The sequence below is a fragment of the Eptesicus fuscus genome, chromosome 8, assembly GCF_027574615.1.
Source record: "Eptesicus fuscus isolate TK198812 chromosome 8, DD_ASM_mEF_20220401, whole genome shotgun sequence".
Classification (NCBI taxonomy): Eukaryota; Metazoa; Chordata; class Mammalia; order Chiroptera; family Vespertilionidae; genus Eptesicus; species Eptesicus fuscus.
The window spans coordinates 20,382,559-20,454,647 of NC_072480.1; the positions used below are offsets into that span (position 1 = coordinate 20,382,559).

Below are 72,089 nucleotides of genomic sequence, written 5' to 3' on the forward strand. Positions count from 1 at the left end.
CTCTAGTAAATACATAAATAGAAAGCACATGCTCCTCCACCAGGCTGAAGATCTCTTAGGGCTGAGCTCTCACTGCTTGCTATGATTTTTCTTTTCTTATACAAGCTGGGCTTCTGAAACATCACAGACTTTCAGTGGTAACTTGTTAAGTCATTTTGATCATCCTTCTAGATTCATTACGTTATTTCTAAAGTAGGAAATTTCTTTCTTTAGAGCTCTCTTTATAAACAGGTACTCATCTCCTCTCAGGTCTGCTATGCATAATGAGCCAAGGGGAAGCTTGGAAACTCCCACCATGTACCATCTGAATGTTTGGCTCGGTTACAGTTGGGTAATTGCCTCTGACCCTACACCTAAGCTGCGATTTCCAATGGCTATAGGGATTTTCTCTACTTCTGGCCTGACTGAATTCATTGTGTAACTGGCATGGTGTGATAGCCCTAATGTGTTGAAAATATGGGAAAATTATCTGGAGGTAGACGAGAATTGATTTCCAACATAGGGATTGATTACACTTCAGGCAACTGACTGAAATTTAAAGGGAAATCAGAGTCAATGAGGCCAATGTAATGGTTTCCTCTATAAGCACTGATGTAATTAGTAACCAATTTTAATTGAAAAGGTGCAGAAACTCTTGGACATGTTCCTATCACTTTCATCATAAACTAGGAAATGGGAGGGGAAAGAAAGCCAGGATTCATTTTGGTGAAATTGTAATGTATAATTAGTAATATCAAGTTTAGGAAAAATAAATCATTTTAGTAGATTCAAGTACTGTTTTAACAAATCATTGGGTTGACCTAGCTTTGAATAAGAACAATAAGCAGTATATTTACATGGGTTATTGAACATTATTAAGGAGATACTTCTTCTACCCCAATAGCCTCTCCATCATGAACTCTTTGCTCCTAAATTTTTGCCAAAGTTTCCAAACAGAAATTTATCTTATTAGGGTTAAAGCATCATAACTACTGAAATAATTCTTTAAATGCAAATGGTTGTCACACTTTAGAAAATGCAAGTATTATCTGGGATGCTACCACTCAGATTCTAGTGCCCTGGGTCTAGGAGGGGTCCCAATAATTTGCATTTCCCTTAAGCATCCTCAGTGAATCTGGTATATGAATTGTATTTTGATAGATACTGCTCTCTATATATAGATTACAAATGAACTAGATATCAATTATTAAATGTTTTAGGCTTATCTGAAATCATTTTTCCCTCAACAGCTGTTGGAGGATTGGAACACAAAAGAACTAAGTTTCAAAAGAAGGTTATGGCAAGGAGGATGTCTTCAGCATGGGACAGGTGTCTGAGAAGACAGGCTCAGACTGGGTGTTGAGGCAGGGAGCCTGGACAAGGTGATTAGAAGTAAGCATAGCGGGTTGGATGCTTGTGGCAGATAGCAGGACAAAGACTAAAGTGCAGAAATGAGTTATCTAGGGAGGGACTGCATTGGGTTTACTCTCAAAGTCATGCAATAATGAATGTTTCCTTCCCTTTTGCACCCTAGGTGCCTTACTCTTCTTACCTTAGTTGTGACTTCGGTAGATAGCTTCTGAAATGGCTCCAAATGATCCCCACTTTCTGCTATTTATTCCCATGGAAAATCCACTACTTTTGTGTGTGGGTTGGACCTAGTGACTTGTTTCTAGTGAGTAGAATATAGCAAAGATGATGGATATTATTTCCAAGATTAGGTTATGAAAGGCTGTGACTTTCACCTCTCTCTCTCTCTTTTGATTTCTAACTTTGATGAAGCAAATCCCCATTTATGAGCTGCCCTTTGAGATGCTTATGTGGCAGGGAACTGAAGGTGGCCACCAGACAACAGCCAGTAAGGCCCTGAACACTTAGTCCAATAGTCCCCAAGGAACTAAATTCTGCCAACAAGCACAAGAGTGAGCTTGGAAATGGATTCTTCTCTATTTGAATCTACAGATTAGACCACCATAATCAAGCTGATATTTTGACTGTGGTCTGTAAGAGACCTTGTGTCAGAAGCCCCAGCTAAGCCATGCTCAGATTCCTGACTACAGAAACTGTGAGACAGTCAACCTTGTTTTAAGTCACTAAGTTTCAGAGGAACTTTTTATGCAACAATAGATAACTAATACAATACATAGAGATTGGGGGGGGGGGGGGGAACGTGGTTACCTGTTGGTTGTGAGAAGTTACTAAGGACATACTGAACCCACATACTGTCCAGGGGTGGTTCTTCCTGCAGATGTTGTTTCTTTTCTTCTTCACCTCTTTAAAATCCTTCCTCCCCACAAAATAAGCTAGACAGTTGCCTTATCAAGATTGATTACTAAATTTTGGAAATTCTATTAAATTTCCAAGATTATTGTCATCACAACCTCCATGTTTAGCAAGATCACCTTCCCTGAAATTTTCCATGGTTCCAAGTAAGTTGACTATAATTAATAGTGGCAGCCACAGTCACTAGAATACAAAAAAAAAAAAAGGAAAAAAGAAAATAAAGTAAATGTCTGTTATTGCAAGGATGTGGAATAACTAGAACTCTTATACATTGCTAGTGGGAATGCAAAATGGTGTGGCCACTTTGGAAAACACTAAAGCAGTATCTTATAAAGTTAAACCTAAATCTATCATGTGAGTCAATAATTGTACTTCTAGGTATCTATCTAAGAGAAATAAAAACTTCAGACAAATTCTTACATTAAAATGTTTATAGCAGCTTTATCAGTAATAGTCCAAAGTTAAACAACCCAAATGTTCATCAATTAGTAAGTGGATAAGCAAACTATGGTATATCTATACAATGAAGTGCTACTTGGCAATGAAAAGGAATAAACTACTCATACAGGGTGGGGCAAAAGCAGGCTTACAGTTATAAGTATGCAAAACAGAATTTGTTCTTATATTTATCAATTATTGTATTATTTTCCACATGATCAACTATAAATTTACTTTTGCCACATCCTGTATATGCAACATGATGAACCACAGTAGTGTTATGATAGGTGAGAGAAGCAAGACACGAAAGACTATATAATGTTATTTCAATTATGTAAAATTCTAGAAAAGGCAAAACTATAGTGATAGGAAGCAGATCAGTGATTTCCCTGGGGGAAGAAAATTTTCTACAAAAGGACACAAGGAAAATTTTTGAGTAATAGAAACATTCTATATCATGATTGTGGTGGTGGTGACGTGACTATACACATTTGACAAGACTCATTGAACTTTAATTAAGTACATTTGTTGCATATAAATTATACCTCAATAAAATTGTATGAAAAATAAAAATGCTAAGTGGCCACATAAAATAAAGAATTGCAGTAAAGTTCTACTTCTTGTTTTTGTAATCATGATATATACTATTCATTTCAAATCTATTGTTTAAATGTAAGAGTATATAGTACCACAATGATTGGAGATCTGTGAGCCGATACTGTATACATTGGGAGTTCCCAGAATTACTTTCCATAAAGAATAAAATGATTATTAAAAGGAAAGCAATGAAAATTCACTACTTTAAGGTTTACATATAGACTATTAAAATTCAATAGTAACCTCCACATTTCTTTAGAACTTAGATCAACAAAATATTTTTGGGAAAGGAGTATTTTATCACTGGTATTGTTTAGAATTATTGCTGGCTTATGGAGATGACAGAAAGAAGACCAACTTTTAGCTTTATTATTGTTTTAAAATTCTTGACAGACAATGCACCCCTATGGTCTGCTACTGAGATGGACTACTCCTGTCACCTGTTCTTGATAAATTACTGGTAGTTTTCATCAGTAGCTGTGACTTCCTAGAACACTGGAATAATATCACAAACTCAGATGACAGTCTGAATTGCAGTCTTTGAATATTTCATTATTATTCAACCAGTTTTATTGATTAACTACCACAGACCAGACACTATTCCAGGTTCTAATAATTTCAAGTGAAATGGTACTGATCTCAAGAACTTTTTGATGATGTCTATTGACATTGTGAAAGCAAACAATATAGTCTCCAATAGATCAAAGTAGTAGATTTTCCTAAAAGTAATAGGCTATCCTTGTTTCCCCATTGATCATCTTTCTCAGTGTCCTCTCACATGAGCATCTTTCTTCTGGCATCATAATCATTCATATTCTTTATAAGCTTTGGTCTGGGGCTTAAGTAGATGGGTGTTATCTTTTCTGATGGGAGAGTCAACAGGTGGAACTTTCTGGGCCAACTTAGATCTATTTGTCCTTCTTATGGGCCTGTGACATTCACCTGCCAATTAGCTTTTAAATCTTCTATCAAAAAGAAGTTGCTTCTGAGATTTGGGATTCAGGGATGCAGCTCAGAATCGTAAGTGACCTCCTTGATATCCCGCATCACTAGCTAAAGTTTACACAGCAAATATCTGTGACAATAAAAAAAAAGTCTAAGATAAAAGTGCATGCAAGAAGTTTAAAGGGATAAAAGCCACATCATGGAAAGAATGGGAGGTCAGAATGGGCCAATTTTGGTATGCTACCACCTCCGTTCCTTAGGAGGGCTGCCTTAAAGCTCACCCCGTGCCATTTGATATATATTTTTAATCTACCTAATGATTCTTGACCTAGAATTGTAAAGCTATTAGAGTATCTGAGTCAGGGCCAGCATATGTAGAGGTCAAGAAGATTCTTTCTTTTTAAATTTATCTTTATTATTAAAAATATTACAGATGTCTCTCCCTCCTCCCATTGACCCCCTCCACCCTCACCACCCAGGCCTTCACTGCACTATTGTCTGTGTCCATGGGTTATGCATACATGCATATAAGCTCTTTGGTTAACCCCTTCCTGCTCCCCCTCTCCCCTTTCCCTCTAAGAAAAAGATTCTTTATGATTAAGTGAATGAACCTAGTGAGGTCGGCATTGGCTTTCCCAAGTCTTACTGTCAGATTTGAAGTTGGCCAACCATCCTCTTGTTTTTCCTAAAGAAAACTCAGATAGGGTCTCAGAACCAGTATTAGGAGTTTTCAGAATCTCATGACAACTTTTACATTTTCTTATCTTAATGGTTACTGAGAGATGGTCATGATCATCAGTGAGGTTTGATGTAATCCCATTTGTTTATTCTGTTTGTTTGTTTTTCTTGTCTGAGGAGACATATCAGAAAAAAATGTTGCTATGAGAAATGTCCTAGATTTTACTGCCTATGCTTACTTCTAGGATTTTTATGGTTTTGAGCCTTACATTTAAGTCTTCAATCCATTCTGAGTTTATTCTTATGTGTGGTATAAGAAGGTGATCTAGATTCATTTTTTACAGGTACGTGTCCAATGTCCCCAATTCCATTTATTGAATAAACTGTCATTACCCCATTGTATGTTCTTGCCTCCCTTTTCAAATATTAATTGACCATAAAGGCATGGGTTTATTTCTGGGCTGTCTATTCTGTTCCATTGATCTGTATGTCTGTTTTCATGCCAGTGCCATGCTGTTTTGATTACTATGGCATTGTAGTATAATCTGATATCAAGTAGCATAATTCCTCCAACTTTGTTCTTTCTCCAGAGTGCTGTGGTCTTTTGTGGTTCCATATAAATTTTTGGAATATTTTTCTATTCCTGTGAAATATGTCATTGGTATCTTATTAGGAATTGTATTGAATCCATAGATTGCTTTAAGTAGTATGGGCATTTTAATTATGTTAATTCTTTTTATTCATGAACACAGTATATACTTCCACTTATTTGTATCTTCTTCAATTTAATTCGTCATTGTCTTATAGTTTTCTACATATAGGTCTTTGATATCCTTGGTTAATTTTATTGTAAATGGGGTTGTTTCCCTTTCCAATAGTTCATTATTGGTGTAATGAACTGATTTATGGATATTTATTTTATATCCTGCTACTTTACAGAATTCATTTGCCAACTCTAGTAGTTTTTTGGTGGAATCTTTGGAGTTCTCTACATAAGTATCATGTCATCTGCAAATAATGACAGTTTTGCCAAAACTGGTTTGGCTCAGTGGATAGAGCATCTGCCTGCAGACTGAAACATCTCAGATTCGATTCCGGTCAAGGGCATGTACCTTGGTCGCGGGCACATCCCCAGAAGGGGGTGTGCAGGAGGCAGCTGGTCAATGTTTCTCCCTCATCAATGTTTCTAGCTCTCTATCCCTCTCCCTTCCTCTCTGTAAAAATCAATAAAATATATTTTTTTAAAATAAATAAATAATGACAGTTTTGTCCCTTTCTGTTTTAGATGCCTTGTCTGAGAGCTGTAGCTAAAACTACATTTAATAAGAGTGGTAAAAGCAGACACCCTTGTCTATTCCAGATATTAAGGGAAACAATTTTAGATTTTGCCCATTGAGTATGAATGTTGGCTGTGGGTTTGTCATATATGGCCTTTATTATGTTGAGGTATGTTCCCTCTCTACCCACTTTGATGAGAGTTTTTATCATAGATGGGTACAGGATTTTATAAAATGCTTTTCTGCATCTATTGATATGATCAAGTTATTTTTATCCTTCATTTTGTTTAAGTGGCATATCACATTATTGATTTATGGCTATTGTTCTTGATTCTCTAGAATAAATCCCACTTGATCATGGTATATAATTATTTTCATGTATTGCTGGATCTGGTTTGCTAATATTTTGTTAAAGATTTTAGCATCTATGTTCATGAAGTATATTGGCCTATAATTTTTTCTTTGTGGTCTCTTTATCTGGTTTTGAAATTAGGATAATGCTGGCTTCATAGAATCAGCTTGGGCGTCTTCCCTCTTCTTGAACTTTTTGGAATAGTTTGAGAAAAATAGGTATCAGTTCTTAAATGTTTGGAAAAATTTACCCGTGAAGTCCAAGACTTTTTTTAAATTACTATTTTGATTTTTTAAAGTTGTAGTTTTCTTATTCAGATTTTCTAATTCTTCCTGAGTCAGTTTTGGAAGTTTGCATATTTCTATGAACTTATCTATTTCATCCACATTGTCTAATTTGTTGGCATATAGTTGTTCATAATATTTTCTTACAATCCCTTGCATTTTTGTGGTGTCAGTTGTTACTTCTCCTCTTTCATTTCTGATTTATTTATTTGGGTCCTCTTTTTTCTTAATGAGTCTGGTTAAGGGTTTGTCAGTTTTGTTTATCTTTTCAAAGAACCAGTTGTTATCTCATTTTTGCTTGTTTGTATAGACTTATGTGCTTTATTTAAAACCATCAAGGCCGTGGAAAAATTAGAAATAAATTTGTGTTTTGAAGCTATTCCTTTTTCTGCATGAGTGTATCTTGATTTGCATGGGGAGATGTGTGCCTGAATTCTCTTACTCATGCAAAGGTCAGTTATAGCATATAGAATGAATCCAGATGTAGCAGGTTGATAAGTGTAAGTTTCAAGATAACTCTAAGGGATTGTTGAGTCAGGCAAGATCCAGAAGATTTGGGGCCACGTTGATTGTTGTTGCTTGATGGGGAAGAAAAGAGGAAGAGAGACATAGAAATGCACAGTCCAGTTGTGGCCGTGAAGATATGGCTTCGGAAGCCCTGCATTCTCAGTACTAACGCTGTGTTTGTTTGGGTATTTTCGGTATGTGCAGTCAGTAGCTTTCAGGGAATGATCACCCAATGATAGAAGATCTGGCACCCTCTGATGACTTTTCCCCTTTCACTGTTCTTGGGACTTCTCTGGGAGGTTCGAATTCAAAAGAAGCTTTCACTTTGAAAGCTTCAAAAGTCATTTTACTCTATAAATAATTATATGTGGAGTGAAAGGCTTATTTACTCTTAGCTCCATTAAACCTCTCAACTTTTTCTTGCTGGTAAAATTTATGTGCATGAGGGAAAGGTTATTTTTATTTGTGGTTTTGTATTACAAGTTTTTATTTACGTTCATTCAACAAATATACACTAAGCACTCACTAGATGCCAGGGTACATGAGCAAACAGCCTGTTACAGCTGTGTAAAGTCATGGTTCCCAAAGAATCAGAGCCCTGCGCTTTTGGTCCTGGGTGGACCCACAGACACAGGGAGTGCTGGCAGCCATGTTCTTGTCATGACCGAGGCCCTTCTGGAGCTGGTTCTTGGAGGAGCTCCCTTGGCCGAGGCTTTCTTGGCTGAATCTCTAAGTACAGCAGCACACGCCAAGGCCTCCTTTTGAGTTATATAACCTGGAGGGGGCAGGAGGAGAAATGAGAGAAACTCTAAGGTCAACAATTTCACAAAACAAATAAGCAAACAACACTGCAAATATTCACAGATTCACAAAATTTATTCTACTCTGCTGGATTAAAACAGTTGTTTTTAGCACACCCAGATTATATGATTTTTTAAGACAAGAAGTATATTTTCCTTTTTTTGCATTTATCATTCAGTAGATTAATAAATACAGTCATTGATTATCATGATAGATAATTTAAACAGGGACTTGAGCCATGAAGAATCTTCATGTGAATTGTTTATCTTCAGTAGCAAAACTTTGTTCAGTCCAGAAACAGATATATTCAATCCCTTTGTGTTATTTATTTACTTTTTTATTTATTGTTGACAGTATTACAGATGTCCCCTATTTCCACCACTTTCCCACACTCCACCCAGCCCCTTCCCACCCCAGGCTTTCCCTGCGCTATTGTCTGTGTCCATGGATTATGTACATATACATATGTGTTCTTTGGTTAATCTCTTCCAATCCCCTTCCTACCTGAGATCTGTCCCTCTGTTCCATGCACCCGTGCCTCTGGACCTTTTTTGTTCATCAGTTTATTTTGTTCATTAGATTCCACATATAAGTGAGATTATGTGATATTTCTCTTTCTCTAAATGGCTTACTCTGCTTAGCATAATAATCTCCAGGTCCACCCATGTTGCCACAAAGGGTAAGAGTTTCTTCCTTTTTAATGCTGTATAGTATTCCATTGTGTGAATGTACCATAGTATTTTTTATCTACTCTTCTACAGATGGGCAATTGGGCTGTTACCAGATCTTAGCTATTGTAAATAACAGTGCTATGAAGATAGGGGTACAAATATTCTTTCTGACTGGTGATTCAGATTTCTTAGGATATATTCACAGAAGTGGGATTGATGGGTCAAACAGCAGTTCCATTTTTAATTTTTTGAGGAAACTCCACACTATTTTCCACAGTGGTTGCACCAGTCCGCATTCCCACCAGCAGTGCACTAGGGTTCTTTTGTCTCCACATCCTCACCAGCACTTGTCGTTGATTTATTGATGGTAACCATTCTGACAAGTGTAAGGTAATACCTCATTGCAGTTTTAATTTGCATCTCTCTGATGATTAGTGACACTGATTATTTTTTCATATGTCTCTTAGCCATCTGTATATCCTTTTTGGAGAAGTGTCTATTCAGCTCCTTTGCCCATTTTATATTGGATTGTTTGTCTCCCTGGTGTTCAGTTTTATGAGTTCTTTCTATATTTTGAAAACTAACCTCTTAGAGTAATGTCAGAGGAATGGAGCATAAGGATACGTCTATCCTCTCCGCCTGACATTTCAATGAAATAACCACATATAATTCAACAAAGAAGTCCCTGCTCAACAGGGATGCACGCCTGAGAGACCTGCACACTGGAACAACTAAGGTGGGCTCTTTGGCATGAGCAGGGACAGGAGAAAGGAAGGTAGCTGAATATGGCTACAGCACAGCAGCATGTCTGCAGAGCAGCTGAGAACTGGCAGCAGCAGTTACTGGCACTTTCCTCAGCCAGTAAGGACTAACAGAGAGCTAATCCAGCAAGTGGCTAGTTGTTGGAGTTGCCACTGGAATTGCGGCATTATGTGGTCATGCACACAAACAGTGAGAGAGTGTCTGAATCATGGGGACTATTGTGAATGGGGTCTGAGTTGCGTGCGTGAGCTGTGAGTCAGCAGACACCCTCCCTACAGGTTTGTTCCCCACGGCTGGGCCTGGCTGTGGACTTTCAGGCAAAGATAATAGATGGCAGAGCCCTGCCACTGATTAGACTCCCAAATCTCGCTTCCCATTGCCTTCAGAGTTGGCTATAGGAGAGTATTATCTGTAGGCCAAGAGCTGTTGCAGTAGAAACACATTTTCCCTCTGTGACTGAACCCCAGGAGGACTGCTTAGACTGGACCCCTGGAGGTCAGGGGGCACCATTACTGTGAGGGAAAAACAAACTTCACCCCCAAACAGCAGAGGAGGTACAGCCCTATGGAAGCTGCAGAGGCTCAAAACTGTGAGGCCACAGAAGATAAAAATCTTGCAATTCAGTGGCATCTACTGGAAAAGAGTAGAAAGACCTCCTCAGAGATAAATGGGAAAACAAGGAGAACAGCAAATGCCACGAACAACCACAACAACAACTATGACCTGAAAGAAAATGAAAAATTCCCAGAAAACAGGCTGGAACACATGGAATTATGTGAGTTGAATGATAGAGATTTCAATATTGCAGTTCTGAAAATACTCAATGAGATACGAGAAAATACTAACAGGCAATTCAGCTCACTCAGAAAACAAATCAATGAACAAAATGAGTATTTATCCAAAGAAATGGAAATTTTTAAAAAGAATCAAGCAGAAATTCTGGAAATGAAGTAGGCAATTAAAGAAATTAAGAGTGAGCTGAGGAGCATAGAAAACAGAACCAACCAGTTAGAGGAAAGAACTAGTGATATTGAAGATAGGAATCAAGAAATGATGCAGATGGAAGAAGAGAGAGACCTGAGAATAAAGAAATACAAAATAGCCCTACGAGACCTCTTTGATTCCAATAATAATAATAATATCAGAATCATAGGCATAGCAGAGGAGGAAGAGAGAGAGTAGGGAATGTAGAGTCTGTTAAAACAAATAGTGCATGAAAACTTACCAAATCTTTGGAAAGAACTAGATCCTTAAATCCAAGAGCCAAACAGAACACATAGTTACCTCAATCCAAAGACCCTCTTCAAGGCACCTGGTAATGAAGCTGTCAAAAATTAGTGACAAAGAAAAAAATCCTCAAAGCATCCAGGGAAAAGAAGGAAGTGACCTACAAAGGAAAACCCATCAGAATTTCACCTGACTGACTTCTCAGCAGAAACTGTACAAGCCAGAAGAAAGTGGAACCAAATATTCAAATGTCTGAAAGAGAGAAATTACCAGCCACGCATATTATATCCAGCAAAATTATCCTTTAAATATGAAGGAGAAATAAGAACATTCCCAGACATACAGAAGCTGAGGGATTTTATCACTAGAAAACCTTCATTGCAGGAAATACTGAACGGAGTTATTCTACCTGAAACAAAGAACATAAGGTCATAACACTACCAGTAGAATTGCCAAAAACTCGCAGCATAAATAGGGATAATTTGTGACAACAAACACATGCAAGGGGAAGTGGGACAGGTAGGAACAGGCAAAGGAAGATGAAGATCAGATGCACTCAAAAGGGAAAAAACTATGGTATATATGCAACTTCACTTTTCATAAAACTAATGGCAACCACACATAGACATTCCACAAACAAGACATACAGTTTAAAAAAAGAGGAAACAGAGGCAATATGTATGGAATACCACCAAATAAAAACAACAAATAGAAGCATAAAGGAAAAGAACCAATGGAAGCACAGAGTTACCAGAAAACAAAAGATAAAATAGCTATAGGAAATCCTCATACATCAATAATTACCCTAAATGTAAATGGTCTAAATTCACCAGTAAAGAGGCACAGAGTAACAGAGTAGATAAAAAACCAAAATCCCACCATATGCTGCCTACAAGAGACACATCTAAACAGCAAAGACAAAGGTAGATTCAAAGTAAAAGGATGGAAAATGATTCTCCAAGCAAATAACATCCACAAAAAAGCAGGTGTAGCCATACTTATATCTGACAAAATAGATCTCAAGATAACAAAGAAAACAAGAGACAAAGATGGACACTTTATAATGATAAAGGAACACTACATCAAGAAAACATAACACTTCTTAATATATATGTGCCCAACCAGGGAGCAACAGAATATATTAGACAGCTACTCACAGAACTAAAGGGAGAAACAGATCAAAACACAATTATAGTTGGAGACCTTAATACTCCATTGACAGCTCTAAACATATCAACCAAACAAAAACAAAAAATAAAGAAATATCGGCTGTAAATGAAACACTAGACCAGTGATGGCGAACCTATGACACGCATGTCAGCACTGACACGCATAGCCATTTTTGATGACACGTGGCCGCTGAGGTGGCCGCATGCCGAGGATGAAACATTTGCGAAATAATGTTTTTTCCTCAAAGTGACACACTACCCGAGTTATGCTCAGTTTTTTGGCGAAGTTTGACACACCAAGCTCAAAAGGTTGCCCATCACTGCACTAGACCAAATGTATATAATTGACATTTACAGAAAATTTCATCCCAGAACATCAGACTATACATTCTTCTCCAGTGCACATGGAACATTCTCAAGGATAGATCATATGTTGGGTTACAGAATAAACATCAACAAATTAAAAAAGATTGAAATTATTCCAAGCATATTTTCTGATCACGATGCCTTGAAATTAGAAATCAATTGCAAAAAGGAGGTAAAAACAAACAAACAAAAGAACACCTACAAATACGTGGAGATTAAACAACATACTACTAAAATATGACTGGATCGCCCTGACAGGTTTGGCTCAGTGGATAGAGCATCGGCCTGTGGACTGAATGGTCCCAGGTTTGATTTCAGTCAAGGGCCACATCCCAGTGGGGGGTGTGCAGGAGGCAGCTGATCGATGTTTCTCTCTCATCGATGTTTCTAACTCTCTATCCCTTTCCCTTCCTGTCTGTAAAAAAAAAAAATCAATAAAATATATTTTAAAAAATAAAAAAATAAAAAATGACTGGATCAAAGAAGAAATATAAGATGAGATCAAAAGATATATAGAGACAAATAAGAATGATAACACAACATATCAAAACCTCCGGGATGCAGCAAAAGCTGTAATAAGAGGGAAGTTTATATCACTATAGGCCTATCTCAAAAAACAAGAGAAATTCCAAGTAAACAACCTAATATCACACCTTAAATGACTAGAGAAAGAAGAACAAAGCAACCCAAAGTTAGTAGAAGAAAAGGAGTAATAAAAATCAGAGCAGAATTAGATGAAATAGAGAACAAAAAGACTATATAAAAATCAATAAAACAAAGAGCTGGTCCTTTGAAAAGGTTAATAAAATTGAAAAACCCCTGACTAGACTCACTAAGGAAAAAAGAGAAAAGACCCATATAAACAAAATCAGAAATGAGAGAGAAGAAATCACCACAGACATCACAGATATACAAAGGATCATACTAGAATATTATGAAAGCCTTTATGCGAACAAATTCAATAATCTAGAAGAAATGGATAAGTTCCTAGAAATATATAACCTTCCTAGACTAAATCATGAAAAACTGGAAAATCTAAATAGACCAATCAGCAGTGAGGAAATTGAAATAACTATCAAAAACCTCCCAAAAAACCAAAGTCCAGGACCAGATGGCTTCACCAGTGAATTCTACTAAACATTCAAGGAAGAATTAAAACCTTTTCAAACTCTTCCAAAAAATTGAAGAAGGTTAATACTTCCTAACATATTCTATGAGGCCAATTATAACCCTGATACCAAAACCTGGCAAAGATAACACACACAAAAAGAAAACTACAGACCAATATCCCTGATGAATACAGATGCAAAAATCCTAAACAAAATACTAGCTAATGGAATAAAACAGTATAACTAAAAAATAATACATCGCGATCAAGTGGGATTTATTCCAGGGGCACAAGGATAGTTCAACATTCAAAAATCCATCAATGTAATACACCACATTAACAAAAGAAAGGATAAAAATCATATGATCTTGTCAATAGATGCAGAAAAAGCATTTGATAAGATATAACATCCATTTATGATTAAAATTCTCAATAAAATAGGAATAGAAGTAAAGTACCTCAACATAATAAAGGCCATCATCCAATCTAATAATAGACAAATATGCAAATTGACCATACCTCCGACACACCCACAAGCCACGCCCACAAGCCACGCCCACCATCCAATCAGAGCGAGTATGCAAATTAACCCAAACCAAGATGGCTACAGCCACAGAGAGCAAGGTTTCCTAGGTAACAGAGGAAGCCAAGCTTTCTGCCAGCCGTTGCAGGCCTAAGCCTCCACTCAAGCTACAAAGTTTCAATTATAGAAGGTAAACAAATTCAAACAAATGGCGGCAAAATGGAGCTTGAGAGAGCAGGCCAGGGTTGTCGCCGGCAACAGGAGAAGCAAAGCTTTCCACACACCCTGGCCAGGCCCACCCGCTTAAGGCAACGAAGTTTCAATTATAACCCCAACACAAATGGCTTTGGGCCTCAGAGGGAGCCCCAGGCTTGGCTCTGCTCCAGGCTACAAAGTTTCAATTGTAGAAGGAAAATAAATTCCAGATACCAGGGCCTCTGCTTGCGTTGCCAGGGGGCGTGGCAGGCCTGCAAACCACCACAGGCCCCTTGCTCAGGCTGCCCCATGCCCCCAGGGTACCCCACCCTGATCAGGGACACCCTTCAGGGCAAACTAGCTGGCCCCCACCCCTGTACCAGGCCTCTATTCTATCTAATAAAAGAGTACTATGCAGATTGACCATCACTGCAACACACAATATAGCTGCCCCCATGAGGTCAAAGATCCTGCCCCCATGTGGACACAGGATGGCCACCACAAGATGGCCAGCAAGAGAGGGCAGTTGGGAGGCACCTGGCCTGCAAGGGAGGGCAGTTGAGAGGGACCAAGCCTGCAAGGGAGGGCAGTTGGAGGTGATCAACCCTGCAGGAGAGGGCAGTTAGGGGTGACCAGGCCTGCAGAAGAGGGAAGTTGGGGGCAAACAGGCTGGCAGCTGAGTGGTTAGGGGGTGATCAGGCTGGCAGGCCAAAGCGGTTAGGGGCAATCAGGAAGGCAGGCAGGCAAGCAGTTGGGAGCCAGCAGTCCTGGATTGTGAGAGGGATGTCCGACTGCCCGTTTAGGCCCGATCCCTGGGATCGGGCCTAAACGGGCAGTCAGACATCCCTTGAGGGGTCCCAGATTGGAGAGGGTACAGGCTGGGCTGAGGGACAACCCCCCTCCGTGCACAAATTTCGTGCACTGGGCCTCTAGTATATAATAAAACACTAATATGCAAATTGATCAAATGATGGAACAACCAGTTGCTATGACACACATTGACCACCAGGGGGCAGACACTCAATGCAGGAGCTGCCCCCTTGTGGTCAGTGCACTCCCACAGGGGGCGTGCCACTCAGCCAGAAGCCCTGAGCTGGGCTCACAACTGGCAAGTGCAGCAGCGGTGGCGGGAAACTCTCCCACCTCTGTAGCAGAGCTAAGGATGTCTGACTGTTGGCTTAGGCTCGCTTCCCCAAGGGCTCCCGGACTGTGAGAGGGCACAGGCCAGGCTGAGGGACCCCAGTCATATGCATGTTGGGGGCGACCAGGCCAGCAGGCAGAGGTGGTTAAGGGTGATCAGGCAAGCAAGGGAGCAGTTAGGGACATTAGGCAGGCAAGCAGGTGAGTGGTTATGAGCCAGTGGTCCCATAGGGATCTGGCCTAAACCAGCAGTCAGACATCCCACAAGGGGTTCCAGATTGGAGAGGGTGCAGGTCAGGCTGAGGACCCCCCCCCCCCCGTGCATGAATTTAGTGCACCGGGCCTCTAGTATATGATAAACCCTCAGTCAATATCATACTCAATGGTGAAAAACTGAAAGCTTTTCCCCTAAGATCAGGAACCAGACAAAGATGTCCACTCTCACCACTCTTATCCAACATAGCACTGGAAGTCCTAGCCAGAGCAATAAGGCAAGAGAAAGAAATAAAAGGCATCTAAATAGGGAAGGGAAAAATCAAACTGTCACTTTTTGCAGATGACATGATGCTGTATATAGAAAACCCTAAAGACTCTATGAAAAAGTACTGGAAACAATAAACAAATACAGTCAAGTTGCAGGATACAAAATCAATGTGCAAAAATCCATTGCCTTCCTGTATACCAACAACAAAACTTCAGAAAAAGAAATGGAGAAAATAATTTCTTTTGCAATCATCACCAAAAGAATAAAATATCTAGGAATAAACTTAACAAAGAATGTGAAAGATCTATATATTGACAATTATAAAACGTTATTAAAAGAGATTGAAAAAGACACAACAAAATGGAAAAATATCCCGTGTTCATGGATTGGAAGAATCAACATAGTTAAAATGGATATATTACCCAAAGCAATATACAGATTTAGTACAATCTCCATAAAAATCCCAATGTCATTTCATTTTTTTAAAGAAATAGAATGAGAAATCATCAGATTTATATGGAACCACAAAAGACACAGAATAGCCAAAGCAATCCTGAAAAAAAAAAAAAAAAAAGAACAATGCTGGAGGTATCATGCTACCTGACTTCAAAATATACTACAGAGCTACGATAATCAAAGCAGCATGGTATTGGCAGAGAAATAGATACACAGATCCATGGAACAGAATAGAAAGCCCAGCAATAAAACCACACATATATGTACAGATAATTTTCAACTAAGGAGCCAAAAATGCACATTGGAATAAAGATAGTGTCTTCAATAAATGGTGCTAGGAAAACTGGAAAGCTACATGCAAATAAATAAAACTGGATTGCAGATTGTCCCCATGTACAAAAATTAATTCAAAATGGATCAAAAACTTAAACATAAGACCTGAAACTATAAGTCACATAGAAAAAAATATATATAGCTACCAAACTTATGGACCTGGGCAGTAGAGAGCATTTTATGGACTTGACCCCAAAGGCAAGGGAGGAAGAGGCAAAAATAAATGAATGGGACTATGTCAAACTGAAGAGCTTCCGCAGAGCAAAAGAAACGGACAACAAAACAAATAGGCAGCCAACCAGATGGGAGATGATATTTGCAAACAGTCACTCTGACAAAGGTTTTATTTCCAAACTATATAAAGAACTCATAAAACTCAACACCAAACAAATAAACAATCCAAACAAAAAGTGGGCAGAGGACCTGAAAATATAGCTCTCTGTGGATATTTCTCTCTTTTCCGCATCCAGCACGGGTAGAGAGCGATCTGGTTCCTGAGTAGGGGCTGCTGGGGATTGAGAAAATGAAAGAAAGAGACAGACACAGAGATAGAAGGAAAAAGCTGGGACCAGGTGGGACCACTGTCCTCTGACAGGGACAGGGACCCAGAGCCAATACAGCTTGTTTATTTTATACAGCAAAAAAACAGAAAGTTTTACTGAAAGTCAAGACAAAGGAGATTATGCACATTCTAGGGTGGGCCTGGGTCATATTCATTCCTGGTGCTTGGCTGAATTTAAATAATAAAACCTACCCCCTGGCACCTGGGCTGAAGGTCAAGCCGACAACACTCCTGCCTTTTGGCAAAGCGTGTTTCCAGGACGTGGCTTTGCCAACGCCACTGGATTCAGCTGACAATAATTAAAGAAATGCCCATGTGCCTTCTCAGGCACTCTCTACACCTCTCCCAAGAAGACATAAAAACACCCAATAGATACATAAAAAGATATTCAACCTCACTGGCAATCAGGGAAATGCAAATTAAAACTATAATGAGATACCACCTTACACCAGTTAGAGTGGCCATTATCAACAAGACAAGCAACAAAAAATGTTGGAGAGGTTGTGGAAAAAAAGGAACCCTCATTCACTGCTGGTGGGAATGTAGACTGGTACAACCACTATGGAAAGCTGTCTGGCAAGTCCTAAAAAAATTAAAAATAGAGCTACCATATGACCCAACAACCCCACTTCAGGATATATACCCGAAAACCTCAAAATCATGTCTATGCAATGCTGATATATGCACCCCTAAGTTCACTGCAACATTATTCACAGTGGCCAAGACTTGGAAACAGCCAAAGTGCCCTGCGATAGAAGACTAGATAAAGAAGATGTAGTATATATACACGAAATGGAGTACTACACATCCATAAGAAAGGATGAAATAGCGTCATTTACAACAACATGGTTGGACCTTGAGAACATTATGTGAAATGAAATGTCAGATAGAAAAAGCTAAGAACTGTATGATTTCACTCATATGTGGAATATAAAACTGAAACTTATGAATACAAACAGCAGTGTGGTGGTTGCCAGAGGGAGGGGTTGGGGGGAGAAAGGGGTCCTAATATGAGGTGACAGGAGAAGATTTGACTTTGGGTGGTGGGCACATGGCCTTATATACAGATTTTGTAAATTAGTAATCCACACATGAAACCTATATATTCATATTGACTAATGTCATGCCAATAAAATGTAATTCAAAACAAAACAAAACAAAAACACTAACCTCTTTCAGATGTACCATTGTCGATTATGTTCTCCCATACAATGGGTTCCCTTTTTATTTTGTTGATGATTTATTTTGCTATGTAGAACTTTTTTTATTTTGATTTAGTCCCATTTGTTTATTTTTCCCTTTGTTTCCCTTGCCCTAGAACAGTGGTCGGCAAACTGAGGCTCACGAGCCACATTCGGCTCTTTGGCCCCTTGAGTGTGGCTCTTCCACAAAATACCACGGCCTGGGCGAGTCTATTTTGAAGAAGTGGCGTTAGAAGAAGTTTAAGTTTAAAAAATTTGGCTCTCAAAAGAAATTTCAATTGTTGTACTGTTGATATTTGGCTCTGTTGACTAATGAGTTTGCCAACCACTGCCCTAGAAGATGTATTGGTGTAAAAACTGCTACATGAGATGTCTGAGATTTTACCAACTATGTTTTCTACTAGGATTTTTATAGTTTCACAACTTATATTTAAGTATTTTATCCATTTTGAGTTTATTCTTTTGTGTGGTATGTTAGTGGCCTACTAGTAGTTTCATTTTTTTGCATGTACCTGACTAATTTTCCCAATACCATTTATTGAAGAAACTATCTTTTCTCCATTGTATGCTCTTGCCTCTTTGGTCAAATATTAATTGACTGTATTGGTGTGAGTTAATTTCTGGGGTCTCTGTTCTGTTCCATTGATCTATATGCCTGTTCTTTTGCCAGTACAAGGCTGTTTTGATTACAATGCCTTTGTAGTATAACTTGATATTTGGTATTGTGATCCCTCCAACTTTGTTTTTCTTTCTCAATAATGCTGAGGCTATTTAGGGTTCTTTTTGGTTCCATATAAATTTTTGGAATATTTGTTCTAGATCTGTGAAATATGCTATCAGTATTTTAATAGGGATTAGGTTGAATCTGTAGATTACTTTGGCTAGTATCCATATTTTAACGATGTTAAAAATTCATTCTGCAAACCACCTACAGTCACAATCATCTGGCTAAGACCACTTTTAATAATGCTTTTAAAATATTTTAATGTAGATGGAAATTTTAAAAATCTAGCGTAACAATGCTTATATTTAACAAAATAAACTTTAAAACAGGCTATATAAGAGACAGGGAAGGTCACTACTTAATGATAGAAGTAGAAATCCAACAAGATAATAGAACCCTTGTAAATATTTATGCACTCAACATATGAGCACCTAAATATATAAAGCAAATCTTGATGGACATAAAAGGAGAAATCAATAGATATATAAAAGACTTTAGCAAGCTGATATCAATGGATAGATCTTCCAGAAAAAAAAAAAATCAACAAGGAAACAGTGGCCTTAACAGTCACACTAGATCAGATGGATTTAATAGATATCTTCAGAGCCTTTCACCCCAAGGCAGCAAAATATACTTTCTTTTCAAATACACATGGAACATATTATACAATAGACCACATGTTAGGACACAAAACAAGTCTCAATAATTTTAAAAAGATTGAAATCATATCAAGCATCTTCTCTGTCCATAGTGGTATGAAACTAGGAATCAATCACAGAGGAAAAAAAAAAACAACACACCTGAAAAACACACAAAGATGTGAAGGCTAAATAACATGTTACTAAACAATGAATAGATTAACAATGAGATTAAGGAAGAATATATTTTTATTTTGAAACAAATAAAATTGAGAACACAATAACCCAAAATCTATGGGACACAGCAAAAGTATTTTTAAGAGGGACATTCTTAGTAATATGGACCTACCTGAACAAGAAAAATCCCAAAAAATATATAACTTTACGCTTAAAGGAACTAGAGAAAGAACAACTAACAAAGTCCAAGTAAGTATAAGGGGAAAATTAACAAAGACCAGAGAAAAAATAAACAAAATTGAAACAACTTGAAAGATCAAGGGAACCAAGAGTTGGTTCTTTGAAAAGATAAACAAGATTGACACACCTTTAACCAGACTCATGAAGAAAAAAAAAGAGAGGACCCAAATAAATAAATCAGAAATGAAAGAGGAGAAGTAACAACTGATTTCACAGAAACACAAGGGATTGTAAGAAAATATTACAAACAACTATATGCCAACAAATTGGACAATATGGATGAAATGGTGAAATTCTTAGAAACATACAAACTTCCAAAACTGACTCAAGAAGAATCAGAAAATCTGAATAAACCAGTGACAACTAAAGAAAATCAAGAAGTAATAAAAAACAAACAAACTCCCAAAACAAAAGTCCTGGACTGGACTGAGTGGTTTCATAGGTAAATTTTCCCAAACATTCAAGAAGAACTAACATCTATTCTTCTCAAACTATTCCAAAGTGCTCAAGAAGAGGGAAGACTCCCAAGCTGATTCTATGAAGCCAGCGTTATCCTAATTCCAAAACCAGATAAAGACACCACAAAGAAAAAATTATATAGGCCAATATGCCTCATGAACATATATGCTAAAATCCTCAACATACCACAACATAATAAAGACCATATATGACAAACACACAACTAATATCATACTCAACCTGTAAAACTAAAAAGCTTTTCACTTAAGAATTGGAAAGACAAAACAAAACAGTGATTTCTGCTTTCACCACTCTTATTCAACATAGTACTGGATCTCATAGCCACAGCTCTCAGTAAGTAGAAGAAATCACATGCATTCAAATTAGAAAGGAAAAAGTAAAACTCTCATTATTTGCAGATGACATGATACTGTATATAGAGAACCTTAAAGATTCTACTTAAAAATGACTAGAGTTCATAAATGAATTCAGTAAAGTAGCAGAATACAAAATAAATATCCAGAAATCAGTTGCATTTGTATACACCACTAATGAACTATGAAAAAGGGAAACAAAGAAAATAACTCCATTTACAATTGAATCAAAGAAATACCTAGGAATAAATTTAACCAAGGATGTAAAATATTTGTACTGAAGAATAAAATTGAAGGAAATATAAATAAGTGGAAGCATATACCATTTCATGAATAAAAATAATTAACATAATTAAAATGTTCATACTACCCAAAACAATCTATAGATTCAATACAATTCCTATCAAGATACCAATGACATATGTTACAGAACTGGAAAAGAAATTCCAAAAATTTATATGGAAACACAAAAGACAAAAACGAATAGCCACAGCAACCTGGAGAAAAAAGAACAAAGTTGGAGGAATTATGCTACCTGATATGACTATACTACAATGCCATAGTCATCAAACAGCATGGTACTGGCTTAAAAACAGACATATAGATCAATAGAACAGAATAGAGTGCCCAGAAATAAACCCAAACCTTTATAGTCAATTAATATTTGAAAAAGGAGGCAAGAACATACAATGAGGTAAAGACAGTTTATTCAATAATTGGTGTTGGAAAATTGGACAGATACATGTAAAAGAAATGAAACTAGACCACCTTCCCTCACCAAAAACAAGAATAAACTAAAAATGGATTAAAGACTTAAATATAAGACTAGAAATCATAAAAATCCTAGAAGAAAACATAGGCAGAAAAATCTTGTATATTTCTCATAGCATTATTTTTCCAGCATATCTCCTTGGGTAAGGGAAACAAAAATATAAATAAATTAATGGGACTATATCACTTTTGCACAGCAGAGGAAAGCATTTACAGCATGAAAAGACTACCCACTAAATGGGAGAACATACTGAACAATGATACATCTGATAAGGGTTAATATCCCCCCAAAAACAAACAAACCAATTTTAAAAATTGAAAAAGGACCTGAATAGACACTTCTCTAAGGAGGACATACAGATGGCCAATAGATATATGAAAAGTTGCTCAAGTCATTATCATCATACAAATGAAAATTAAAACGGAAATGAGATTGCCTCACTTCTGTCAGAATGGCTATCATCAATAAATCAACAAAAATTGTTGGTGAGGATGTGGAGAAAAGGAAACCCTCATGCACTGTTGGTGAGAGTGCAGATTGATGCAGCTACTATGGAAAGCAGTGTGGAGTTACATTAAAACTTGAACTGCCTTATGACCCAGTGATTCCATTTTTGGGAGTATATCTAAAGAAACCCAAAACACTAATATGAAAAAATATATGTATCCCTGTGTTCATTGCAGTGTTATTTACAAAAGCCAAGTTTTGCAAACAGCCCAAGTGTCCATCAATAGTACTCGTTGGTAAAAAAGAAGGAAATCTTGCCCTTTGCAACATCATGGATGGACCTGGAGAGTATTATGCTAAGTGAAATAAGCCAGTCAGAGAAAACAAATACCACATGGTTTCATTTATATGTGGAATCTAATGAATAAAATAAACAAACAATATAGAGACTCATAGATACAGAGAATAGACTTACAGCTGTCAGAAGGGAGGGTGGTTTGGGGTCTGGGTGAAAAAGTTGAAGGAGTTAAATGAAAAACAAACAAACAAGAACCTCATAGACACAGACAACAGTGTGGTGACTACCACAGGGAAAGGTGGTGGTGGGAGGTAGGAGAGGATAAAGTGGGGATAAATGGTAATGGAAAGAGACATGACTTCGAGTGGTGAACACACAATACACTATACAGATGACGTATTATAGAATGTATCCCTGAAACGTCTATAAATTTTTTAACCAATGTAACCCACAAATTTTTCAATAAAAAATAAAACATAATAAATTAACTAAATGATAATGCTTATTAAAAATGCAGATTTCTAGTTCTACTCCAGTGACCTTTCAAATCAGAAACTTAGAAAGTTAGGCCTGAAATTTGCATTTTAATAACATACAGAGGTGAAGTTTATGTGCAGTAAACTTTGAATATTCTGCCTCTAGGTTCACTGGCTTTTGAGTAGTTTTACTATGCAAACAAAAGTACTTGATGATGTTTCTGCAATGCTTCTAACAATCATTGGGACCAGCTGAATCCTGGCTCTGCCATTTATTAGTTACATTACCTGGGTCAAAATTTTTAACTTATCCATGTCTCAATATTCTCTTCTGTAAAATGTGGGTAATAAAGGCATCTACTATGTAAACATGTTTAAGTTTTAAACAAGATAATACATGCAAAGTGCTTAGAACAGTAGTTGGTACATAGGAAGTCCTAAAAACAGATAGCTACTCATTGTTTTTGTTATTAAATAACTTGGAAAAAACATATTTTTCTTTTGTGCAAATATAGAAACAATAGTATAACTAGATGTGCTAATGCCAAGTGAGTAGTTTTGTTACAGGCACCCAAAAACACCAGGAAAGGTTATGGGACAGGCCCCGGAATTGAAGGGAGAGAGCTGTCCCCTCCTGGGTTCTTGTCTTCTCGTATGAATGCTTTCAAATGAGTGACTCCAGATTAATTGTGTTAAAGTGAATTTATTAAGAAGTAAAGCATGTGAATTTATTAAAGAAGTAAGGCAAGCATATCATCATCCGGCATGAAGCACAGATGGACTCTCCGCTAATCTGAAGAGTGAGTGTGGTGGGGGAGGGTAGTGTCTGCCTTATATACTTTTCTCTCTATAGATTTTAAGTTTCCTCTGCTAGCTATCCAGGTATAGGTTAACTCTGAAGGTCTCTTTCCCTTTTACTTTGTTATGGCTTTCCCAGGATGTATGAGAAGCACTTGGTAATTAAATCCTCTGAGACTGCTGGCTTCTCTGTTTAAACAGTGAGACTAGATAAGACTGCATTCTTCCTTCCCCCTCCTCCCTCCTCTCTGCTTTTAGTTAGTTTCAGGGTGATTTAAACTATGTATTCTCTAGGTGATTAAGATTCCTCCTTCTCTTCTCCTTTCCTTCCCCCTCCTTTCTTAATTCTTTTAGTTAGTGAGGAGTGGTGTTTAGCCATTTGCTCTCAAGTGTCCTTGGTTGGGGAAGATAATGGCTTGTTATTTACAAGCGAGCTGCAAGCTCTCCAAACTGTTGGACCTTTTGTAATTGTCTTGTCTCAGTTTCCCTATTCCACTTGCTTAGGGAATTTCCTTAGCTTCTCACTATCCTGTAACAGCTTAAAATAAACAAACAAACAAACAAACAAACCTCTAAGGGAGTTAGAAGAAGAGCGTAATAGAGAGGAGCTGAAGACAAAACTTTTTTGAGAAAAAAAGAGACTTAACAGCAATTACACTTTTCTGTAGGCTGTTGTTTATGATCTATAAAGTCTTTCACAACCATTATTTCATTTGTGCTTATAAAATCCCATGAGGAAGAAGGTACACAGGGGTATAGAATAAAAATGGCGTCAAATAAGTACCTATCAATAATAACTTTAAATGTAAATGGATTGAATGCCCCAATCAAAAGACACAGGGTAACAGACTGGATAAGAAAACAAAACCCAGATATCTGCTGTCTACAGGAAACCCACCTCAAAAAAAAGGATGCATACAGACTGAGAGTAAATGGATGGAAAAAGGTTTTCCAGGCAAATGGAAATGAAAAAAAAGCTGGGGTTGCAATACTTATATCTGACAAATTAGATCTCAAAGTGAAGGACATAACAAGAGATAATGAAGGCCACTTCATAATACTAAAGGGAGAAATCCAACAAGAAGAAATAACTCTGGTAAACATATATGCACCCAATACAGGAGCACCAAGATACATTAAAAAACTCCTGGAAGATATCAAAGGAGAGATTGACAGTAATACAATCATAGTAGGAGACTTCAATACCCCACTATCACCATTGGACAAATCCTCTAAACAAAAAATCAGCAAAGAAACATCAATCCTAAATGACTCACTAGAACAGATGGAATTAATCGACATCTTCAGAACATTTCACCCCAAAGCCACAGAATATACATTCTTCTCAAGTGCACATGGGTCATTTTCAAAGATAGACCATATGTTAGGACATAGGCAAAGTCTCTCCAAATTCAAGAAGATAGAAATCATATCAAGTATCTTCTCAGATCACAGTGGCATAAAACTGGAAATCAACTACAATAAAAACAACCCAAAGAAATCAAACACTTGGAGACTAAACAGCATGCTATTAAACCATGACTGGGTTACCAAGACATCAAGGAAGAAATAAAAAACATCATGGCAACAAACGACAATGAAAACACAACAATCCAAAATCTATGGGACACAGCGAAAGCAGTCCTGAGAGGGAAGTTCATAGCTCTACAAGCCTACTGCAAAAAACAAGAAACAATGGTAATAAATTACCTAACACAACAACTCAAAGAGTTAGAGAGAGAGCAACAAGATAAGCCCAGTGTAAGCAGAAGGAAAGAAATAATAAAGATCAGAGCGGAGATAAACGACATAGAGACCAAAGAAACAATACAAAAGATCAACAAAACCAAGAGCTGGTTCTTTGAAAGGATAAACAAGATTGATGGACCTCTAGCCAGGCTCACCAAGAAGCAAAGAGAGAGGACCCAAATAAACAAAATCAGAAATGAAAGAGGTGAAATAACAACAGATCCCGACGAAATACAAAGGATTGTTACAAAATACTACGAACAACTCTATTCCAACAAACTGGACAACCTAGAGGAAATCGACATATTCCTAGAAAAATACAACCTTCCAAAACTCAATCAGGAAGATTCTAAACAGCTCAACAAGCCAGTAACTATGGAAGAAATTGAAGCAGTCATCAAAAAGCTTCCGGCAAACAAAAGCCCAGGGCCAGATGGCTTCACAGGAGAGTTTTATCAAACTTTCAAGGAAGAACTAAAACCTATCCTCCTCAGACTATTCCAAAAAATTCAAGAGGAAGGAACACTTCCAGGCTCCTTCTATGAAGCCAGCATCACCCTAATACCAAAACCAGATAAAGACAACTCAATGAAAGAGAATTACAGGCCAATATCCCTCATGAACATTGATGCCAAAATCCTCAACAAAATTCTAGCAAATCGGCTCCAGCAGTACATCAGAAAGATCATACACCATGACCAAGTAGGATTTATTCCAGGAATGCAAGGATGGTACAATATCCGCAAATCAATAAACGTGATACATCACATAAACAAATTGAGAGATAAAAATCACATAGTCATATCAATAGATGCAGAAAAAGCATTTGACAAAATCCAACACCCTTTCTTGATAAAAACTCTCAACAAGGTGGGAATAAAAGGCTCATACCTCAACATAATAAAAGCTATTTATGATAAACCCACAGCAAACATCATACTCAATGGGCAAAAACTAAAACCATTTCCCCTAAGAACAGGAACAAGACAGGGATGCCCACTCTCACCACTCCTGTTTGACATAGTACTGGAAGTATTAGCTATCGCAATTAGGCAAGAAGAAGAAATAAGAGGCATCCAAATTGGAAAAGAAGAAGTGAAGCTGTCCTTATTTGCAGATGACATGATATTGTACATAAAAAACCCAAAAGATTCCATCAAAAAACTAATAGACTTAATAAATGAATTCGGCAATGTAGCGGGATACAAAATTAACGCCAAGAAATCTATGGCTTTTCTATACACCAATAATGAACTTACAGAAAGAGAGACTAAAAAAGCAATCCCATTTACCATCGCACCAAAAAAATTAAGATACCTAGGAATAAACTTAACTAAGGAGGTAAAAGACCTATACTCAGAAAACTACAGGACACTGAAAAAAGAGATAGAGGAAGACGTAAACAGATGGAAGAACATACCATGTTCCTGGATTGGTAGAATCAACATCATTAAAATGTCCATACTACCCAAAGCAATCTACAGATTCAATGCACTTCCCATCAAAATACCAACAGCATATTTCACAGACCTAGAAAGAACTCTCCAAAAATTCATCTGGAATAAAAAAAGACCCCGACTAGCCTCAGCAATCCTCAGAAAGAAGAATAAAGTAGGTGGGATCTCAATACCAGATTTCAAGCTGTATTACAAAGCCACTGTTCTCAAAACAGCCTGGTACTGGCACAAGAACAGACATATTGATCAATGGAACAGAATAGAGAACCCAGATATCGACCCAAACCACTATGCTCAATTAATATTTGACAAAGGAGGCATGAACATACAATGGAGTCAAGACAGTCTCTTCAATAAATGGTGTTGGGAAAACTGGACAGATACATGCAAAAAAATGAAACTAGATCACCAACTTACACCATACACAAAAATAAACTCAAAATGGATACAGGACTTAAACATAAGACGGGAAACCATAAAAATACTAGAGGAATCCACAGGCAACAAAATCTCAGACATATGCCACAAGAACTTCTTCACTGACACTGCCCCTAGGGCAATGGAAGCTAAAGAGAAAATTAACAAATGGGACTACATCAAAATAAAAAGCTTTTTTACAGCAAAAGAAACCATCAACAAAACAACAAGAAAGCCCACTACATGGGAAAACATATTTGCAAATGCTATCACTGATAAAGGTTTAATCTCCAACATCTACAGTCAGCTCATGCAACTTAATAAGAGGAAGATAAATGATCCAATAAAAAAATGGGCAACAGACCTAAACAGAATATTTTCAAAAGAAGACAGAAGGAAGGCCAAGAGACACATGAAAACATGTTCAAAGTCACTTATTATCCGAGAGATGCAAATCAAAACAACAATGAGGTACCATCTCACACCTGTCAGAATGGCTATCATCAACAAATCAACAAACGACAAGTGTTGGCGAGGATGCGGAGAAAAAGGAACCCTCGTGCACTGCTGGTGGGAATGCAGACTGGTGCAGCCACTGTGGAGAACAGTATGGAGTTTCCTCAAAAAACTGAAAATGGAACTCCCATTTGACCCAGTAATCCCACTCCTGGGAATATATTCGAAGAAACTAGAAACACCAATCAGAAAGGATATATGCACCACTATGTTCATAGCAGCACAATTTACAATAGCTAAGATTTGGAAACAGCCTAGGTGCCCATCAGCAGTTGACTGGATCGGAAAACTGTGGTACATCTACACAATGGAATACTATGCTGCCATAAAAAAGAAGGAATTCTCATCATTTGCAGCAACCTGGATGGAATTGGAGAACATTATGCTAAGTGAAATAAGCCAGTCAATGAAAGAAAAATACCACATGATCTCACTCATTTAGGAATAGTAAAGAACATTATAAAGTGGTGAACAAAAAGATAGATACAGAGACAGTAAAGCATCAAACAGACTTTCAAATTACAGGGGGAAAGTTTGGGAAAGGTGGGGGAGTTATGAAATCAAACGAAGGACTTGTATGCATGCATATAAGCATAAACAATGGACGCAAAACTCTGGGGGGGAGGGCATGTGTGGGTGAGGGGTGGGGGGGGGTAATAGTAAGATATGTACACATATAATACCTCAATAAAAATATTAAAATAAAAAATAAAAAAAAATAAAATCCCATGAGGTTTATAGAAGAGGAGAGACAGTGAAGGATAGGGACAAAAATGCATGAGTTTTGTAGGTGATCATCCTAACTGACATGTGCCATCTGGGTGGTCTTGATCAAGCTTTGTGACCTGCGGAGCTACAGCTTCCCACAATTGTAAAGTGGGGAGAAAATGAGAAAGGACATATAGAGCTCCAAGCACAATGTCTGGAACATGGTAACTGCTCAACAATATAAGTATTCCTGTTTTGAGTAAACCAAGTCTCTGAGTTTATGCAACCAGCAAGGGGCTGATCTGTGCTTTAAGCCTAGACCATCTGCCTGAGGCCATGGCTGTTTCCACTAGATCAAGTTCCTATAAATCTCAGAGAATTGTTGACATCTTATATTAATCCATCCTCTTTAAATCCTCTTAATTTACCCACAGAGACTTGCTTTCTATTGTCAGGGATAATTTTTTGGAAACCACATTGGTAAAATATTTCGCTGGAAGAGAACGTTCTGCTTGAAACTTTTATCAGGAAACTTGACTTCTGGCTGCAGTGTAGTAGTCCCTTCTTGAGGTGTGTGGTGCAGGTCAAGTAGTTAAACTCACCAAGCAGCTGCTGGTGCTGAAGGCTGTGAATATAGCGGGTCTGCAGGGCCGCCCACTGGGGCCTGGAGTTGTAAATCTTCATGATGCTGTAAAAGTAGCGCCGCTGCCCGGGAGTCAGGTCCTATCAAAGCACAGTAGGTGATTTTGATGAGTTGGTGTTTATAGAATTAAGAGTTGATGTATGCGAAGCTGACTTTCCTTCAAATAAGATGGCTCTCTCCCTCTTTCTCTCATTCTCACCATATACATATAAAACAATTGGAAAAATAGGAATTGGGTAGTTTCCTTCCTTCATTTAATTAAACAATCTTCTACTGGCCTGTGTAAAGGTGAAATGGCTAAGTAAGATTTTAGTAAGGTCAAAGTATTGGGCTGAGGAAGTTCCAAGGATTTTTTAGTTTGAATTCATTTATTATAGTCCTTTTTGAGGAAGGTAGGCTGTGAGAATCTACACAGGTCCTGAAGTATGCCAGACCTCTGGATGGGTAAAATGAGAACTTTCCACTGAGAGTTGTCAGGAAGCAGGAGAAATAAGTAGATGAAGAGATGGGCAATGTGATAAAGGTTCAACAGGAAGAAAACAAACTCTGCCTGCGGCAGTCAAGGAAACTTTCTAAATGACATGATCAACATATCTACTCTTCAGGGTGAATAGGAAATCCTTGAAGGGACCAGAATCCTGGTTCTAAAAGTCATCACCATCACCTGGTACTTGTTAGAAATAAAGATTCTCAGGCCCCACCCCAGATTTATATGTAGATTCAGAAATTCTGGGGGTGGGGCCCAGCACTCTGAAGGTTAACAAGTCCTCTGAGTAATTTTGATACAGGCACACTAATATTTGAGAACCACTGACTAGAAGAAAATGAAGGGCTAATTAGAAGGAGAGAGTGGTGCAATTTTTCTTATAGGACACAACGTATCTGGAAAAACTGGGAAGCAGACTTTTTCTTTACTTCAATTAGAACATGGAGTCTGAGCTGGAAAAGGCTGTAGGGTTAGGCAGGGGAAGATCATGGCAAACTTTTATGCTCCGTTAAGAGTTTAAAGATTTCCTTTAAAAAAAAATGAGGAATCTTTGAAGGTCTTATTTAAGGCAGTGGCTCTCAACAGAAGTAATTTTGACCCTCAGGAGACATGTGGCAATGTCGGGAAATTTTTGGTTGTCACAAATGGTGAGAGGGAGGAGAGATGCTACTGGCATTCATTAAGTAGAGGCCAGGGATACTGCTGAACATCCTACAGTGCATGAGACAGCCTCCAGCTCTTGTGACAAAAAATTATCAAGCCCAAAATGTCACACCTTTAGCTGATCAGATTTGCATTTTAGAAAGATCATTCTGGCCTTGCTTTGGAGAATGAGTTTAAAGGAGGAAGACCATTGGCATGGAGACCATTTAGAAGGCTGCCACATATGCTAGGGAGGAACAAAATAGGCCTGGGCATCAATTACTATTATACACCTAATATTTCTTACGTGCTTATTATATGCAGATGGGAAAACTGAGATAGTGGCATCAACATTCTAGAAAAATTAAGATAAAATAAGTTCACCCAGATCAAAAAAATTCAAAACAATGACAGAATTTTAAAAACTAGTTGATAATGATGTAATAAATCCAAACTTAAGATTAATTATTTATAAAATAAAGTGACTTTTGTCTGTTAGAAATTTCATATGGAGTTGAAATATTTGTTAGAAAATTTTTTCAAGAGCAAACTCCAAAATGCAATGGAAGTTTCTATTTTGCTATCTAATAAAAAAGTAATATGCAAATTGGCCGTCACTCCAACACACAAGACCACTGCCCCCATGTGGACACAAGATGGCTGGCAGGGGAGGGCAGTTAGGGGTGACCAGGCCAGCAGGGGAGGGCAGTTGGGGGGGACCCAGGCCAGCAGGGGCAGGCAGTTGGGTGGGGACGCAGGCCAGCAGGGGAGGGCAGTTGGGGGGGACCAGGCCAGCAGGGGAGGGCAGTTGGGGGCGACCAGGCCTGCAAGGGAGGGTAGTTGTGGGGGGACCCAGGCTTGCAGGGGAGGACAGTTGTTGGAGACCCAGGCCTGCAGGGGAGGGCAGTTGGGGAGACCCAGACCAGCAGCAGAGGGCAGTTGGGGGGGGGGGGACCCAGGCCTACAGGGGAGGAAGTTGGGGGTGTCCAGGCCTGCAGGGGAGGGTAGTTGTGGGGGACCCAGGCCTGCAGGGGAGGATAATTAGGGGCAACAAGGCCTGCATGGGAGGGCAGTTGGGGGCCACCAGGCTGGCAGGGGAGGGCAGTTGGGGGGACCCAAGCCTGCAGGGGAGGGCAGTTGGGCGTGACCAGGCTGGCGGGGGAGGGCAGTTAGGGGCAATTGGGCCAGCAGGGGAGGGAAGTTAGGGGTGACTAGGCTGGCAAGGGAGGGAAGTTGGGGGTGACTGGGCCAGCAGGGGAGGGAAGTTGGGAGCGACCAGGCCTCCAGGGGAGGACAATTAGGGGCAACAAGGCCTGCAGGGGAGGGCAGTTGGGGGCCACCAGGCTGGCAGGGGAGGGCAGTTAAGGGCAATTGGGCCAGCAGGAGAGCAGTTAGGCATTGATAAGGTGTGGATCAGTGGTTAGGGGGTGATCAGGCTGGCAGGCAGAATCAGTTAGGGGCAATCAGGCAGGCAGGCAGGCAGGTGAGTGGTTGGGAGCCAGCAATCCTGGATTGTGAGAGGGATGTCTGACTGCCCATTTAGGTCCAATCCCACCAGACATCCCTTGAGGGGTCCCAGATTTGAGAGGGTGCAGGCTGGGCTGAGGGACACCCCCCCATGCACGAATTTTGTGCACTGGACCTCTAGTATAAAAATAAAACCTTAAAAGTTATGGTTTTCTTTAATAAGATGAAAAAGTCTACTTATTTTTCTTACTAGAACTATCAACTTCCAAAGTAGGAAGTAACAGTAACTTTCTAATATTCTTATCCAGTTGCTTAATCCTCCTAAAGGAGATGGCGGAGAACTGAAATATTTATCAAGAGTAATTATGAGAATGGCTTTAACTAATTTTGAAAGGAACTAATATGGCTTTCTAGCTAGGAGCAAGAGTGTGGTCAATCAGCAAATTTCCCATCACTGGATGGGTGTAGGGTTAGATTTCCACACTCATTTATTCTCTCACATGCACTGTCAACATGCTCTGAAGGCCTACATTGAGGTCAATGTTCTCCTAAATGCTAGCTAAACAAAGACATGGAAATTCCTCAGGCCTTGAAAGAGATGCAGAGAAGGTCTAGTCATCTGTGAATAACGTGCTATACCTTCATTAATGAAGTGTCAAAGGCAGAGGGAGGGACTCGAATGCAAGGAATCTGTGGAACTTTCTGAAGCTTTTGCTGTCTTTTCCATTTTTCTCCCATTCTTTATCCTGTAACTCCAAGGAACAACAAAGCATAGCATAAAATTGCACTTGTTTGACCAATTTTGAGAATGTACCTAAGTAAATAAATAAGCAAATAAATAAATAAATAAACAAATAAATCCTATACAATAAAGTGGTAATATGCAAGTTGACCATCACGCCTTTACACAAGATGGCCACCCCCATGTGATCACAAGATAGCCGCCACAAGTTGGCCAGCAGGGGAGGGCAGTTGGGGGCAACCTGGCTGGCAGGGGAGCAGTTAGGCGTTGATCAGTCTGGCAGGGGAGTGGTTAGGGAGTGATCAGGCTGGCAGGCAGAAGCAGTTAGGGGCAATCAGGCAGGCAGGCAATCAGTTGGGAGCCAGCAGTCCCGGATTGTGAGAGGGATGTCTGACTGCTTGTTTAGGCCTGATCCTGGGCCTAAACTGGCAGTCAGACATCCCCTGAGGGGTCCCAGATTGAAGAGGGTACAGGCTGGGCTGAGGAACCGCCCCCCCCCCCCCGTGCATGAATTTCGTGCACTGGGCCTCTAGTAAATAAATAAATGTTATGTATTTCAAAGGATAAGAAATTTTCTCACATGTTTCAAAGTAAGGGACCTCATCAGACTGCTTTATTTATTTATTTTTCCTCTTTTTTTTTTTTATTAAGGTATTATATGTGTACATATCTTACCATTGTCCCCCCCATCCCACACCCATACATGCCCTCACCTCCCAGAGTTTTGTGTCCATTGGTTATGCTTATATGCATGCATACAAGTCCTTCGGTTGATCTCTTATCTCCCCCACCTCTCCCTACAGGCTGCTTTAGTTCTGTGCTTTTCCCTATTCTCATTCTTTTATATATGTGTATATATTTTTAATTGATTTTTTGAGAGAGAAGAAGGGAGAGGGAGAGAAATATTGATTAGTTGTTCCACTTATTTATGCATTCCTTGGTTGATTTTGGTATGTGCCCTGACCAGGGATCAGGGATCGAACCCACATTAGCCTACTGGGATGATGTTCTAAGCAACTGAACTACCAGCCAGGGCTCTATTCTCATACCTTTTTTAATGGGAGTAATAATTCAGAGCCCTCTGTTTCTCTGCTTAATTATGTTTGAAACAAGTAGGTTATTGAAAGGGCAGAGCAGGACAGCACAAAATGTACTGTACCCTCCATCCTGTGTAACTATGTATCAGACTCCTTTTTCTTAGAAAACCGCGAGAATGTAACAATTGCATGAACCTGCCAATAGGAATGTAGAGAAGTAGATTCAGTCCAAATTAGGCAATCTCTGTAACCCACGTCACTTCCCTAAGCCCACCCAAATGTCCAACCCTTTATAATTCATCACTCCCCCGGAGTTCGCTCTCTGGCCCCACTGCTGCGTCAGGAGGAGGCTGGGAGCCAAACCCGGGTTTGAATAAAGACTCTTTGCTTTTGCATCGGAGAAAAGGCTCCCTAATGGTTGATTATTGGGGACCCTGAACTCTGGGCATAACATTTGGGGGCTCGCCCGGGGCTCCCCAATACCCACGAGGGACCCGATCCGAAGAGTCTGACTGCTGACTGACCGCGGTAAGTGTCTGTATTGTCTGTTCCGCGCGAGCTCGCTTCTGAAGCCAAATCTGAATTGCCCAAAAACGGTCTAAGTGGACGCACAGGTGGACCTTGGGTTGGAGGGTCAGAGGACGCTCTGATTCTCCGTCTGGAGGGGCGTAAAAACCCCCGTCTGGAGGGGAGTGGCTTCCCCTCAAAACTCAGGGACGAAGCGGGTCGCTCCCGCTAGTTGGCACAGGGCCATCGTCCAGCTTTTCAGTGTCTTTGTCTGTTTGGTTTTTGTGTCTTTCTGTGGACTTCTGTGGACTTACTGGACGGACATTATGGGATAGACTCAGTCCACTCCAAGTGAGTGGAAAGGGGAGCTTAATTCCTCCCCCCCCCCCCAAGGCCATAGAGCTTCCTCAGGCAAATTAATCAGGTGACTGTTTAAACTCTGGTAAATATCTAGTAGGAGTCAAAAACTCAGACTGTTTGGTATATAAATATAAATGTGAAAATATTTGTTATCTCTTTCTGCTGTTTAATTTATTTAAAGATAGGGCGGACCTGCTATGGCGGAATATAAAGGTCTTTAGCAGCTGCTGAGACACCTTTTCTTAAGAGTCCTTTGTTCTCCGTCAGAGAGGGAATAAGCCCACTTAGATGATAAAAATTCCTCTGTTTGTATAAATGAAGGTTTCAGTTTGCTCTGATTTGTGAATTTACTGTATTAAATTGAATTTTAAAGTTCTAAGGTTGATTTAAAAGTATCCATTTATAACATTTCAAAGAACAAAAGAACTTTTATTTACAGCTTCCTTATCTCTTTTGGTGCTGGGAGACTCCCCTTACAGCTTCACAGGGCGGAGAGATGTACAGGCCCTGCCCCGGCCTGTGACATCATAGTCCAACGTGGAACTAAGGCTGAAGTTACTATTAACTCTTTATAGACCCCGTTAACCGTTTGTTTAACTTACTGTTTTCAGTTATTAGGATCCTCAGAGAGGACATAACCTGGACTTTCCCTTCCTCTCTCATCCTGATTCTAATAGCATCTGTAACTGGATTAAAAATCTTTTCTTTCAGGAGGCCATCCAGGCTTTCAGCTCACAAGAAATCTTCTCCTGCGAGAGGAGAGAGGGACCCCCCAGAAGGGGCTGGAGGCTCTCCCTCTCAACAGGTGTTTGTTTTGTGTTTTGTCATGTTGGTATCAGGACTGTTTGTTTTGTCTTTTTGTCTTATATTTTCTGTCATAATTGGGCCCTATATGTATATATTATTTATTGAGTTTTGATTTGTCAAGGTTTTGTCAGTTTGTTATCAGTTTGTTAAAATCCTCTTAGAGGACATTGAGTGGTTCTTCCCTTCCAGTTTAACCTTTGACTGTGTGATTGAATTACGGAGCTTTTATCAAGGTTTTGCCTCTCCTGAAACAACGCTCCATGTGTAACCTGTCCCTGCCTGAGCCGGACTGCAGGATGATTTTTCCTTCAACACACTGGTCCCGCCCACTGGCCTATGGCAGAAGCCAGAAAAAGCGACGATAAGAAAGGGAGGCCCCCATCAGGGGACTTAGAGGCAGTGTTTCTGTTATCTGCTTAGATCCCAAGAATGTAAGAATACTTATTTACTGAAATGATATAAGGACAGATGTTTGTTTGATATTTTGTTGTCTGCCTGGTTATAATTATTTGTTCGTATATAGAAGAAAAAACAACACATTTAATTTGTTGAAGGCTGAGTGCTCTGACAGGTAGCAACCCCCCCGAGTGGCCACTGGGATTCTTTTTTCCCAGGGGTGTTTTCTCTCTGTCAGAGGGGGAATCGGCCTGCCTAACAACATTTCTGTCTATATTTATTAATGTGAAGATATAAAGTTATAACAATTGTAGTCCAAAGAGATTTAAAGCAGAGACCACATTCTAAAATTAACTATAAGAAGAAAGCTGGAGCTGGCAAAGTCACCAAGTCTGCCCAGCAAGCTCAAAACCTAAATGAATCTTATTTCTGACACCTGCCACCACCCAGTCTTAATCAGTGGTGGAGGAACAGTATCAGAACTGTTTGTCTCAATTGGTCATTAAGTTTGATGTGATTAATGTACATTGTAAAACCTTTCAAAGAAAAGGAAAATATTTTGTAGGCCACTTGGTCCTTGTGTGTGTGTAGCAACTCTTAAGTTATAATTTTAAAATCAGTAATTTTTAATAGAAACACACTCAAGCAGAGTGGCTTTTCAGAAAGGTCAGGGAGTCTGATTACAGTGTAGGGGTCACCGGTTCCCCCACGCCACTTTCGTTAGTAGGAGGCAAGCGCTTTTCCCAGTGGGAACAGAGAGTGGACTGCCAGATGAAAACGCCTCGGTGGGACCCGCGCTGCGCTCCCTGCCTCTGCCCACCCAGTGTCTATCCCCTCCAGGGGTTGTTTTAAGTGGCTAGAGGCAGCAACGAGGAGGGAAATTCCCTTGTGACCCCCTCCGCCCCAATAAGACCCAAGAACCCTGGGCGACTCCTTGGACACTTTTCACCGTGTTCTATAGGGGGCTTAAAGGCGGCAGCTAGAAATTCCCCTTTCCAGGCTTATCAGAATCTGAGATTATTATCTATAAAAAATATGACAGTTTGAAATTCAAATGGCTGAGCCTGCTCCCTTCTCCCTCTGCCTTTTCTAAATATTTTAAAATAATAAAAGATTTGAGGCATAGTTATGCATTTTTGAAAGACATAGAAGAAGGTTTAAAGACTAATTTGAAATTGTAAAATTTATAAAAGTTTATATATATAGTAAGAAAAAAAGAACAGAGAAATATTAGAAAGAAGAAAAAGCCAGCAGCAAATAGGAAGGAATTAGTATACCTATTATAAGAAGCAGAGGCACAGGAAGAGAAAATGTCCTGGCAGGTTAGCTAGAGAAGCAGAAAGGGGAGACTCAGACTCCAAGGGTCTTTAACTTAGAGGAAAAGGACTGACAGGACCGGGGTTCCTTTCTATTAAGCCTCCAGAGTAACCTTACAAGTGGGGGGGCAAACCTGTTAGTTTCCTGGTGGACACTGGAACAGCCTATTCAGTCTTGACAGAGCCGGTGGGACTCATAACCTCTAAGAAGACAGCAGTCCAGGAAGCCACCGGACAAATTGCCTGTTTTCCTTAGACATAAAAAAGGACTATGGACCTCAGAAAGAACACGGTAACTCATTCATTTCTGGTCATACCAGAATGCCTGTACCCCCTGTGTAAACGTGACCTCCTACAGAAACTATTTGGACTGCCATCATATCCTTTGAGCGGGACGGAGCGGGAATTCTTAGGGGCAGTTGGATACTACAACCTGTGGATACCGGGGCTCATAGAGATTGCTAAACCTCTAGACTCAAGTACTGGGGGAATGCAGCCACTGAACTAGACCGAAGTAGAACAATGGGCCTTTGAGGAGCTAAAGAAGGCTCTCATCTCAGCACCTGCCCTAGCCTTACCAGACGTCAGGAAGCCCTTCCACCTCTACGTGAGTGAGGTAAGGGGCATTGCCAAAGGGGTTCTCACTCAGACTCTAGGTCCCTGGAAGAGACCTGCTGCCTATCTGCCTAAGAGGCTAGACCCCGTGGCAGCAGGGTGGCCAGCGTGCCTCTGGGCAGTGGACACCACAGCATTGCTGGTGAAGGAGGCAGATAAGCAGACTCTGGGCCATTATTTGCCACTTGCCTGACAAAGATACAAAATGAAGTCACACCTGCTTATGATTAAGTCTCCTTTCCATGTAAGTTAGGATTTAGAATCTGACGAGTATATAATAATTAAAAAGTTAATAATTAAAAGAATAGACATATTGGACTACGGTTGTTGAGGCACAGAAAGGACACCCTGAGCATTTCCCCCTCTCTTCACAATTTTGCCCTGGGCAACACTACCTACCTCCTCAGGTTGTTTGATTAACTGAGATCATGACTATAAAACATTCTCCCTCTCCTCCCCTCCCTTCCCCTCCCCTCCCCTCTCCTCTCCTTCTCTTCTCCTCTCTCCTCATTGTGTGCTCATGCACATGTATGTGCACATGTGCACACATGAATACACACTTAAGAACTATTTTAATATGTCAGAAAACTCTGGCTCTGGGTTCACAGAGCTCAGGCTCAGATATTCCAAAAGAGAAATGTATGAGGAAAACATTAGTCAGCATCTCCTTGTATCTTGTTTCCATGATAAGAACTTATAAATTAAACTATAAATATTTTATTTACTACTGTTTTCCTTCAGCATGCACTCCAGAAACCATGCCAACTAAGATATACTCTTTTAATATTCTCTGTGATAGAAGCCTATTTTCTTTCCTGTACTCAAATCATCTCAATATCCCTTCTCCCACTTTCCAGACCTGTAGAGGAGAGCATAAATATTTTTCTAAACTGGAAAGATCTTTTCTTTTCTTAAATAGCATAAGAAAATGACTGATGATATTTCTCGTGGCAACAATTTATGTGTGCTTTTCTTGAACTATTGCTAAGAAAATCCATCTTACCTATTCAAATGGTCTGTACCTGATAAAGTTTGTTTAAAATGCTTGGGAATTCAGGAGGAAAAAAATACAAAATAACTTATATCTGAAACAAAAAGACATGTTTACTTAAAAGAAACTTACCCTGTATTGTAGTCTCCCCCTTTTTAAAAGCTTGAATTCATATTCCAAGTAATTTTTTGCAAGGTCTCTTGCTTCTTGCAGTGGTGGGGGTGAAAATTCAATCTGTTGATAAGCCAATATCCAAGCAACATCATGTGATGAAACAAAGAGCTGGGGGAATTTGGCCTCATGCCTTTTTCTGCTTCTGGACAACATTAAACTACACAGTTTAACCTTTTTTCTTCCAAATTTAGTGTCTAACCAAGTGTCAACTTCTAAATGTATCATATCTGTGCTATATGCAGACATAGGGGTAGAAAGTTAATGGAGACAGAGAGGCTGAATATTAAAGGTCAAGTAATCCTTTGGAATAATAGGCTATTGCAGGAATATTTCCCAGATTTGGAGTTAGTAGCCTTCACACCCATTGCTCAGAATAATGAAGAAACCTAAATATAGAGGTGCAGGCATTAATTGAACTGTGGTAAGCTGTGGAATTGTCGCATAGTTCAAGATAATGTTCCTTTCTTAATTTTTGGACAAGTATATTTTCCATATTTGAACTTAGATAGAGTCTATATATGACTAGAGGCCCAGTGCATGAAATTTGTGCACGGGGGTGTGTGTCCCTCAGCCCAGCCTGCACCCTCTCCAATCTGGGACCCCTTGAGGGGTGTCCGACTGCCCGTTTAGGCCTGATCTAGGTAGGATCATGCCTAAACAGGCAGTCGGACATCCCTCTCATAATCCAGGACTGCTGGTTCCCAACTGCTTGCCTGCCTGCCTTCCTGATTGCCCCTAACCGCTTCTGCCTGCCAGGCTGATCACCCTCTAACCACTCCCCTGCCAACCTGATTGATGCCTAACTGCTCCCCTGCAGGCCTGGTCACCCCCAACTGCTCTCCCCTGCAGGCCTGGGTCACCCCTAACTGCCCTCCCCTGCTGTCCTGATCGCCCACAATTGCCCTCCCTTGCAGACCTAGTCCCTCTCAACTGCCCTCCCCTGCTGTCCATCTTGTGGTGGCCATCTTGTGTCCACATGGGGGCAGTCATCTTTTACCACATAGGGGCAGCCATCTTGTGTGTTGGAGTGATGGTCAATTTGCATATTATTCTTTTAGTAGATAGGATTAAATAGGATAGAGGCCTGTGCATGGGTGGGGGCCGGCTGGTTTGCCCTGAAGGGTGTCCTGGATCAGGGTAGGGGTTCCCTTGGGGCATGGGGTGGCCTGGGTGAGGGGCCTGTGGTGGTTTGCAGGCCGGCCATGCCCCCTGGCGACCCAAGCGGAGGCCCTGGTATCTGGGATTTATTTATCTTCTATAATTGAAACTTTGTAGCCTTGAGCAGAGCCAAGCCTCCTGCTGGCTCCGTGGCTGCAGCCATTTTTGTTGGGATTTATTTACCTTCTATAATTGAAACTTTGTAGCCTTGAGTGGAGGCCTGGGCCTGCCAGGGCAGGTGGAAAGCTTGGCTTCCTCCATTACTGGGGAAACCCAAGCCTTCTGCTCTCTCCGTGGCTGCAGCCATCTTGGTTGAGTTAATTTTTATACTTGCTCCTGATTGGCTGGTGGGCGTGGCTTGTGGGTGTAGCAGAGGTATGGTCAATTTGCATATTACTCTTTTATTAGATAGGATGATAGTGAATCTATGGCACAAGATTCTTGCCACACTGATGTTTTCAGCAAAAGTCACACATTTTAACCTGATTCATGAGAGCAATCTTATTGCTTCCTCTGGGCTAGCATTATTACTACAGACTTTCTTTCTTGAGAATGCTCTTTCTTGATGCCAGCTGTATCTGCAAAGATAAAGTCCTTAGAGAAAATAGAAGAAAAAATTCTAAATAAATCACAAATTAAAAATTCTTGGAGGCTAAGAGGAAGAAAAACACAGGGAGATAAGAGTTATGAATTATAAAGCTTAAAGAAGAAAGGACTCAACAGACACACAAAGTTTGCAATTTTTAAATTATTTAAATGCGAATTTTCTGGGGAATAAACATGACACAAATAAGAGTCTATAAATGCCAGTAAATACAACAAAACCTCTCATTGGATCTGAGAGGTTGGTGATTCTCTCCTGAGAGATAAAGAAAAGTTGAATGTAGAATCGACATTGTCAATTGAGTATTCCTTGAATGCCTTCCCAGCAAATGATGAAATGCCTTCTGGGGTATAACATGTATGCTGACTGTTACTCACACATGCTAATTCATAACACCATGCATCAATCTCTGCCCAATCAGAAAAACAGAAACAAGATCTAGGTGTTCATTAGAGAGGGGATTTGATGTAAGGAATCTGCTACAAAAATTATTGGAATGGGCTAGAGGAGCAAAACAAGAAAGGTTAGCTGATGCAAAGATTGGCAATTACACTCAAATATGATCTCACCTAGAGCTGGAAAACAAAAGGGAAAGTCATTTTCCCAGAGTCTATAAACACTGTGTCCCCGAGCCTGCTTCTGTTGGGACACTACTGCCTAAGCAACAATTAGTTGCTAGTCACCATCCACCCTTGCTTCTACGTTCCTTCCAAAACTGCTAATGTTACGGTTGTGATACCACTGTCACTGCCCCTGCTGCTGCTATTGTTGATGTGCTTGATGGCAATGCCACTGCCACAGATGCAAGCAGCAGAAACCATGAAAATGGCTTTTTCTTGTATCCAGGTCTCCATTCCCTACCTCCCATTGGATGCCATCTGGTGAAGGATTTTGCAAAATGTATCTTGCAGCCTTCCCACTACCATGGTAAAGAGAAACTTAAATATAAACCAGAGAGATAATAAGCACTATCCAACACATGGGGATACCATTAACTAAAATCTGAGAGGTACATCTGAGACCTATGAAGTCAGGCAGAAGACTGAAGGAGTTAAACATGCAGTTAATATTTGCTTATACCACTGAAGTTTGGAATTTTATAAGACAACTAGTAGCCCATTTGCACGAAGATTCGTGCAATAGACCTTCATTCACCTGGCTGCCTGCACCAGTTTTCTGCCGGCACCAGGGACCCAGGCCTTGGCTGTGGCCACCGCCTTCTGCCTTCTTTCAGGGTCCGGGCTTGGCCCTGGCCGGTGGCCTTGGGCTCAGCTGCACCCAGCGTCCCTGCTACCCGATCAAGGCTGGGAAAGCCTAGGGCGGCTTTCCCTGGCCTTGGGCTCCGCCGCAGCACCCCAGCGTCCCAGCGTCCCAGCGTCCCAGCGACCACAGGAGCCAGCCGACCCCCCAGGTCGGCTCGCTCCTGCGATCGGAGCAGGCACCGCGCTGGCGCCCAAGGCCTTGGGCTCCGCCGCAGCACCCCAGCTTCCCTGCAACGGTTTCCTGGTGGGCGTGGTTGGTGGGCGTGGCTTGGTTGGTGGGCGTGGCTTGGGTGTAGCGAAGGTGCGGTCAATTTGCATATTTGTCTATTATAAGGTAAGATACAAAATAAAAGATAATTAACTAACTCTATAGATGTTGTCAAAGAATGAAATATGAATTTTTGGATAATATCTTGATTTAATAATGATAAAACAATGTATATCATCAGTTTTAGAAAAAAATAAATTGTTCTCATAAAAAGTTGCTATCTAGACTTTTCAAAAGAATTAAAAAAATAGAATAGAAAGACCCATCACCTAATTACTATAGAGAATAAAATGTTAACTATTAGTGGAAAAGGTACATACTATTTTATAGTTGAAACATTAGTAAAACAATGGGATCCAATGCTTAAAACATGGGTAGTAAAATGTTTAAAACTTAAACATGGGTAGTAAAATGTTTAAAAAAAAAAAAAGCTTAAAACATGGGTAGTAAAATGTTTTCATAAATGAGCAGAGTAAATGTAATCTTATGGGCATTAGCAAGTGAGGAAGAGACAACCATGATTGGAATTCAAAATGAGGTTAAACCCTAATTCAAAGAATATTTAGAACATGAGGCATAGTATTACAGTACATCATGGAGATGAATTCTTCACTTGAAAACCATGAGTCCAGTGAAAAAGATGAAGCAATTGAGAGTACAGATTGGTTGTTTCAAAATAGTACAGTATAAGGAATATAGTAAAAAATATTGTAATAATTATGCATGGTGCCAGGTAGATACTGGAAATACCAGGAGGAACACTTTGTAAAGTTTATGATTGTTTAACTAATAAAAATAATATAAACTGTAATAAAAATTAAAAACAAAAATCATGAACCCAAGAAAAAATTAACTGCTCATATTCTTCTCCAGGATCTCCTTAGCTTCAGAACTTTCCATGGGGATAATTCTGCCAAGCACATCCCTTGACTACCCCAAGATCTCAGAGGGCCTCTGTGAACAATAATTAAGTGAAGAAATTGTCCATTCCCACTCGGTGCTGCTGTTTATCACATGGACTCCGGAGTATCTCCACTCAGAGTCTTGCACAGTCTTTATTGGACTCTACTTTATCATAGGGCTACATAGTCCATTGGGCTCAATCTTGTTTGATGGAAGGTTAGATTAGGGGTTGATTAGTCTTTGATTATCCTGATTTTTCCCTCCAATCTCCTCACAGAAAACACCTATTTCTTTAAGATCCTAAAACAGAAGTTCTCACATATACCAATACCTTAGGGATTACTAGTCTCAAAAACAAGAAAAGGTAGACCCCCAATTTGATCTCTAAAAGCCACTTTCAGTGAATGGAAACTATTTTGGATACTTAGAAGCAGTGATTGTCAGCAAATAAAAAGCTGGATATGGTCATATATAGAGGTGGGCAAAAGTAGGCTTACAATTGTTTATTGGAAAATAAAACAATCTATATATATAAAAGCCTAAACAACCAAACAAGCGAATGAGTGAACGACTGGTCGACTGGTTGCTATGACACGCACTGACCACCAGGGGGCAGATGCTCAATGCCAACATCCCACAGCCCCCCCCCACCCCACCAGCCGCCCCCCCCCCCCCGCAATTGGCCCCGATCGCTGGCCAGGCTGAGGGACCACCCATGCACGAATTCGTGCACCAGGCCTCTAGTAATAAATAAAATCTATGCTAATAATAGAAGAATATGCAAATTGTCCAGGACTCCATCACAGTAATGACTGAACAGCAGGCTGCGTGGGGTGACCAGGCTGGCAGGGAGGTTAGTGAGGGACAATCAAACGACTGAACAGCAGGTTGCATGGGGCTACCAGGCTGGCAGGGGGTCAGTTGGTGGCAACCAGGCCAGTGGGAGGGGGCAGTTGGGGGCAACCAGGCCAGCAGGGGGGGCAGTTGGGGCCAACCAGGCTGGCAGGTAGAGATGGTTAGAGGTGATCAGGCCGGCCGGCAGGTGAGCAGCTAGGAGCCAGCGGTCCTGGATTGTGAGAGGGATGTCCAATTGCTGGTTTAGGCCCAATCCTAGGGATTGGGCCTAAACTGGCAGTCAGACATCCCCAGAGGGGTCCCAGATTGGAGAGAGTGCAGGCTGGGCTGAGGGGACCCCCCCCCCCCCCCCCGTGCACCAGGCCTCTAGTACAAGAATAAACTCTTTCATGTACTCACAACTCTAAACCTACTTTTGCCCACCCCTGTATTATATGCTAAGGACTTTGGCAAAAGAGATCTAAAAACAGTTCAGGATTTTGAAAAATCTAAAGTGGAGTATAACTAAGGAGAAAATGTCCAGAGGTTTAATTTTTGACTGTATAACCCCAAATAAACTCTATGGAAGAAAGAGGTAAGATAGCAAAAGGAACTAAAGTAGGTACACTGAGAGTTCTCATACAATTCTAGACTTGAGGCCAGGGTATTTTTAAAAATTGTAAGAATTTAGAAAAATGTATTTTTCATTAGGAATTAACAACAGTTTTCTAAAAACATATCCTATGCATAGCTATTAAGTAGTAGAGCCAGGACTCAAACCCATGGTTCCTGAAGTCTGTGATTTCTCCTTTAGGTCTCTGGAACTAAAAGGGAACTCAAGCAACAGACACATTGCTATATAAATAATTATCCCTCTTATGTAGCTATTATCCACATAGTAGCTACAAATAGACAAAATTCATACATCTTGAATCCTTCTGTCCTTGGGGTATGTTTTGTTCCCATCTGAAATACTGATTGGTGAAAGGGGAGGCTTCAGTTTCACAAAGACTTACGGTTATAATTCTGAAGCAGGATATTAGTCATTAATTAAAGAGGATATTAGCAAGATAACAAGTCACTGACCTTCTAATAAGGTTCCAGGGAAGGCTCCTTGCAAATGGGCATCTAGCAGGCCAGTCCCATCAGTCCTCAAAGCTGCCCAGACATTTCGAATTCACAGAGGATATGGGTCTGAAGCTTAGGTCCTTGCCAATGAAAATACTTTCAATATGTATTCTGATTTTTTAAAAAGGGGATTCAATAAAAATACCATCTTCCACTAGATAATGGACTAGCAATATAACTTTAACAACGTTATGAAGCACATATTATGACTATCTCTGTTCTGCGTATGAGGAAGTGGAGACAAAAGGAGGTTAAACAACCTATACATGTTCCAACTACTGAGAAGTGGTAGAACTGGAACCTGAACCAGGAATTGTGCTTTTAGTGACACTAGTTTATCCCTGAAGTGAGGAATCAGTGGAAAGAGCTTTTCTCACCTCCTCTTCCCTTTTGCACAGGAATATCACTTTTATATATTTTCTGGCCCAGATGTGGTAAGGAGATAGGGAGGGTCATAAGAACCCATGAAGGATGGAAAAATAGAAAAGGTTCAAGAAGTAACCTCTGCTACATATGGAATATTTCAAGGAAGATTTTCTGAAGGGAATGAAGCTCCGTGCCCATCAGTGGTTATGGGGTCTATGGTTCCGGGAAAGGATATCCTAAATGCTTGGGTATCTGATGAATTAGCAAGTTATGCTGACTGAATGAACCAGCAAACGAACAAACAATATAATGTGTAACATCTGGTCACTAACCAGAAATAATTCTTGGAATTGTCAAATATGTTAGCTTATATTATAAAAACCAAAATCTTAGAGTTAAGTCATTCTAGGTTTCAATGTTGGTATATATCACGTAGGACACATTCAGTTGCATAGTACGGAGATGCCAAACAAATCGTGGTTTAAACAAATAGCATTTATTCTTGTCACTTTCACTAAGTGAAGCAAGATGGTGGTGGCATTGGGTCAGTGACTCTGGGTTGATGTCTCTTGGCCTTCTTCTCATGGTCATAAGCTGGCTACTTCAATCAAAGTCAAGATGTGGCACTAAGCTGAGAGTTTATCTTCATGCACCTTTCCCTTAGCAGACAGGAAAACTTTCTCCCAGAAGTTACTCAGCGGCTTTTAACTAATATTTCATAAGCAAAGTATATCAGTTAGTTGTTGCTATTACTACTGAGCAAACAGCCACAAATAATCTCAGGGACATACAGTAATACACATTTATTTCTCTCTCATATATTTTCAGGTCAGCTGGGATGATGGCCCTATTATAGGCTGCAAGTTGACAGGTCAGCCAGGAAAGCTTCTCCTGTATCTCTCATTGTTCAGAGACCTGAGCTACCCAAGGGCATATGTCTCTGTGGCCAAGGTCAGAAGCTCCCAGAGAGGGAAGCCTTGGCATGGAATTGGCACACTCTTACTTCTGCTACCTTCCAAGTCCAAAATCAATGGGGCAGGAAAGGATATTCTCTTCAGGGAGGTCATGAGGAAGGAGTAAATATTAGATGAAAGGTAATATAATCTACCACAAAAGGATTGGATCTAGGCCAACTTCTAGACCAAGGACAAGGCTGACCTTCTGGGAAGCTAAAGGATATTTATCCAATCTTAAATGTGGAGAGCTGCTATCCAGAAAGAAAGAGATAAATGGCTTTAGATAGGTCAGGAACAGTGACAACAGGGTCTGCTGCAAGGTGGGGATTTTATCCAGAAGGAATTTTTATATAGTTCTATTTACCTCTTAAGCCATCAAAACATTAAGATGTAGTGTATTTAAACAGATAATTATCCTTTTATGCTTCACACCTCATGGGACAGGGAATAAGATGAGAAAGAGAATTACTATTTATTATGTCTCTAATATGTGCTAAAACTGTGCTAGGAAGCTAAAGTAGACTATTTTATTTAATTTTAATAATGCTTTGAGATAAATATTATTGTAACAGTTTTATGAAGGAAAAAAATTGAGTCTTTGAGAAGTAACTTGACAATTTATATATATTATACAAGGTAGAAGCAAAATTTAATATAAGTTTGTCTGAAACTAAGGCATTTTAAAAGACTGAATACACTAACATTTTATTTTATTTTTATTGAATTTATTGAGTTGATATTGGTTAATAAAATTATATAGGTTTCAAGTGTACAGTTCTATAATACATCCTTTGTGTATTGCATTGTGTGTTCACTACACCAAAGTCAAGTCTCTTTCTGTCACTATTTACTTCCCCTGCCCTTTGCCTTCTTCCACCTCCCCCAACACCCTTTTCCTTTGGGAATCACCATCCTGTTGTCCATGACTGAGTTTTTATTTCACTGCTTAATCTGTTCACCTTTTTTATCCAGTCCCCATAACTCTACCCCTCTGGCAGCTGTCAATCTTTTCTTTCTATCTATGAGTCTATTTTTATTCTGTTTGTGTATTCTGTTCATTAGATGCCACTTATAAGTGAAATTATATGATATTTGTCATTCTCTGACTGGCTTATTTCACTTAGCATAATATTGTCCAGGTCCATCCATGCTGCTGCAAAAGGTGTGATTTTCCTCTTTTTTTATAGCTGAGAAGTATTTCATTGTGTATATGTACCATATCTACTCATCTAGTGATGCACACTTGGGCTGCTTCTAAATTTGGGGTATTGTAAATAACATTGTAATAAGCATAGAGGTGCATATATTCTTTCAAATTAGTGTTTCAGGTTTCTTCTGATACATTCCCACAAGTGGAATTGCTGGGTCAAAAGGCAGTTCCATTTTTAATTTTATGAGGAAACTCCATATTGTTTTCCAAAGTGGCTGCACCAATCTGCATTCCCACCAACAGTACATGAGGGTTCCCTTTTCTCCACATCCTCATCAACATTTGTTGTTTGTTGATTTATTGATGATAGCCATTGTGACAGGTGTGAAATAATATCTCATTATAATTTTTATTTGCATTTGTCAGCTGATTAGTGACATGAATCATCCTTTCATGTCTATTGGCCATCATTCTGTCTTTTATGGAGAAATGTCTATTCAGGTCTTTGCCCATTTTTTAATTGAATTATTTTTGTGTGTGTTGAGTTGTTTGAGTTCTTTATAAATACAGGATATTAACCCCTTATCAGATGTATCATTGGCAAATATGTTCTCCCATTCAGTGTGTTGTCTTTTAATTTTATTGATGGTTCCCTTTGCTGTGCAAAAACATTTTAGTTTGATGCCTGCAGGCAGCCAGAGGGAAGCCTGGGTCCCGGGTGCCAGAGGGCAGCCAGTGCCAGCAGCCAGGGGAGGAAGGCCTACTCTTGCACAAATTTTGTGCATTGGGCCTCTAGTCTATATATATAAAAGCCCAGCAACTGGAATGACAGAATGACCGGAACGACCAGAATGACCGGTGGCTATGATCCCTATTGGCCCCCTGATCCAGGCCCCAATCACCCCCCTGGCTGGCTCTGCCCCTGATCGGCCCCTAACACCCTGATCAGGGGTGGGGCCAGCCGGCCAACTGCCCACGGCCCGTTCCCCCACTGGTCCGACCCAATGTGCCCCTTTCAGGGAAGGCTGGCCGGACCCCACCCCTGCACAAATTTGTGCACCAAGTCTCTAGTTGGTGTATAAAGATGAAACTGATTTCTGGATATTTATTTTGTATCCCGCTATTTTACTGAATTCATTTATCAGTTCTAATAGTCTTTTGTGGAATCTTTGGGGTTCTCTATATATAGTATCATGTCACTTACAAGCTAGAGGCCTGGTGCATAAATTTCATGCATGGGGGGGGCTGTCCCTCAACCTGGCCTGCACCCTCTCCAATCTGGGACCCCTCAGGGGATGTCCCTGTGGGATCTGACCTAAACTGGCAGTCAGACATCCCTCTCACAATCTGGGACTGCTAGCTCCTAACTGCTCACCTGCCTGCCTGCCTGATTGCCCCTAACCACTTCCCTGCTGGCCTGATTGATGTCTAACTTCTCTCTTGCCAGCCTGATCGCCCCAACTGCCCTCCACTGCTGGCCTGATTTCCCACAACTGCCCTCCCCTGGCAGCCTGATCACTTACAACTGCCCTCCCCTGTCATGACCCACCTCCTGCACTGGGACTCACCTCCTCTGTGTGAGATGGCGGAGATGCCGAGACTGGCCTCTCCACACCACGCAGAGCCACACAACCCCCAGGCCTCACCATGCAGAGCGACCACCGGGCTCTGTCTCTGCTGTGCATGTGGCCATCTTGTGGCAGCCATCTTGGCTTTTATTATATAAGATAATGAGAGTTTTACTTCCTCCTTTCCAATTTGGATACATTTTATTATTTCTTCTTTTTTATAAAATATATTTGATTGATTTTTTACAGAGAGGAAGGGAGAGGGATAGAGAGTTAGAAATATCAATGAGAGAGAAACATCAATCAGCTGCCTCATGAACACCCCCTACTGGGGATGTGCCCACAACCAAGGTACATGCCCTTGACCAGAATTGAACCTGGGACCCTTCAGTCTGCAGGCTGATGCTCTATCCACTGAGCCAAACAAGTTAGGGCTATTATTTCTTCTTGTCTCATTGCTGTGACTAGGACTTCCAGTACTAGCTATATAAATAAAAAATGTAAATGTTCATTTGTTCAAAATCTTAAATCTCCGAAAGTTCTTCACCGATTGCTTTGAAATTTTGACACAACGTTGCATTCAAATACTCGTGTGTTTTTATATACCTTATACCTACTATTATATAGATGTCACACCTGTAACAGGTAAAAACATGCTTTTTTTTAAAAACAGCGCCATCTGTTGGACGTAAAAGCAACACATGCTATATTAAATATTTTATGATTCCATTTCAATGTTTCCGATTTACGATCCATTTATGATTTCCAAATTTCCAATTTTATGATTCCATTTCAATGTTGATAATGATTGAAGATTTGTGCTTAGAAATCACGAACAAAGTTCTCAATCAATTGGGAATGCCATCACCGAATCGATCTGCTGCTGCTTCGTTCGATGTAGAATTGCGTCGTGAACAAAATTACAACACAGGTGATCTTTTGTCCTATGTGCAATCAAATATTCCTAAGCTAATGCTTGAGCAAAAAGGCATTTACGGATCAAATAATGCAAACTGTCAATAACGGGGTTGGAGAAATCTTCTTCTTAGATGCGCCAGGAGGAACTGGTAAAATGTTCCTAATTAGGTTGATTCTGGCAGCAATTCGATCCCAAAATGACATAGCCTTAGCTCTTGCGTCGTCCGGAATAGCTGCGACTTGCTACCAGGTGGAAGAACTGCTCATTCCGCTTTGAAATTGCCATTGAACGTGCAATTAATTGAAACTCCCACTTGCAACATTTCCAAAGCATCCGGCATGGCAAAAGTATTGCAGAAATGCAAACTTATTGTTTGGGATGAATGCACAATGGCTCATAAAAAATCGCTCGAGGCTCTTGATCGATCATTGCAAGATTTGTGTGGAAACATCAGACCATTTGGGAATGCATTAATATTGCTTGCAGGAGATTTCAGGCAAACATTACCTGTAATTCCTTGATTGACACCAGCAGACGAAATAAATGCTTGCCTGAAATACTCTACTTTGTGATGACACGTAAAGACATTAAAATTAACTACAAATATGCGTGTCCAGCTGCAAAACGATCCATCAGCTGAGATATTCTCACATCAATTCCTGGAAATTGGGAACAGAAAGGTGCCAGTTGATCTGACCTCAGGACGAATTTCATTTCATAACTTCTGCAATTTAGTGACATCAAAAGAAGAATTGGTTGAAAAAGTATTTCCCAATATTCAAACCAATTATAAGAATCACGATTGGCTGAGTGAACGAGCTATTCTTGCGGCCAAGAACAAATACGTCTATGAACTTAACAATATTATTCAGTCTAACATTCAAAGCGAGGCAGTCACATACAAGTCCATCGACACTATTGTGGAAGCAGATGAAGCGGTTACTTATCCAACCGAATTTTTGAATTCACTCGATCTGCCAGGTATGCCACTGCATGTACTGCAATTGAAAATCAGCGTGCCAATTATCATGTTGCGAAATATCAACCAGCCAAAGCTTTGCAACGGCACGCAGCTTGCAGTAAAAAAATTAATGAGCAACGTCGTAGAAGCAACAATCTTGACAGGACCTTTCAAAGGTGAAGATGTCCTCATTCCTCGCATTCCTATGATCCCAAAGGATATGCCATTTCAATTTAAGAGATTGCAATTCCCAATTCGATTGGCGTTTGCAATCACCATCAACAAAGCTCAGGGCCAATCTTTAGAATTGTGCAGTTTAGATCTAGACACGAATTGCTTCTCACATGGACAATTATATGTTGCGTGTTCTGGAGTCGGCAAACCAGACAATCTCTATATCTGCACAGACAATGGAACAACAAAAAATACTGTATACCCACAAGCATTGTGAAATTAAACGTATTAAAAACGTGCGCTTTCTCTTTTCTTTCTTTTCCATTTAACCAGACTGAGCCACAGCAACGTGTGGCCGGGTACAGCTAGTGTTGAATAAAAGTGGTAAAAGTGGATATCCCTGTTTTGTTCCTGATTTTAAGGGAAACAATTTTAGTTTTTGCCCATGAATATGATATTGGCTGTGGGTTTTCATATATGGCTTTTATTATTTGAAGGTATGATCCCTTTATTTCCACTTTGCTGAGAGTTTTTATCATAAATGGGTGCTGGATTTTATCAAATGCTTTTTCTGTACCTGTTGATATTATTATCCTTCATTATGTTTATGTTGCCTATCACATTTATAGATTTATGCACATTCTACCATCCTTGCATCCCTGGAATAAATCCCACTTGATCATGGTATAGGATATTTTAAATGTTTATTGGATCCAGTTTGCTAATATTTTGTTGAGAATTTTAGCATCTATGTTCATTAGAGATATAATTTCTTTTCTTTGTAGTGTATTTATCTGGTTTTGGAATAAGGATAATGCTGGCCTCACAAAATTAAGCTTGGGAGTCTTTCCCGCCTCTAGAATTTTTTGGAATAGTTTGAGAAGGATAGGTCTTAATTTCTTTGAATTTTTACTGAAATTCACCTGTGAAGGCATCCAATTCAGGACTTTTGTTTGTTGGAAGGTTTTTTGTTGTTTTTTTTAAAATTCTTTTTATTATTGCTTCACATTCTCTAGTTGTAATCTGCCTATTTAGATTCTCTGATTCTTCCTGATTCAGTTTTAGAACACAGTATGTTTCTAGGAATTTATCCATTTCTTCCAGATTATCTAATCTCGTCCATATAGTTGTCCCCAACATTTTCTTACAATCCTTTGTATTTCATTGGTGTCTCTTGTTACTTCTCTTTCATTTTTTATTTTATTTACTTGGAGCTTCTCCCTTTTTTTCTTGCTGAGTCTGATTAAATGTAGGTTGATCTTATTTATCTATTCAAAGAACCAACTCTTGGTTTCATTGATCTTTTGTATTATTGTTTTAGTCTCTATTTTACTTATTTATGCTCTGATGTCTATTTTTTTCCTTCTATTCACTTTGGGCTTTGTTTGTTGTTCTTTTTCTAGTTCCTTTAACTATAAAGTTTGATGGTTTATTTTAAAATTTTCTTGTTTCTTGAGGAAGACCTGTAATGCTATGAATTTCCCTCTTAAAAATCCTTTTGCTGTGTCCCATAGATTTGGAGTTATTATGTTCTCATGTTCATTTGTTTCAAGGTATGTTTTTATTTCTTCCTTAATCTCATTTTTAATCTGTTTGTTGTTTAGTAACATGTTATTTAGCCTCCATGTCTTTGCGTGTTTTTCAGTTTTTTTCTTGTGATTGATTTCTAGTTTCATACCATTATGGTCAGAGAAGATGCTTGATATGATTTCAATCTTCTTAAGTTTATTGAACCTTGCTTTGTGTTCTAATATATGGTCTATCCCAGAAAATGTTTCATGTGTACTTGAAAATAATGTATATTCTGCTGCTTTGGCATGAAATGCTCTCAAGATATCAACTAAAAACTTGTGTGTCAAGTTCTATAACTTAAAGCTGGTGTTTTCTTGCTGATTTTCTATTTGGAATATCTATCTATTTATATCAATGGAATATTAAAATTCCCTAATATGACTGTATTACAGTTGATCTTTCCTTTTATGTCCATCAATATTTGCTATATATATTTAGGTGCTCCTATGTTGGGTGCATAATTATTTACAAGGGTTATATCCTCTTTTTGGAGTGACCTGTTTATCATTATGTAGTGTCCTTCTTTGTCTCTTATTACATACTAGAGGCCCAGTGCATGAAAATTCATGCACTGGAGGGGGGTCCCTTAACTCGGCCTGCCCCTTCTCACAGTCCAGGAGCCCTCAGTGGCAGGAGGTGACCTGGTGATCAGGGGAAGGCAATGCCCCATCACACCTCTGCTGCTGCCACTGCCGGCCCTGGTTACCTGAGCCTCGGGCAGCCCTGGGCGGCTGGGCAGCCACCATCAGAGGCTTGCCTTCACCTTGAGCTGGCTCTGGGCAGCTTGGGGGCTGAGGAGACTAGGGGACTCTGGAGACAGGCGCACAGAGTGGCTGGGCCCTCCTGGGGGTGGGTCCGGCCTGGCCATGCGCCTGCCACCCTGGGGGGCTGAGGGGACTGGGTGCCACCATCTTGTGGCTATGGGTGCCGCCATCTTTGAGGGGGTGACAGTCAATTAGCATATTCCCTCCTTATTGGCTGTGGGTGCTGCCATATTTGAGGGCGGGGTAGTCAATTTGCACATTTCCTCCTTATTGGCTGTGGGCGCCACCATCTTTGAGGGTGCTCTGTGGCTGGGGTGGAATGCTTGCCTCGTTGCCGTGGCAATGAAGCAAGCATTCCGCCAGGCTGCTCATGCTGCCTGCTGTCAGCATCTGTCCCCCCGGGACTGGGGGACTCCAGCAGGGCGCCGCCATCTTTGTGACTATGGGTGCCGCCATCTTTGTGACAGAGTGATGGTTAATTTGCATATTACCCTTTTATTAGATAGGACTAGAGCAGTGGTTGGCAAACTGTGGCTCACGAGCCACATGCGGCTCATGAGCCGCAGTTTGCCACTCTGTTGACTAATGCGTTTGCCGACCACTGCGTAAGGCATTACCCTTACCCAGAAGTTTTGACTTCAGGTTAAAGACATTAGTACATTATTAAAATGTTTTTTAAGTGTTTTTCCCTAAGGCAGTGGTCAGCAAACTCATTAGTCAACAGAGTGATAAACTGCGGCTCGTGAGCCGCATGTGGCTCGCGAGCCGCAGTTTGCTAACCACTGGACTAGAGGCCCAGTGCATGAAATTTGTGCACTCGAGGGAGGCCCTCAGCCCGGTTTGTGCCCTCTCATAGTCCAGGAGCCCTCAGGGGATGTCTGATGGCTTAGGCCTGCCGTCATGGGGAGCAGGCCTAAGCCATCAGATGGGCATCTTTAGTGCTGCTGCAGAGGTGGGAGAGGCTCCTGCCACTGCCGCTGCACTCGCCAGCTGTGAGCCTGGCTCAGGGCTTCTGGCTGAGTGGCGCTCCCCCTGTGGGAGTGCACTGACCACCTGGGGGCAGCTCCTGTGTTGAATGTCTGTCCCCTGGTGGTCAGTGCACATCATAGCAACTGGTCATTCCATCGTTTGGTTGATTTGCATATTAGCCTTTTATTATATAGGATTCCTCTTTCTATATTCCTATATTCTTTATTCTTATATTCCTCTGTGTTATTTTTTCTTCTATTTCTTCTTCTTCTTAAAGAAGACTCTTTAACACTTTCTGTAATAGTAGTTTGGTGATAATGAACTCCTTTAGCTTTTTAACTTTTTGTTGTCTGGGAAGCTCTTTATTTCTCCTTCTATTTTAAATGATAGCCTTGCTAGGTAAAGTAGTCATGGTCCTTGCTTTTCAATCACTTATTTTGCAGGCAAGTAAAGGTTTTATTCACTTTCAAAGACTTACAATTATTAGTTAGCTTGCTTCAGTACCTCTCACTCCAAGATTTTTTGTAGATATATATGTATACATATTTGTCAAACTGAAAGCATTTTTCCCACTTTTTAAAATTTTTTAAAAGAATATATTTTAATATTTTATTGATTTTTTACAAAGAAGAAGGGAGAGGGACAGAGAGTTAGAAACATTGATGAGAGAGAAACATTGATCAGCTGCCTCCTGCACACCCCCTACTGGGGATGTGCCCACAACCAAGGTACATGCCCTTGACCAGTAATCGAACCTGGGACCTTTCAGTCCACAGGCCAACACTCTATCCACTGAGCCAAACCGGTCAGAGCTCTCCCACTTTTTTATTAAATGTGTTAGGATGACATTGGTTAATATGAATATACAGGTTTCAGGTATGGGTTTTTATGTTACAAGATCTATATATTGTTCTATGTGCCACCACCCAAAGTTAGATCTTCTCCCATCACCATATATTAGGACCTCCTTTACACCCCCACCCGCTTCCCTCTGGCAACCACCACACTGCTATTTGTGTTCATGAGTTTCAGTTTTATATCTCACATATGAATGAAATCAGATGGTTCTTAGCTCTTTTTGACTGACTTATTTCACTTAGCATAATATTCTCAAGATCCATCCATGTTATTGCAAATGGTAGTATTTCATCCTTTCTTATGGCTGAGTAGTATTCCATTGTGTATATATACAACAGTCCTCTATCCAGGATGCTTTGAAAAAGACACAACAAAATGGAAAAATATCCTGTGTTCATGGATTGGAAGAATCAACATAATTAAAAGGGATATATTACCCAAAGCAATATATAGATTTAATGCAATTCCCATGAAAATCACAATGTCATTTTTTTTAAAGAAATAGAACAAGAAATTATCAGATCTGTATGGAACCACAAAAGATCCTGAATAGCCAAAGCAATCCTGAGAAAAAAGAACAAAGCTGGTGGTATCACACCACCTGACTTCAAATTATACTAAAAGCTGCAATAATCAAAACCGCATGGTATTTGTAGAGAAATAGACACACAGACCAATGGAATAGATTAGAGAGCCCAGCTATAAAATCACATGTGTATGTGACAGATAATTTTTAACAAAGAAGCCAGAAACACACAATGAGTAAAGATAGTCTCTTCAATAAATGGTGCTGGGAAAATTGGAAAGCTACATGCAAAAGAATGAAACTGGATTTCAGTTTGCCCCCATGTATGAAATTAATTCAAAATGGATCAAAGACCTACATATAAGACCCAAAACAATAAGTTACATAAAAGAAAATATAGGTACCAAACATATGGGCCTTGGTTGTAGAGAACATTTTATGAACTTGACTCCAAAGGCAAGGGAAGTAAAGGCAAAAATATATGAATGAGATATATTATCACTTTTAATATTTCATGCGAATCCCTTCTGGCCTGAAATGTTTGTGTTAAAAAGTCAGATGACAATCTATGGGAGGAGCTCCCTTATAGGTAACTAATTGTCTTTCTTTTGTAGCTTTTATGATTTTTTAAAAATTTGTCTTTAAACTTCGCCATTTTAATTATGATGTGTCTTGGTATGGGTCTCTTTGGGTTCATCTTGTTTGGGACTCTGGGCTTCCTGAACTTGTGTGTCTTTTTTCTTCACTAGGTAAAGGAAGTTTTCTGTCATTATTTTTATTTATTTTTTTTCTTTATTGATTAAGGTATTACATATATGTCCTTATCCCCTCATTTCCCACCCCCCCCCCACTCATGCCCTCACCCCCTGATGTCTGTGTCCATTGGTTAGTCTTATGTGCATGCAAGTCCTTTGGTTGATCTCTCCCCCTTACCCCCACTCTAGTTTTCTGTCATTATATCTTCAAATAGGTTCTTGATCTTTTGTTGTCTCTCTCCTCTTCTGGTAGCCCCATGATGTTGTTTTTCATGTTGTGCCAGAAAAATCATAAACTTGTCATTTTTTTAAACAATTTTTTTCTGCTCTGATTGGGTATTTTCCACTATCTTGTCTTCCAAATTGCTAATTCAATCATCTGCTTCATTCAACCTACTGCTTATTCCTTCTTATGTATTCTTCATTACTGATATTGAATTCTTTATTTCTGACTGGTCATTTTTAATGGTTTCTATGTCTTTTTTATGCTTGCTATCTCTATTGAAGATCTCACTAAGTTCCTTGAGCATCCATACAACTATTTTTTTTAAATTCTATATATGGTAAATTGCCTGTCTCTATTTCATTTAGCTCTTTTGCTGGAGATTTCTTCTGTTCTTTCATTGGTGGCATGTTTCTTTGTTTCCTCATTCTGGCTGCCTCTTTGTGTTTGTTTCCATGTATCAAGTAGATCTTCCATGTCCCTCAGTCTTGGTAGGGTGGCCTTATGTAGTAGGCGTCCTTCGGTACCCAGTGGTGCAGTCTCCTTGATCACCTGAGTTGGGTGCTCCAGAAATGTCTCTTGTGAGGGTTATGTGAGCCCTCCTGTTGGATTTGAGTCTTGGCTGCTATTGCCCTATTCATGTGTGGGATAGACTCTCATGCTAGCTGACTGTGAGGATCGACCCTGACCTCAGTATATGAGCTACAGGTGCTGAGCACACTAAATGGAATCTGAGTCAGCAGAGTCCCAGCCTAAGTCAGGGACCATCTACTTGTGAGGCTAATTGGATCCTTCTCTGATATTGTCTGAAGCTGGCCACTTGGTGTAATGGCTCTGAGGCCTCTTGGGTGGACTCTGGTGCAGGTCAGTGTCAGATGCTGCTTGAAACTAAGGCTTTTATTTTGTATATTGTACTTTGTTTTCTTTAGTACATTTTGTTCAATTTGTTTAAGAGCTATTTCTAAAACAGCTAAAATATCCCTTCTCATAGAAGAAACTTAATTATCCTCAGACAGGATAATTTTTTATATGTGTGAAATTAACAATTCTGTCTCCCTAAGTCATTTCCTCTTCAGATTAAAAATAGTTCCTTCAAAATTTTTATATTATATGTGTAAGCTCTGTAATAATTCCATTTTTCAAAAGGCTGCCAGGTAGTCAGATGTAGAAGAACTCTTAGCTAAAACAACCAAGACAAACAACCTGCTGATTAGTCTTATAATCAATCTATGTAATATTTAATTAAAGCGTGTAATTATAATAGCAAGTACAATAACATAAAGAGGTTTGGGAGTATACCCACAGTGGAAACATACAGTACAACTGAGAATACCATTAGTTAATCAAGAGATTTCAAAAAAATGAAATTAGATTATAGTCCTTTGACAAATGTTTCCCAGAATCACTAGGAATGGCCTAAGGAAAATCCCTTGCAGCCCAAAGTAGATGTAGTACAGATGCTCCTCAATTAATGGTGGAGTTACTTCTAGAGAACCTGGTAGTTAATGGAAAATATTGTTAAGAAGAAAATGCATTTAGTACATCTAACCTATTGAAATCATAGCTTAGCCTTGCCTACTTTCAACATGCTCAGAATACTTACATTAGCCTACAGTTGAGCAAAATTTGCTAACACAATGAATGCACAGTCGAATATGGGTTGTTCACCCTCATGGTTGCATAGATGCCTGGGAACTGTGGCTCACTGCCACTGCTCAGCAGCACAGCCATAACGTCTGGCTAGCTCTGGAAAAAATAGAAATCCAAAGTACAGTTTCTACTGAACTTGTATTGCTTTCACACCATCATAATGTTCAAAAAGCACTACTTGAACTATTATAAATCAGGGACCACCTATAGATTGAAATCCATTTTGCACTTGAATTCCCCAACAGGCTGTTGCTTATTTTTCTTCTTTTCCACTTTTGCTGGGTCTTCTTCTGCTACTGTGTCCTTTATTTGGGTCCTTCAAATATTTATCAATTATGCAATATAAACCCAAAGAAGAGTAGCTTAATGAATCACGGCTTTATTTTTTTCACAGGTTACAAGAAAGGGCTTTTCATCCTTGCTTACTTTTCTTGTGTTACTGCATTTGGATCTAGTAATCCCATCCCAAACAGCTCACCTGGTGAAGCTAATCTGCAAATCTTTTATGATGTTGCCTCTTATAGTTGCCCCTCCATGTTCTTTCCAGCACTCTGCTCTTTAACTATTGTCACAATCATCAAAACTCTGGCTTTCTGCTCCATTTGATGTTGGAGATTAGGCCTTGTGAGCGTCATCTTTAGCCCTTCCAAATGCACAGGTAATGTTGCCGTCTCTGGTTTGGTAGTTTGTGTACACTTGGGAGCCAGGCTCCATAGTTAGTTTGAGATCAAGTTAAAGACTATAAAGCGCAGAGGTGAAAATGTCAGATTCTTGAATCAGAAAAACTTGAATTTGCAGAATAATTCCATGATATTCTATCTGCACAATACTAGGGTTTTGTTTTGTTTTTTGAGCATTAAATAAGATAACGAAGCTTGAGATATAGCTAGTGCTTGATCCATCTATTAACTTGCATAGTGCTTAAGTGTCAAACTCAAGTGTAAGAATTTTACATGTATTATCTTGTCTAATTCTTATATCAACCCCATGAGCTAAATATTAGTCCTATTTTGGTAGATAATCTGAGACATAAAGAGGTTTAATGGCTCAGTCAGTCATATAGCTATTAAGTGGTAACCTCTGGATTTAAACACAGATTAGCTAGTCCAGAGTTTGTCCTGCTTACCATATGATGCTGCCTCTATATTGGTAGCTCTTACTATAAGTGTTATTGCCCTTACCTGCATAACCTTGATAGAGGGGAGATGGAAAAAGATGCTCCCTTTTTTGCATGAGGTCATTCTTTTCTCTTTCTTTTACCACCAATTTATACTCCCCTTTTATCTCTCCTGTGCAGAAGACAAATCATATACTCTTCCTTCTGCTTTGCCACTCATGCCCATCTCCCCCCTATCTCACTAGAAACTGCCTATGTCACTCTATACCAGGCTCCCTGAGGTTTCTAAACTTCCTAACTCTCACTATGTAGTTACGGACTATCTTAGCTTGTCATCAGCCTTTAAAAACATTTCTGCCTGAACTAGATACCAATTGAATGATCAGAGTAGACTCTGATAAGCTTAGTTACTTCCTATGACCTGACTGTTATACTTCTCTTTATATTTCCCTAAAGAGTGTTGATTCCCTTAGAAGTATAGTGAAAACAAAAATAAAGGACAACAGATATTTGGAGATCTGGGTTGAGGGTGAGTTGTAACTTTAAATAGCATGGTCAAGGTACCTCACAGAACCAACATCCTTTGAACAAAGTCTTGAAGGAAGTGGAAAGTGAGCCAACCTTTCATTATTGACATTAATTATAATCTCTTCGTCCATTTTTTATGCATAGGCTCTTATGTTCTGAATAAATTTAGGAAAAAAAAGTGTTACACTTTATCTCTCCAATATTCCATTAACACCCCCCCTCCCCAAGCCTTCTCTCAACTTTTTTTTTAGTCAGGGACTAAGATCTACTTGTGTCCAAGTCAAAATTTTAGCTATACAATGATTCTTTCTTGGCACATAGTAGGCACTTAACAAATATTTATTGAGTGAATCAATAAATGAACAAAGGCCACTAGCTCATAATAGAAGGTGGAAACTGATTTTTTTTTGTTTATTTATGTTTTAAAATATATTTGTATTGATTTCAGAAAGGATGGGAGAGGAAGAGAGAGATAGAAACATCAATGATGAGAATCATTGATCGGCTGCCTCCTGTACACCCCACACTGGGAATTGAGCTTGCAACCCAGGCATATGCCCTGACCAGGAATTGAACCATGATCTCCTGGTTCATGGTTGATGCTGAACCACTGAGCCATGCTGGCCAGGCATGGAAACTGATTTTGAAGACTCCAGGTATATATTCCCTTGAATGGGATCATTTGAAGAAGCCCTTATGCAAGACTTGAAGGCAGACTGGAAGAATAGCAGGTGGTGGGTTTGTCATTTGGGGCTGAAGTTCTCCCTATGCTGTGCCTTGAGAACTGCCTTTCGCTACATGGCCATAGAGTAGCTCACTCCCTGAGCTGCCCCTGAACTTGGGAACTGAGCACTCAGACATTTACTCTGTGAGAATAGGAAGTGGAAAAATCAACCTTGAGGTATTTTTTTCCATTTAGCTTTCAATCTTTTGAGTGATCTCTGCTCCCTTTCACCACAAAACAAACAGCAAGCAGTTTTTCCCAGGGTCCCACATCTTGGGCGGGCTAAACGCAAAAGGCTTTTGCCAAAGTCCCTGTACTGAGTGTGCTGTTTTTAAGGAAAAAAAACAGAAATTCACAAACCATGGAATTCTGACATAACATGTAGGAAAACTTTCTGGGTCATAATTTTTCCTTGGCTTGAAATGTGCAAATGTGGAAATCAAATGTAATCTATATTTGTAAACATAGGTAATGAACAAAAGAAGCTTAGGAGATGGGTGACGTTATGTTATAGTTTATTGTCCCACTTAGGATACTTTTGACAGTGAAAGGGTCTCTATTAATCATCACACTGGGAAAACAGGCATAAACCAAAACTTTCCCAGACAAATCAGCATATATGGTGACCCTTTGTAGAAAAAAAGTATTGTGAAAAAAAGTGTACAGAGAAATATTGTTAAAATTTAATATTCCCCTCTCCTGGCCATTTTACATACCTTTGATACTGTCATCCCTATCCATAGAATCACCAAATCATACAATTTTGAGGCTCAAATTGGGATTTCAGGTCATTTACTAGCCCAGGGACTAGCAGCATTGGCATCATCTGGAAGCTGGTTAGAAATGCAGAATCTTAGGCCCCCACTCAGACCTATTGAATCAGAATCTGCATTTCAAAAAGATCCCCAAGAGACTCAGATACATATAAAAGTTTGAGGAGCACCAACTAAAGCCATTTTACAAATACAGTTGGTCCTCAAATAATGCGATTTTGTTCACCAATTGCATTTTTATAACATTGATGAGATGCCATAGGAACTTAACTCTTTGATTTAATTATTTGTTGTTTCACTTAAAATCACAAAATGTATTGACAACATTAAGTGAAGACTTCTGTAAAGAAACGGAGGCTCAGGAAGGTTAAAAATATTCATATAAGTCCAGGACAATATATTCCATCTTTTTACCAAGCTAGTTTTCTAGTTTTCCTTCCAATAGGCAATGGTTCTTTCCTGTCTGAAAAGCCCAGATTCTGGCAGAACAGACTGAATTCTAGCCCTGGTTTCACCTCAAATTTAGAAAAGTCACTGCATTCAGCTTCCTCATCAGTAAAATGAGGAAATTTAATTATTTTGGCCACTAAGTTTCCCTTCAAGTTCTGAATGAATTGCCAAACATTTGGGAAGCCTAAAGCTAAATAAGAAGAGTTGAAAAAAACACCATGTAGGATAAGTGTCCTGATTAATGCCTTTCATGAAGACCTGTTGTTAGCAATGAAAAACCAGAGGACATTTCAGGAGGTAGAATGGCAAAAGCAGATGTTTGATTGGAGGAAGTATGTTTGGGGACAATGGAGAGAGGTGGTGTAGAATGTTTAAGAAATAGGAAAAAATATATAAGGCATCTTTAAGCATCTTCATAATAAATTTAGATCATGGCAAACAAAATAACCTCTAAGTTAACAAAATGTTTCCTCAATTACAGGTAAGCTTGTACATGTACTGCTTCTGAGACTTTCCCTTCTCAACCTTGAACACCTATAACTGTGGGGACTGTAATGGTTAATTTTATTTGTCAACTTGGCTAAGCTATAGAGTTTGGTCAAACACAAGTATAGATGTTGCTATGAATGTATTTTTTAAAAAAACATGATTAACATTTAGTTAGCAAATATAAAGTATAACAGATTATCCTCAATGATGTGGGTGGATCTCTCTCAGTCCATTGAATGCCTTAAGAGCAAAGGCTGATGTTTCCTGAAGGAGGAATTTTGCCTCAAGACTGCAATATAGAAACCCTACACAAGTTTCCAGTCAGCAGGTCTATCCTATAGATTTGGGGCTCAAGAATTAACATCAGCTCTTGGCTGAATTTCCAGCTTGCTAGACTGCTCTACCAATTTCAGACTTGCTAGCTTTTAAAACTGCATGAGCCAGTTCCTTAAAATAAGTAAATCTCTCTCTGTCTCCTTTTTCTCCACACACACATTCTATTTTCTTATTGGTTCTGTTTCTTAATAGAACTCTGCCTAATATAGGCAGTATTAACAGATTTCTCTCAACTCTTATTTAACCAGAAGTTAATTGGCAGACAGACTTTAGGGGGATCTACTGCTACGTATGAAAAATACAAAAAAATCTTTACTCCCAAGTTCTTTGTCTGAAGAAAGCAGGGTTCATTCCTGATTCATCAACCTATCTTCAATGCCTAAGACTGTGCCTAGCACAGAGGTAAAGGAGGAGCTCAATAAATGTTTGTATATGAATTCACATGACAGTAATATTTTATCCGTGTAAAAAGTCAGATTTAGGCTACATTGTCAATTGATTAATACTTTGGCAAGCAAACAATAAACTATTTACAGTGACTGTAAAGAAAGTCGTTTTTTTAATAGAAGGAATTGAATTGAAAATCTAATGTAGTCTCTTAGTAAATTTGGAATTTTTAAGAGTTTTGGAGAGGGAAATGGAATAACCAGGTTTTCTCTTGATATCACAGACTTTGTTGCCAGAATGTCTGGATTCTAATCCCAGCCCTGCCATTTGGTATCTGTGTGACCTTCAGAAAGTTACCTAAACTCTCTTAATCTCAGTTTATCCCAATGAAAAATGGAAATAGAAATGTGCCTTCCTCAAAGGTTAAGCGAGTTAATACAAATAAAATACAGATGGTTCCTGACTTAGGCTGGTTCGATTTATGATTTTTCTTTTTTTCTTCACATTTTTAAAAAATTTGACTATGTTGTTAAAAGTATTACAGATGTCTCCCTTTTCCCCCCAACCCACACCTGTCCTCCCCCACACCCAAGCATTCACTACACTATTGCCTGTGTCAAGGGGTTATGCGTAGATGCATATAAGGTCTTTGGTTAATCTCTCCTCACCCACCCCCACCATCACTCTGAGATTCATAAGTCTGTTCCATGCTTCTATGCCTCTGGATCTATTTTGTTCATCAGTTTATTTTGTTCATTAGATTCCACATATGAGTAAGATCATGTGATACTTGTCTTTCTCTGACTGGCTTTTTAACTTAGCATAATACTCTCCAGGTCCTTCCATGCTGTCTCAAAGGGTAAGAGGTCCTATTTTTGTATAGCTGCATAGTATTTCATGGTGTAAATGTACATCTTCTTTATCCACTCATCTACTGATGGGCACTTGGGCTGTTTCCAGATCTTAGCTATTATAAATTGTGCTGTTATGAACATAGGAGCGCATATATTCTTTCTGATTGGTGTTTTGGGTTTCTTAGTATATATTCCTAGAAGTGGGACCACTGGGTCAAGTGGAAACTCCATATTGTTTCCATAGTGGCTGCACCAGTCTGCATTCCCACCAGCAGTGTACTAGAGTTCTCTCTTCTCTATATCCTCTCCAGCACTTGTCATTTGTTGATTTGTTGATGGTAGCCATTCTGACAGGTGTGAGGTGATATCTCATTGTAATTTTCATTTGCATCTCTCTGATGATTACTGACTTTGAGCATGTTTTCATATGTTTCTTGGCCATCTGTATGTTCCTTTTAGAGAAGTGTCTATTTAGGTCCTTTGCCCATTTTTTAATTGGGATAAAAACTTCCCTTTGTTAAGTTGTATGAGTTCCTTATATATTTTGGGTATTAACCACTTGTCAGATATATCATTAGCAAATATGTTCTCCCATACATATAGTGGGCTCCCTTTTTATTTTGTTGATTTTTTTTATTTTATTTTATTTTGCTGTACAGAAGCTTTTTATTATGATACAGTCCCATTTGCTTATTTTTCCTTTTGTTTCCCTTATCTTAGGAGATGTATCAGCAAACATATTACTATGAGAGATGTCTGAGATTTTGTTCCCTATGACTTTTTCTTGTGACTTACTTAAGTATTTTATCCATTTTGAGTTTATTCTTGTTTATGGTGTAAGTTGGTGGTCTAGTTTCATTTTTTTTGCATATACCTGTCCAATTTTCCCAATACCATTTTTAAAGAGATTATCTTTACTACATTGAATGTTCTTGCCTCCTTTGTCAAATATTAATTGAGCATAATGGCTTAGGTTGATTCCTGGATTCTTTGTTTTATTCTATTGATCTATATGCCTGTTCTTGTGCCAGTACCAAGGTGTTTTGATTACAGTGGCTTTGTAGTGTAATTAGTATCTGATATTGTGGTTCCTCCAACTTTGTTCTTCTTTCTCAAGATTGCTGCAGCAATTTGGGGTCTTTTTGGTTCCATATAAATTTTGGAGTATTTATTCTAGATCTGTGAAATATGCTGTTGGTATTTTAATAAGGAATACATTGAGCTTATAGATTGCTTTGGGTAGTATGGACATTTTAATGATGTAATTCTACCAATCCATGAGCACAGAATACATGGCAGTAAAATGGGATTTTACCATGCAGTGGTAACTGGGATTTTTCTACTTTATGATGGTACAAAAGCAATACCCATTCAGTAGAAATTGGACTTGGAATTTTTATCTTTTCCTGGGCTAAAAATATGAAGTACGACAGTCCCCTGTGATGCTGGGCAGAGAGAGTGAGATGAGTTGCCTAGCTATAGGCTAATGTAAGTGTTCTGAGCATATTTAAGGTACGCAAGGGAAAGCTGATATTTGGTAGGTTAGGTGTATTCAATGCATTTTTGATTTATGATATTTTCAACTTACAGTGGGTTTATCAGGATATGACCCCATCATAAGTTGAGAATCATCTATACTCAAAATAGTACCTGATATCTAGTAAGCACAGTAAAGTTGTTGGCTGTCATCCCTCTCATCCTCTCCCATTTGGTGATGAATATTCATTGTCTGCAATGGTACTGAGTGCTAGATATTTTAAACAGGCAAAAGGGCAGCCTTTGAGGTGATCAATCAGACCAAATACCTAAATACAATGTGGTGAATGTGCAAAAAGATGAAGTGCTTAGGAATACAAAAGGCAGCTTATTATCTGAACCAAATAACCCATGAGGGCTTTGTGGAGGAGGTAAATTTTAAGCTAAATTTTGAAAGATGAGTAAGAGTTTTCAAGACAAAGCATAGAAAAGGCATTTCTGGTGGAGGAAGTAACATACATAAAAGCATAAGACAAGGTTTGGGAAATGATGAATTTGTTTTGAACCTGAGGAATGTCTAAGAAGAAGTACTTAGTAGGTCAAATGACAAGCAGGTATAGAGCTCTGGAGAAGGGAAAGGCTGAAGGATTAATCTGGAAGTCACAGTGTCAGAAAATTTGTCACAGCAGCTCTGAGCTATGTGAAAGAATGACCGTGTGGGTGAGAGAATATGAGTGTCAGAGAGCCATGGTGTTGAAGGAGTAGGTTTGCGGGTGACATGAAACAGAGCTAGCTAAAGAGGTACAGAGGAGACAGAAGAGAATGGTGTGGTGGAAGCCAAATAAGAAGAGCATTCCAAGAATGAAAGCATGCTAATTTCTTTCTGTCACTATGATTTTTTAATGGAATTTATTAAAATACATGGGTTTTTGTTTCTGTTTCTTTCAATTAGTATAGTGATTTAAAGGTCATCTACATGTAGCATGTGTCAGTACTTCATTCTTGCTCTGTGTGTGGCTGAATAATTTCTCATTGGATGGGTATTACATATTTTGTTTATCCATTCATCATCTGATGGTCATTGTTGTGGTTTCCACTTTTTGTATGTTATGAATGCTGCTGCTATGGATGTTCACATACAAGTATTTACATGAACATATTTTTTTAATTAAATTTATTGGGTGACACTGATTAAGAAAATTGTACAGTTTTCAGGTGCACAGTTCTACAACATATCATCTGTACACTGTAGTGTGTATTCACCATTCCAAGTCAAGTCTCTGTCCATCATCATTTATCCCCCTATACCCTTCTCCTCCTTCCCCTACTCTCTTCCCCCAAGGCAGTCACCACACTATTGTCTATGTCCATGGGTTTTTTCTCTTTTTTCCCCCCTTTATTGCTCAATCCCTCCACCCACCCCTACCAAGACCTTCCCCCTCTGACAGCTATCAGCCTGCTCTCTATTTATGAGTGTGTCTCTATTTTGCTTATTAGTTCATTTTGTTCACTAGATTCCACATATGAGTGAAATCATATGGTACTTGTCTTTCTCTGACTGGTTTATTTCACTTAGCATAATGCTCTTCAGGTCCATCCATGATGTCACAAGTGGTAAGATTTCTTTCTTTTTTTTTTTATGGACGAGTAGTATTTCATTGTGTAAATGTATCATGGCTTTTTTTTATCCACTCATCTATTATTCTGGGTTCAACAATTGGAAATTACCTAAATAATAGATAATAAAATTATATGTGACCACCCAAGGTATATTATTATGTGTGTTTTGAATAAACCAATTTTTCTAACTAAAAGCAAACAAAAAATGAATAAATATGAAAAAAATAATAAATGGATAACAGGAGGACAATTATTGTTTCAAGTCTTCCCTTCTTCCCAAAAGCAAACACCAATATGCAGATGCATTGAAAACAGTCAAAAGGGGATGTATAAGTTTGCTTGTGTTAAAAGGAAAAAAGAGCTAAAACAACCTCACCAATTACATCACTTAAAAGCTAATCTTATTTCATCACTTTGTGGAGTTTTCCAAGAATCCTATCTAATAAAAGAGTAATATGCAAATTAACCATCACTCAGCTACACCCACCAACCACGCCCACCAGCCACACCCACCAGCCAATCAGGAGCAAGTATGCAAATTAACCCCAACTAAGATGGCTTCGGCCACGGACTGAGCAGGAGGGAGGCTTGGGTCTCCCTGGCGATGGAGGAAGCCAAGCTTTCCACACACCCTGGCGGGCCGAGGCCTCCACTCAAGGGTACAAAGTTTCAATTATAGAAGATAAATAAATTCCAACAGAAATGGCGGCAGCCACGGAGCTGCAGAGAGCAGGAGGCTAGGGTTGCCCCCAGCGATGGAGGAAGCCAAGTTTCTGTAGCCCTGGCCTACCTTGGTCTCCACTCAAGGCTACAAAGTTTCAATTATAGAAGATAAATTGAAGGCTTGGCAGAAGGCTTGGCTCCACTCTAGGCTACAAAGTTTCAATTGTAGAAGATAAATAAACTCCAGATACCAGGGTCTCCGCTTGGGTCACCAGGGTGTGTGGCTAGCCTGAAAACTACCACAGGCCCCTTGCCCAGGCCACCCCACGCCCCAAGGGAACCCCTACCCTGACCTGGGAACCATTCAGAGCAAACCAGCTGGCCCCCACCCATGCACGAGGCCTCTATCCTATCTAATAAAAGAGTAATATGCAGATTGACCATCACTCCAACACACAAGATGGCTGCCCCCATGTGGTCAAAGATCCTGCCCCCATTTGGACACAAGATGGCCAGCAGGGAGGGAAGTTGAGATGGACCAGGCCTGCAAGGGAGGGCAGTTGGAGGGGACACAAGCCTGCAGGGGAGAGCAGTTGGGTGGGGACCTGGCCTGCATGGGAGGGCAGTTAGGGGTGACCAGGCCTGCAGGGGAGGGCAGTTAGGGGCAAATAGGCTGGCAGGGGAGGGAAGTTAGGCATCAATCAGGCTGGCAGGGAAGTGGTTAGGGTGTGATCAGGCTGTCAGGCAGAAGTGGTTAGGGGCAATCAGGCTGGCAGGCAGGTGAGCAATTGGGAGTCAGCAGTCCTGGATTGTGAGAGGGATCCCAGATTGGAGAGGGTGCAGGCTGGGCTGAGGGACATCCCCTCCCACCACCCCCGTGCACAAATTTTGTGCACTGGGCCTCTAGTGTACAATAAATATAACTGCCAGTAACTATGTGAATTTAGTCAAAGAGGGAAGTATTAGCTGTTCTAGAACTTGTGTGGACACAATTTAAAAATAAAAAATGAAAACATCTGTGAATGCTCTTAAAGAATTTCCAGTGCTTTCAGTCCCAGAATACCACCCAAAAAATTGTTATAAATCTTAGTTTTCTCCCTGCAGATCCATCTGTTCCCAGAGGAGCTCTCCCATTTACCTGTCTTCCTTTTGTTTTGTGAAAATTTCTCCCAAACAAATGCTGCTTTAATCTGTAACAATGATGGCCTCCAATGAGCCTGTTCCCTGGTGTTCATACCTTGGGGGTCCTCTCCCCTGGAATCTGGATTGCCCTGTGACTCACCAATAGAGTGTGGCCACCATGGAGGTGATGCTGTGCCAGTCTTTGCCTAACCCTTAAAAAGACCTGGCAGCTTCTGCCTTTGTGCTCCCAGGAAGCCAAGCCACCAAGTAAGAGTCTGGCTACCCAGCTGAACCCAGTCCAGTTACTGAGTCCTACCCCAAAAATTGGTTATTGTGTCTTAGGCCACCACACTTTGAGATGGTGTGCTATATAGCAATAGATAACCAAAACAAATAACTGGTTCCTTTTCCTGAGAAAGAAAGGTGTTAAAAATATTGAAGAAATTTAAATGACCTTACCTCAAAGGGATAAGAACAAACTTCTTCATGTTTCAAGTTAGCCCTTTCATAATCAACCCTTTCCTGTCACCAGTAGAGAGACTGAGATTGTTAAAAGCCAAGTGAAGCAATGCACTTACAATGGACTTGATTTCCTTCAGCCCACATAAACCCATCAAAGCAGCAGCCCATTCTATAAAAGCTGTAGGCCTCTAATTTTTCTCTCCATCTGCTGTTTTCATGTGTGTGCTTTCTGAGAAGTATATTCAAACACATAACCATTCCTTAGAAAGTTCCTTTATCTATCTTTGCAGCTTTAACATTCCTATGCTCCTCAGTGTCTCCTCTCATTCTCTTTGTACCTGCTCTGTTCTGTAGGCCACTGAAGCCCCTGATTCTCTTAAAGACTGGCCAGCAACAACAGCATCACCTGGAATGTATTAGAAATGCAAATTTTGCATTCCACTTCAGATCTATTAGAGCAGAGACTCTGGAGATGGAGCATTTGATCTGCTGTGACGAGCCCTCCAGATAATTTCTAACATGGCTGCAGTTTGAAAACCACTGCCCCAGGACAGAGATTTACAAACTTTTTTCTAAAAAGGGCTAGATAGTAAATATTTTAGGCTTTGAGGGCCAAATGCTAGTATTCAACTCTGCTGTTGCAACATGAAAGCAGTCACAGACAGCATGTAAATGAATAAGTGAACTGTGTTCTAATAAGATATTAGTCATGGGTACTAATATTTGGATTTCATAAAATGTTCATGTGTTACAAAATATCATTCTTTTTATTTTTTAACCATTTAAAAATGTGAAAATTATTCTAAACTTGAAGCTGTGCCAAGACTCATGGGTCTCCCTCCCTGGACCACCCTGAAGGTGTGATTTGGAATAACATTGCACAAATAGTGTGGCCCCCAGCCCCCCGGGAAGACCCAGTCCTGAGAGAACAGCTCCAGAGGCTGTGGTCTGGTCCATGATCATCCCTGTCCAGGCTGAGTCTGGCAGGGCCATCTCTACTCCGCACTTCTGCTTTACTTGGGGCTAATGAGGGCCCAGCTCAGCATGGACCACACTGAAAGCAGGCAGTGGGCTGAGCATGGCCCATGAGCCTTAATTATTTCAAACCCCTACCCTGGAACATGTCTGGTTTGCTCTTACTAGGGACACATTTGCTGAAGTATCCATCTTTAGTCCAGCAATGTTTTCTTTTGGAGGCCCTGATGATGTGTCACACTCTCTGGGCCATTGGTCTTCCTTGAGGCCACGTCTTGAGGAAATGGCTCCATTTCAGATGCTGAGTCAGACTGAGAAATGGTCTGTATGTAGCCCCTCAGTCAGGACCCTCCATTCCTATCAGAAAAAAGGACTGCACCTCAAGTCAGTCTTGATGGGAGTGGATTCAGGGCACTCTACTCCGCAAGGCCAGCATGTGGTCCATGCTGAGCTGGGCCCTCATTAGCCGCAAGTAAAGCAGAAGTGTGGGGTAGAGATGGCCCTGCCAGAGTCAGCCTGGACAGGGATGATCATGGACCAGACCACAGACTCTGGAGCTGTTCTCTCAGGACTGGGTGTTCCCAGGGGGCTGGGGGCAGCACTATTTGTGCAATGCTATTCCAAATCACACCTTCAGGGTGGTCCAGGGAGGGAAACCCCTGAGTCTTGGCACAGCTGGGAGAGAAAGCACAGGAACAGTGGGCTGGGAAGACAGCAAACATTAGAGTCTTCTAATTTTAAAAGAATAAAATAAAATAACACTGAGTCCTGCTGCTCTCTGGGATGTCCACACAGTTCCTGTCTCTTCCCTCCCCTCCCACTCCCCGGGGAATGCATAGACACCTTAACCTTTTGCACTCGGATGTCGAGTGTGACTCGACACGGTTAGCATTAGAATAAAGGAATCCAGAAAAAAGCAAGCAAGTGCAATTTAAAGGCGCTGGTGTTTTTGTTCCCATGGTTGCTGCACAGTCACACACCCTGGCCACCAGTAAATAGCTTCCCCCATCTCAGCCACTGCTCTGGGAATTGCAACGCTTCCAGGCTCCTAAGGTAAATGGAAAGCAGATGGAACTTTTTTTTTGTACTATTAAAAGAAACGAAACATTTTAGGATTTCTTGTTACCCGGCAAGCTGGGCATTTTATTGTTGTTGTTATATAAGTAAAACAGAAAGGTGTTCAGTGGGGGAATTTCTCTTCCTTGTTCTGGAATCAGAACAGAATCCCTTTCCTGAAAAAGATCAGGAACCCAGTCCATATGTCATCTTATTCAAGCTTCCCCATATGGAGCTGGTCCGGGCTGCAGCCTGTGCAAAGAGATGGCTTCCTAACCAGTGACTGCAGCACACTGTGTGAGAGAAACAGAGGGACGGGCTGGTAGAACTGTTAGGACAATTGTCATCATTAGCAGTTACCATGAATGGGGCTCTTGACACAAGAGATAATGAAATAGAGGCACAGAGAGATCAGGTAACTTGTTCAAGGTCACCCAGTTAAGTGGCCAAAACTGATTGCAGTTCCAGATGTATTTGGCTCTTTGTTCCTTCAATCACTCCTGCAAACCTGCCAGCATCAACTGATACCAGCACTTCAGGGTACTAGTGCCACCTATTGTTCTAAGCACCTTATTTTATTAACTCAGCTAATCCCCACTTTTATGTAGTAGTCACCATTATTACCCAAATTTACATAAGAGGCAATTGAAGTACCAAGAGGAAATCACTCCTCACACACAGCTGGTGAGTTACTCAGTGGAATCTGAACCCCAGGC

General features: G+C 39.9%; 1 protein-coding gene across 1 annotated transcript; it reads right to left on the reverse strand.

The window, feature by feature from the left end:
* Positions 1–7,930: 7,930 nt before the first annotated feature.
* On the reverse strand, positions 7,931–38,772 carry FAM216B (family with sequence similarity 216 member B). The gene is given in 6 exon segments (XM_054719824.1): positions 7,931–8,115; positions 29,192–29,312; positions 32,468–32,574; positions 34,128–34,173; positions 34,912–34,924; positions 38,732–38,772. Coding segments are annotated over 6 exon segments (513 nt in total).
* Positions 38,773–72,089: the final 33,317 nt, after the last annotated feature.